At 31.6% G+C, this 57,714-nt stretch overlaps 5 protein-coding genes across 5 annotated transcripts; 4 read left to right on the forward strand and 1 right to left on the reverse strand.

Annotated features, from left to right (window-relative positions):
* Nucleotides 1–29,540: 29,540 nt before the first annotated feature.
* A1O5_13407 (uncharacterized protein) lies at nt 29,541–30,665 on the forward strand (the record flags this gene model as incomplete). The annotated part of the gene is made up of 1 exon (XM_007753973.1): nt 29,541–30,665. The coding sequence occupies one exon, from the start codon at nt 29,541–29,543 to the stop codon at nt 30,663–30,665; it is 1,125 nt and encodes a 374-aa protein (XP_007752163.1).
* Nucleotides 30,666–32,885: 2,220 nt separating this feature from the next.
* Nucleotides 32,886–35,258, forward strand: A1O5_13408 (uncharacterized protein; the record flags this gene model as incomplete). Its single annotated transcript, XM_007753974.1, has 9 exons — nt 32,886–32,929; nt 32,981–33,055; nt 33,103–33,534; nt 33,585–33,694; nt 33,744–34,016; nt 34,067–34,318; nt 34,371–34,639; nt 34,691–34,951; nt 35,007–35,258. 9 exons carry the CDS (start codon nt 32,886–32,888, stop codon nt 35,256–35,258), a joined length of 1,968 nt encoding a protein of 655 aa, XP_007752164.1.
* Nucleotides 35,259–36,538: 1,280 nt separating this feature from the next.
* Nucleotides 36,539–36,964, forward strand: A1O5_13409 (uncharacterized protein; the record flags this gene model as incomplete). Its single annotated transcript, XM_007753975.1, has 1 exon — nt 36,539–36,964. The coding sequence occupies one exon, from the start codon at nt 36,539–36,541 to the stop codon at nt 36,962–36,964; it is 426 nt and encodes a 141-aa protein (XP_007752165.1).
* Nucleotides 36,965–37,090: 126 nt separating this feature from the next.
* Nucleotides 37,091–38,004, reverse strand: A1O5_13410 (uncharacterized protein; the record flags this gene model as incomplete). Its single annotated transcript, XM_007753976.1, has 3 exons — nt 37,091–37,599; nt 37,658–37,948; nt 37,974–38,004. The coding sequence occupies 3 exons, from the start codon at nt 38,002–38,004 to the stop codon at nt 37,091–37,093; spliced, it is 831 nt and encodes a 276-aa protein (XP_007752166.1).
* A 2,818-nt stretch (nt 38,005–40,822) lies between these two features.
* Nucleotides 40,823–42,232, forward strand: A1O5_13411 (uncharacterized protein; the record flags this gene model as incomplete). Its single annotated transcript, XM_007753977.1, has 1 exon — nt 40,823–42,232. The coding sequence occupies one exon, from the start codon at nt 40,823–40,825 to the stop codon at nt 42,230–42,232; it is 1,410 nt and encodes a 469-aa protein (XP_007752167.1).
* Nucleotides 42,233–57,714: the final 15,482 nt, after the last annotated feature.

Genomic DNA, 57,714 nt, shown 5'->3' on the forward strand with positions numbered 1-57,714 from the left:
TTTAATATAAACCTTTAGAGGGCGATATTCCACAATTACGAAAGAAAAAGCTACGTTTAACGAACGATAATATCGATTCTTTAAATAAATATACTTTAGACTTATAATCTTTTCTTACGAGGAACGTTTAATATCGAAGCGCTTAGAAAAGCTAATTATCGGATCTAACTTAATATCTCTTAAGAAGAAGATTCTAATAGAAATTTTATATAACTAGGAAGATACGTTAATTTAGAATATTAAAGAGATTAAAAGAATTTATTACGATATAGCGTCGTCGTAAATAATTTGAATTATATCGTATATTTTATAGTAGACGAAGAGTTTCTTAGTCTCTAAGATATTTAAGTTAATCGTAATTAAGCTAATTAAGAATAAGATTTAGTCGCGTCTCTTCGAATTTAGTTATAGCTTATATAGAAATCTCTTTTTTTTAATTAAAAAGAAAAAGTCTAAAGAATATTAATTAATAATTATTATTTAGAATATTAATTTAATAATAATAAGAAACGCTAATTTATTTTCTTCTTTAGACGACTTTATTAAAGAATTCTTAGAGATATAAATAACTTTTCTTCTAGATTAACTTTCTAAATATAATTAAATAAAGCTTATAAAGAAAAATCGAGATCTTATAAATATTTATATACTTATTAAGTTAGTTCGATATATAATATTATCTTAAGAAGCGACTAATTCTATAGTTTAGTTCGTACGTATTACGAATTATATCTTATACGAATAGATTCCGAAATATATACGATTATTCTTAGATAATATCGCGATAAAAGAACTAAAGATCGATTACGAATAAAAAGAAGTAGTTCTAGAAATACGCTACTTTATATTAAAGTATTTAACGAATCTAAATAAGATACTAATTAATCTTAAAAGGGTCGGCGCGACGATTATAGATTAGAAACTATAGCTCTATATAAATAAAATTAAGAAAGTTAGATATATCTACGATCGAGATAAACGATATTTTTAAGAATCGAAGATCGATAAAATTCGAAACTAGTCTATCTCGACGAATTAACTAAAACTTCGTAGCTTTCTTAGAATCTATGTATATTATTATATTTAAATCTTTTATTTCGTAATTATTATTAAACCGTTATACGCCTTATTATTAAAGATTCTACTAAGGTCTAACTAAGTTAAGATTTCTAATAATAATCTAAATAGTATAAACTAATTAAAGAAAATATAAAGTATAAATAATTACTTATTACTAAGAACTATATAGTTTAATAGATAATATAAGTTAACTACGAAGAGAATATAAGCTATCTAGAGATAATAAAAATATATATATAATATTTATACTCTATACGCTCTATACGCTTTATACGCTTTACTAGTAGAGCTTATAAAGTTAATAGAGTTAGTAAAGTATATTACGTAACTTAGTCTTATTCTCTCGCGAACTCTTCTATATAATCTATAAATATAGTAAGTCGCTTTCGTATAGTCTACGATCGGTTTCTTTTAAGACTATATTTAATACTATTCTTTCTTCGATTAAATTCTTATTCTAAGAATTTATCTTAATAATAATATAAAAGTAAAATACTATTTAACTTAAAACTATCTAGATTTAAAAATATCTTCTTTCTTCTCTCTTCTTTTCTCTTTTAATCTTCGAAAAGCTTTCTTTTATTAACGCGTCTTCGAACGTCGTCTTCTTATTAAGAAGATAAAACGCTTAGACTTTCGTACTATAGTTTTTTATTCGAACTATAGTAAGTTATCGTCTCTTTACTTTCTTTTAAAAGATAATTTTCGTTATAATGAGTATACTTAGAAAAATATAAAATATAATAGTTAATACTTCGAGAATAAGTTTTAATTCTAGAAGAAGAAGAAGAAAGAGTTAAAGAATCGTTATTAAGAGATACGCGAGAAGATAATTAAACGAGCTTAGTAATTAATTTAGCGAATAGCTTAAATACGAATAAAGATCGCTAAGTTCGTAAGCGAATTCGCTAAGTTAAAGCGTTAATTAGCTAAATATTAACGGTAGATTAAGAAATATACTCGTATCTAGAGTAATATAATAATTCAATAATTCTAAATATTAAATACTCTTAATTAGAAGAAGAACTATACTCTAAATAAATCTAAGTCGCTAATAACTTAGTATAAGTTTACTTTTAACGACGGATAGCTAAACGCTTTACTAATATTAGAAACTACTTAGAGTAATTCTTTTTCACTTTCTTTAGAAGTTTCTTCGAAAGATTAGTTTTTAGTTCTTAGCTATTTTCGTATTCGTTATATTCTAATTATTTAATTAAATATTAAGGAATATCGCGTATAACGCGTCTTCTAAGAATCCTCTTAATATTATATTTCTTTAGTATTAGTTCTTTATTTAGCGATAGTATATTAATTAGTTTAGCGTTCTTTAGTATTAGTTTAAGAAATATTTTATAAAATATATTATATATACGTATATTTTTTAATAATTTTAGTCGATATATAATTTCTTTAAGCTTATCTTTAATTCTAAATAGTTTTAGCTTCGTATAATTTAGTTTTCCGCTAAATCGTTTCATTTTAATATTTTTTCGTAAAAGATAAACGAAGTCTCTCTTCTTTAGAAGCGATTCTTCGATTCGTTTTTTATTTATATACTTCGCTATTCTTTTTACGAGAAATCTTAGATTTAATTTAAGTTAGTCGTAAAGTTCTCTTATCGTAAGAACTATACTTAAGACTCTTAAATTTAGACTTTTATCTATAATTTCTTCTAATCGTAGATAAAATTCGTAATTCGTAAAGAATAGATTTATTTTTATTATTAATTTATAATTATTAAAGTAGAATTATATTACTAGTAGTAGTTATACTTAATTAATTTAACTATAGTTTATATATATTCGTAAATATTATTTTAATATTTAGTTAGTTCTTTCTATTTATTTATCGATTTATAAATAAAATAATATAAATAACTTATATTTCGTAATTAATAGTTTTATTAGTACTTTCTAAAATTTTAATATAAAGAGCTTATCTTTATTTATAATGATTTCTTTTAGTATTTCGTAGTTAGCGAATATAGTTTATAGAAATTTATACGTAAATTCTTTTATCGTTGACTTCTCTAAATAAGATTTAATATAAAAGAATTTCGTTAGTTTATTATATACTATAAGTATATTATCGTAAGTTACTTTCGTAAAGAGTTCTTTAGACTTTAGTAATTTCGTAATAAAGTTGAATATAATTAACGTCTATACTTTTTCTAAAGTTTATAAGAATTATAGTAGTTCGTAAGATCTATATTTTATATATTTCGTTTATATATATATTTTATATTACTTAATAAATTCTTAGATATTCTTTCTTATATACTTTTAAGAGTTATAGTATTTAATAATAAGCTTAATTATTTTATCGACTTCTAAATATTCTATTAGTAGGTCGTTATAATAGTATTTTATAACTCTAAGTCGTACGACTTTATTATATACTTAATCTACGAAATAATATTTCTTAATATTAATATTAATATCGTAGTTATAGTTATCTCTTTTAACTAAACTCTTAATATCTTCTACTACTAATATTAATTATACGTAAATTATATAGTCTTCTTCTATTCGTAGAAGAGACATCGAGATTAGCCGAATATCTTTTATATAGTTTAATCGTCGGCTTAGAGCGTCTACTCTATCGTTTTCTTTATCTTTAACGTAGTAAATCTTAAAATTATATAGGACTATAGTTTCTATTTATCGTACTTATCTTTTATTAAGTGCTTTAATTATATTCTAATATAGAAAATTCTTATAATCTAAGTAGATTTTTACTAAGTATTTTAGTTCTTTTAGATATATTCTTTAGTATTTTAGTGCTTTTATTATTATAAGTAATTCTTTATCGTAAATATCGTAGTAAAGCTTTAGTTCTATTATCTTTCTCGAGAAGTAGACGATTAATTTAATTCTTTCGTTTTATTCTTCTTACGTTAGAACTACGGCGATCGCGTCGTCTAATATATCGGTTTTAAGAAAAGTTTATTACTTTAAGTCGAAGATTATAAGAATCGGAGTCTTAATAAAGACTTTCTTAAGTTTCTTAATTATTTATTTAGCTTCTTCTATTAAAGCGAAGATCGCGACTTCTTTCTTTATTAGATTTATTAGGAGTATAGTAATTCGCGAATAGTTCCGTATAAACTTTCGATAGAAATTAGCGAATTCTAAAAACGATTATAGTTTCTTTAACGTAGTCGATTTTAATTATTTTAGTACGCTTTTAATATAATCGAGATTTATCTTAAGTCTCTCTTTAATAACTATATATTTTAGAAATTTAATATTATCTTTATAAAATTTATACTTCTTAAGTTTAATTAATAGTTAATATTCTTAAAGAGTCTCTAGTATTTTTATAACGTATTTTATATATTCTTTATGTTCGAAGGACTTAGAGAACTATCTAATGTATAGATAGTAAGGCTCATATAGATCGTAAACCTTATAGGTAGGTAAGTGACTATTAAAGAACTTGAAGATAACTATCTACCTAGGGAGGGTAAAGGTCTTTATATAGACAATAAGTGTCCACAGTTAAGACCCTTAAAATGTTGATTTCAAATCAACATTAGTAAGTACGACTAATCATTTAATAGAGTGCGGAATTAATATCGCACTAGTCACGTGATTTCATAGACCCTAGGTCTAAATACGAACTTAAACTTCGTATTTAATCACGTGACTAAAGGTTTAATATAAACCTTTAGAGGGCGATATTCCACACTTTATAAATCTTAGAGTAAATTAAGATATTATCTAAGTAAGCGATATAAAAAATATTTAAGTATTTTCTTAACGCGTTATTAATTAATATTTAGAATATCGCTAATATATTAATAAGTTTAAATAATATTATATAGTACTCGAATAATTCGTATTAAGTTCTAAAGACTATTTTCTATTCTTCGCCTTCTTTTATACGTATACGATAGTACGCGTCTCGAATATTTAATATTATAAAATATTACGCTCTCTAAAGCCGGTCTTAGAGCTTATTAATTCTTAATAGTAAGTAGATATTCTTAATAATAATATTATTTAGCTTCCGATAGTTTATATATAATTAAAGCTTTCCGTCTTTCTTTAGAACGAATAGAATAGAGTATTTTATTTCCGACTTTAATAACTTAATATAGCCTTTCGTTAAATATTCTTTAAGATATTCTCTTAAGGTCTTTTACTCGGTTTTTAATAATGAGTATAGTAGTCTAAATATAAGATATTTTTCTTCTTAAAAACGTATTTTATAGTTCTATAATTTATATTCTAATAGAACCTCGATTTCTACTTTCTTTTCGAATATAAATCTTAGCCTTTCGTATTTTAGTGGATATTCTATCATCGCATTAATAAACACTCGTACTAATCGTACTTAAACGATTTTTTTTATATATTTCTAAGCTAATTTTATCTCGGGTTCCTAGATTTTCGCGATATAGTCGTAATTATTAAATCGTATTTAAGTTTTTACCTAGTTAATAATTAAATTATAGTATTTTAACTAAGATATATCTAATACTATATTATATTTTATATCTATAATATCGAGGTCTAATTCTTCTTAATATTCGTCGATCGTAAGTTATATTAATCGTAGTTTATACGTAAGCTCGAATATAATAGTGCCGTCGAATTCTATAATTACGTCGGATCTTAGTCTTTTAGCTTTCTATTATAGTAGCTTTTCTACTATTCTAGTATATATTAGATTTCTAGTGTATTCCGAGTTAATTAGAATATTAACTTCTTAGTTCTCTAATATTTCTTCGAGAAATATAGACCTAGCGTTAGATCTTATAGCTATATTTAACTTAAGTTATTAGTTCTTTCTTTCTTCTTTAGTTTTAACTAACTATACGTTATTCTTACTAATTTTCTAGCGCTAACGTTTTCTAAGAGTATATTTTTAGTGATTTAGACGCTCTTCGTTCTTTTACTATTCTAGTTTTTTAACTAATAAAGATAGTTTATTTTTCTATCTTTTAAATTAGATACTTTATATTTATACGTCGCGTATCGCGCTATCGATTCTTTATAAGCTCGCTATACTTTCACGGCGATTATACTTAGTTTTTTCGATTAAAGGTAGTCGAGATACTATATATATAAATAGAGAATTAGCCGTAGAGAATAAATATAAATTATTCTATAGAGAAATAGCTCTTAGATACTAATATCTAGTAGAGTTTCTATAAGTCGAGGTACTTTAACTCTTTATTTTCTATAGATTCTAAGAACCGCTTAAACTTCTATCTTCGCTTTAGCTAGAATTCGATCCGTCGTTAGTCGTACTGTAATAAGGCAAGGTGGCTGTGCTGTGATGGGCTGTGCTGGGCTGGTAGAGCGGTGGCAAGGTGAAAAAGTTGTCTAGTCATATGTTAAACCTAAATGGGCTGGTAGAGAGGAGGTGCGGAACAGTTTACAGTGCTGGCAGTGTGCCATTCATTTTTTACAGATTGAGCAGAGTATTATGAATTCCATGGCTTTTGGTGCCGTCTACCTAAATCCTGAGAGTGTTTTATTAGTTCTGTCCTGTTCCTCGATGCTGCCGCTGTGCTAGGTGTTCGTAGCCCTAGCCGCTGCCTCTCTGGGTGGTGTTGGTGGTGTTGTTGTTAGTATCAACCAGAAACGCGTTCTCGATTCCCGATCTGCTGGACAGGCCTCTGTGCGTTGTTGCACGTGCACGCCAAACCCTAAAGTGCTCTGTTACAGTACTTATATTTCTTTCTCCGATATTTAGACGATTATTACGATTTCTCTTATATCGTCTTTCGTAAGAGCTCGTAAGAGAGTTTCTTTTACTAAGGTTATTTCTATCTCTCTTATTAGTTCTTATATCTATTAAGTTCTTACTTTAATTCTTTTTACTACTTCTTATAGAATCTATTTAAGTTCTTCTTATATAAGAGATTCTAGTTTCTCGCTAAATTATACTTTCGATTCTTCTTCGGGATCTAAATTAGAATCGTACTATAAGTTAGCTATATTATACTCTCTTAGTAACTCTAGATTTAGTTCCGAAATATAAATATTTAAAGCGTTCGAGTCTTCTTCTTAGTGAGTATAGATAAAGTTTAAGTAACTTCTTCTCTATAAATATTCGCTATTTTAATAGATTCTTATACTAAATATTATCTTTATTTCCGAAGGAGAATTTCCTAGTTCGTATACCGTGTAGCTATAATCTAGTAGTAACGAGGTATAGTAGGGGTCTAAGTATATTCTTCTCGCCTAATATTTTATTTAAATATATATACGCGTAAATATAATTACTATTAATACCGCCTTTCCACTGTTAATACTTTCTCCGATTACTATCGTTTTACCTTCTACTATATTAGCTTTAGAGATGGTCGTTACCGTCTCCCTAGTCTTAGATTTCTTTTCGGCGGCTATAACTTATTTTCTCTTATCTTTATAATCTTTCGTATAATGATCTAGTTTATCGCAGCTATAATAAGTAAGTTCTTTTTCTTTTTTAGAGTCGGTCTTTTCTTTTCCGTTTTCTCTATTATTACCGCGTCTTTTCTAGGCTTAGTCTAAGTTTATAGGCTATAGTTCGTAATAAAGTTTACGCCTTTTTTAAGTATTAGCTCGCTAGATCTTTACTATATATACTCTTCTAGAGTTGTGAGATTCTTACTAACGATATTCTTTAATATCGTTGTCTTCTTTAATAGTCGTAGCTATTTAGTCTTCTAGAAGTGTCTTTTCTAAATATCGAAGTTCCCACTTAATTTTTACTTTTAATTCTTCCCGGAAGATAGAAATTATAATATTATCTTACTATCTAAGCGCTACGTTCAGCGTTCGAAACTTAGTTACGTATTTCTAAATAGATTCAATCTATCGAAGGCTTACTATCTTCTTTTAAACTTTCTTTTCCTCGTCTTTTACCCCGAATATTAGTTTTACTATATCTTTAAATTTCGTAAATATAGTAAATAAGTTAATTATCTTATCTTCTTAATTATTTAGTTCGTTCTCTATATAATCTCTTATAAATAGTCGAAGCTACGCTTCGATATTTTCTTCGAAGTAGCTTTTTATAAAGAGGATCTTTTAAAGATCGTTCTAAAAGTTAGTAGAGTTCATTAAGATATATATATCTACGTAGTGAATAAAGAATATAAGTTTAGATTTCACTTCGTTAAAGAGTTTAGATGAATTTCTAATCTTTCCTTTACTAACTAGGATTAATATATCTTTAGACGAGCTTACTATACTATAAGCGTAGGCTAGTAGTATAGCACTAGTCGTAGTTCTTAGTGTGCTAGGTGTAGGTCTTAAGATACCTATAGTAGTTAACATTATATCGTTAAGTAATAATCGTACGATTTATCGGGTAAGTAGTTCGTCGATCGGCGAGATAGGTCGAACGGGTCTTTCTTAACTACTTATAGAGGTTATTCTTCATAATAATAGTGGTAGCTAAAGTGTTAGAGATTCTACTAAGATCTAATTAGGTTAGAGTTCCTAGTAATAATCTAAATAGTATGAACTGATTAGGGAAAATATAAGGTATAAATAATTACTTATTATTAAGAACTATATAGTTTAATAAATAATATAAGTTAGCTACGGAGAGAGTATAAGCTATCTAGAGATAATGAGAGTATATATATAATACTTATGCTCTATGCGCTCTATACGCTCTATGCGCTCTGCTAGCAGAGCTCACAGAGCTAATAGAGCTAGTAGGGTATATTACGTGACTTAGTCTTACTCTCTCGCGAATCCTTCTATATAGTCTATGAATATAGTGAGCCGCTCCCGTACAGCTTACGACCGGTCCCTTCTAAGGCTATATCTAATACTTACTCCGAAAGAATATAATCTAAATCTAAAAAAGAGCTTAAAATAAAAGTATAAGCGCCTTAAAGCTTACTTTATCGTCGCTTTTTACTCTAGTTAGCCTAAATTATAGTGAGGATAACGAATAGATTATTCTTATAGTTAACGTAAGCGATCGCGAATAAAAAGACGTAATTATATAAGTTAACTCGATCATCGGAATACGCCGAGCTATAAGATATAAGAGCGAAGTATAGATAAAAGTTGAGCTAAAATATAATACTCTTAAGAAAGAAGCTCGGAAATTACTAAAAGTTCTTAAGAAATTTAAAAGATAATTATATACTATACGCTTCATCGTAAAAACTAACGTAATAACTCTCGCTATATAGCTTAACCGATAATCGATAAATTTACTAAAAGTAATAATTAATTAATAGTTAGCTTAGATTCGTAAATTCAACTTTAATATATAATATATACTTAGTAAAAAAAATATAGTTACGAATACTCTATCTCGTCGTTCTTCGACCGAGAAAAATCTTAAAGAGACGAAGAGAGAAGAAGAGATTAACGATTAAATTAAGATAAAAATATTAATCGTTCGCGAAAATATTCGTTCGATTAAATAAAATATTATTCGCCGAGACTTCGTAATAATATAATTAGTAATAGTACGCGCGAGAAATTAATTCGCGAGTCTAGTAGTATCGCGCGTAATTTAGCTCTTCGAAGATAAATACTTAAAAGATTTAAAGTAGCTTACGAAGTATCTTTAAGATTAATAACGTTCTTATAAAATAAGTAATAAGAATTTCCGATAATTATAAAAGAATTTAACGAACTTCTTCGTCCGCGAAGATTATTTATTTATAAAATTAATAGTGAATAAACTAAGTAAACGGATGATTAATAATAATATTAAAAAGAAAAGAATTCTCGAAGTAATATATAATAATACTAAACACTTTAAACGTAAAGTTATATATTAATGAGTATTCGATCGTTATTTCTAAAAGAATTAATATCGAAACGTTTAGAAATTCGTTAAGATTTACTTTAAATATTAGTTTCGCGAAAGTAAAAGATTATATAACGAAATATTTTTAATATTAATTAATATACGTTAAGAATAGATTAGTGTCGATTATATCTTAATATCGATATCTTAGAGAAAAAGATACCTTATAAAAGCTCGAAGTAATATAAGCGACTAAGTTAAATCTAGAGATATTATCTCTATTAATAGTGTAATAGTAGCGAAGTTTCTATATAAAGAGATTATCTATCGTTATAGTCTATTTAAAAGATTAGTGTATAACGACGAACCTAAGAATAAGAAATAAATAAAAGAACTTATCGAAAAATATAGAATTAAACGCGTAATTACTTCGGTCTATTACTCTTAGATAAATAAATAAGTAAAGATAGAATATAGAGATATTATAAATACTTTTTTAAAGATATACTAAACGAATAGAGAAGATATATAGATATATTATCTTTATACTATTCTTTAAATAAATTAAATAATTATTAAAGCCGATATTAAGATAATACTATATAAAATTAAATTCTTAGATAAATCGATTTTATCGATTAAGCTTAAGATTACGATCTAAAATATTATAAATTAAAATAAAATTATCGATACTATAGACTTAATTATTATAAGGGCCCAAGCTCTCGAAAGATAAAATAAAGATTTAAAAGAGATAGTAGCTTATCTAAATAAAATATAAAGACTCGGAAAGAAGTATTTTAATAAGCGATATAGTTTATATTTCGAACTCTTTAAAGTAAGTATATTAGTTCTTAGTTATAATATCGTAGAATTAATAAATATATCTATAGAAAAGAAATTAGTCTTTCGATGATTTAAGTCGTTTAAAATTATAAAAGCGAATTAAGAGAAGAGTATATATACGTTAACGAAGCTTAATAAAACTCGACTAAATAGTACTTATATTACTAGTCGTCTAAAGAGATTCTATTTAAAATTAGTGAACTTTTTAATCGATATATCTTTATCACTAGAAGACTTCGTCGACGACGATAAATAATAACGAATAATAACTTCGGATTTATTTTACTTAGCGAGAACGAAAGATTTTATAGACGAAGATTTCTCTTTTCCGAAGTAAAGAGAAATCTATTTACGTCGTAGCTATAAACTTTAAAATAAAGCGACGAGACCGTTATTCTTAATAATAATAGTTAAAATTTCTCTTATAATTAACTAAATATAAAGAGAGTATAATAATTTAAATATTCTAAGAGAATCTTTTAAGAGATAAATTATATAAATTTCGTTACTACTTCTTTCACTTAGCTATTACGAAATAATAAAGAAAGTAACACTTTAAATTCGAAGACTTACGAAAAGTTTATATAGAAGAGAACGACGATAAGTATAACTTTACGCTCGAATCGAACTACGATACGTTTAAATCTATAACTCTATTAACTTCGAAACCTCGCTAATAAAAAGAAGAAGAGAGAAAATAAAGTATCGTAACTTATTTAATCGCGAAGAAAATACTACGAACGTAAGAAAGTAAGAAGTAAATAAGAGAAGAAGAAAAATTAAGATTTACGTTAAGAAAATAAGCGCGTACTCTAATTAACTAAATTTACTTAAACACTATATAAAGAAAAATAAAGTACGCTAATTAACTAAAATTTCACGACTATCGAGATAATCGTTCTCATTCGAAATATTAAAAGATAAAGCGAATATTAAGATCTAAAATATATTCTAAATAAAAAGTAATAACGCTAGAGAACGAGAGCTTTAAGAATTCTTACTTACTAAGTAAGAATATTATAAAGTCTTTATAAATAACTAAAAGATTAATTATAGATAAGATAAATTAAGTAGTCGTTTAAACTAAAGATAACGAAATAATTATATATTAATAATATTATTAATAACGATATTATCACTAAAAGATCGAGTCTAGTACGGAATTAGTTCGAAGAGATAATCTAAAACGGAAACTATTAAGATTTTATCGTAGAGACGCTAAGATATATATACTTTTATTAAAGATAGATATAAGTATTTAGTTCTTATCTTTCTATTAATCTTTCTTTTAATTACGATTCTATAATTTAATTCTTCGTTACTTATATTATTTCGAATTATTTTAGACTCTCTTAACTTATTCTTTACTCTTAAAATTATTTTTCTAAGTAAAATACTAAAAGTGTAAATTTAGAAATCTTTATATAACTTTATTATTAAGTTTAGTATTTCGACGACTATAGTTCGAACTAAATTATCTTTTTCTTTTCTTCTCTTTCTCTTAGTTTCTTATTTTAAAGATTTATTATATTACTAAGATATCTAAAAATTCTAAACTACTTTTATTAAGATCTTTAATAATTCGTTTAAATTTTACTTCTATAGTCGCTATTAATAAAGATATTAAATATTAAGTATTTAATATTAAAACCGTCGAAAATTAATTTATTCTTACTATTAAATATCTAGACTACGTTAAAGAAATTACGCTCGAAGAAGCTATAATTACTATAGACTAAGATAATACGAATTAAGTTAAAGATTTCTATAGCTCTCTTAAATTAAAATATTAATAAATAGAAAAAATTCGCGACTTTATAATCTAACGAATTTACGACCTCACTAAAAATCTTCTAAATATTCGTATAAAGTTTTAAAAATACTCTAGTCTATACGCTAAAAAGAAAGAGTTTAATAATAGACGAAATCGTCGCGTAAAGATATATAATAAGTTACTTTCTAAATACGACCGAATAAATAATATAAGTCTCTTTAATTATAAATATAAAGAGAGAGACGTTCTTATTCCGCGCGGAGAATTCGTAAAGCTTCTTATTTAAACGTTAATAGAATTCTTTAACGAATTAATTATTCTATATAAAGAAAATATAACTATACTCTTAGATTAATATTAATTCGCTCGGAAATACTCACTTTAGTATAACGTAATATCTCTTCAATTACTATAAGTCGCCTTATATAAAATAATAGCTTATCTTATATAAATTTAATAAAATCGACACTATAATATCTCGCTATATCTAGTTATAAGAAACGTTTAAATCGTTCTTAACGATAAAATATCTAACGATAATAAGTAAATCGCTAAGCGTAACCGTTCTAAGTAGTTAAATATACTTAGTTAATATAAATTTATAGAAGCGGCCGGGCTATATTAGATAGGCGCTCTTTCTATAAACTATAATAATCTAATTATATTCGAAGAAAGATTTAGACTAGTAGTATTATTTACTATATAAAGTTTAATTACTAAAAATAATTTAGATTTAATAGTTTATCGATTCGTTACTCGTTCTAATATTAATAGTCTTTCTATATCTTAAGTTACGAATTTCGTCGATCTTATCGATTCTTCTAATATTTTCGTAAGACGTCTAAATACGTAGACTATCTAAGACAACTAAACTTTTACTTCGGCGACTCTTATTACGTTTATTTTTATTACTTTAATCTCTATATAATTATAGTAAAGTACTCTTTTAATACGATTTAATTTAGCGAGTATAGAACGAAGAAGTTTAATATAGCTTACGAAATTAAAAGAAGAACGCTCTATTCTTAGAAGTTAAGAATAGATAAATTAAATAAGAAATAATTTAATTAATATTTTAGACGTTATAAAGAGATTGAGACTATAAATAATAACTCTTAGTTTAAGCTTCGTAACTCTAAGTCTCGGCTATAATCTAAGTATAAAGAAGCTAAGAATTTCTAAGCTCTTTTACGAAATCGAGATTAAGTAGTAACTTATAAACTAAGAAATACGTATTATTAGCTCTTTCGAAGTCATTCTATTATTATATTTCCTTAGAAGAGATATATTCGATAACTTATTAAATTCGATTTCGAATTTTAAAAGCTCTATCGTATTTATATAGTTAATAATTTAGAAGTATATAAGATAAATAAATTATAAAAAGAATTTATTCTTAATTAATTACGAAGATATATAACGATATTACGAATTCGAAACTAAAAAGATAATTAACGTATTAAGTTTATTTATTAAATATATATCTAGACGATATATATTCGTTTATTTATATATAGTTAAGAAAGAGATCGCCTTATATTTAGAAGAATTAAAAAGAATCGCCGCGCCTTATAAAGATCTTATAAAGAATCTTAAATAATTAATAAAGTAATAGAAAGAAAAGTTTAGAACTATAAACTACTAAGTTCTATTTAGTTATCTTAACTATAGAGCTATCGATATCTTAAGTAGTGCTCTTCGAAGCGCTTTACTAAGCTCTAAATATAATAAATAAGTTAGTAAGTCTTTTATTAATACGAAAATTATAATAAGCTAAAAAGAATTATATATAAGATATATCGTTATCTTAAGCGCCGCGTTTCTTTTCTAGATTAATTAATATAGAAACGTAAACGCACCGGTGAAATTTAAAGTCTAGAAAAATATTAACGATAATATAAAACGACTTATTATCTTTAATAATAACTTAATAAATAAAGAGTATTATTAGTTAATCTTTATAATCGATAAGATAATATAGTTATACTTAGTTATTAATTCTATATAAAGTAGATTAGATACGACTAAAATAATACTTAATTTCTTCGTTCGATAATTAAAAAATAATATTTTTAATATTTTATTTCGGAAAATACGGCTAAAATTTAATCTTTAATAAAATATTAGTAACTATAGACTCTAAGTAATTAAAAATTCTTTAGCGATTATTAATACGGAAACTTACGAGACGGCTCGCTTATAAATTATCTTATTTAATACTTAAGTTAATATCGAGAATCGTTTCGCCATCGTCTTAAAGATTTATAAAATAGTTATACAGAAATCGAAGCGTAGTGAAGATTTAGAGACGTTAAAGAACTTAAGTTTAAAGAGATTAGATAAAAGATAATTAAATAACTTTATAGAGCGTTTAAAAGATATAAAGAAGAGTTAATATTTCTAAGAGAATAGACGAAGATTATAGTTAAGTCTTAAGCGAGATTATTAAGAAAGCGAGCGATAATAAAAAAGATATAATAAAAGAAGTTTAAAGTAGAGAATAGCTTTATAATTAGCTAAGGCGTCGACGCTAAACTAAGATTCTTCTTATATAGTCCTTAAGAACTATCATTTATAGAATAATTAATTAAGTTATAAATAGAAGAACTTTCTTTAATTAAGTGTACGTACTATAAAGAGATTATCTTATCGTCGTACGAATTAACGTCTATAACTAGTAGCCTCGCCTTAGTTTAATATTAAATTATTCTTATTTCTTCTCTTATAATCGAAATAATATAAATCTTAATAACGAAATTAAAAAATTTAAATATTTTATTATTTTTATTATTTTTATTAATATTTTTAATTATTTCTCTTTTTTTTTCTCTTTTTATCTCTTTATTAACTTTCTTATTAAGCTTCTTTCTTATCTTCATTAGTAATTTTTATTAAAATCTTAGATTTATTTCTTAATTAGTAGCGCTTTAACTTCGCTTATTTTAGTAAGTTTAGTTTAACCGTTTATTTTCACTATTTCTTAAGTAAATTTACATTCTTCGACTTCTTCTAAGCTTCTTAAGTTTAAAATTTTTAAAATTAAATATATTTCTATATTCTCGGAAGATACTTCTCTCTTAGTTCTTCTAAATAATTTAAATAGTTATTAAGTCGTTAATCTTTACTCTATATAATAATAGTAAATATATATAACTAGTAATTCTAAAAGATACCTTAAGTAGCGATCTTTATAAATAGCTAACGTAAATCGCTTCGTATAGTGAGATAAACTTACTTAGTTAATAATTTAAATAATATATTTTACGTAGCGATTTTATATATATAATTAGTTTCTCTAAATTTAATGAAATAAATAGATAAATAATTCTTTAATTTTATTAATTTAGTAAGTAATTTATTTTAGTCGTTTATTATAATCTTCTTTTACTACTTATAGAGAGATATTTATCTATAAATATTCGTCGAAGATTTTATTAATAGTATTATTAAATTAAGCTAAGATTATTAACTATAAATATTAACTTATACGATAATAAGATAATCTCTTTATAATATATATACTTAATTAAAGAAAATTCTTTCGTTCGTAATTTAATTAATTATTTTATAAATAATAGTTTCTAAAAATTATATAAGAAGAATCTTAGTTTAGCGTTAACGCTTTAATTAATTATAAAGCTATTTTTTATTTTAAACTTCTTTTATTATAATATTATTTATTAATATTCTTTATTTACTATTTAAATATATATAACTTATAAATAGTAAAGATATATTATTATTCTTAGACTATTATCTTTTTATTATTATTATACTATAAATAAGTTTATTTATAGTATTTATTATTATTATTAGTTATAATATATATAAAGAAGAATAAGATTAAGATATATAAAGCTATATATATAAGATTATATATATAAGATTATAAATATAGATATTTAATTAAGTATCGCTAAGAACGAATATATATAAATATTAAAAAGTACGCTTCGTACTATATAATTTAAAGAGTATATAAAATAAGTATAATAAGTTTTCTACTTATAGCTTCTTAAAAATAAGAAACTTAAAGAGAAAGATAATATTACGAATTTAACTAAATATCGAAAGAACGAACGCTTAATATATCGAAGAATAATTAAATTATTAACTAAGAGATACGATTTAAAGAATATATTCTTATTATTAATATACTCTTCGTATAAAAAGCGTACTCTTTTCTCTTTTATATTTTAAGTCGTATATAATATTAATTATATACTATAAAGATAATTTATATATACGTTTATCGTTAAATTTTATTTACTTATTAAGAAATCTTTAATATTAAGAACTCTAAATTACTTTAAATTATTAAAATAAATCTATATTTTATATAATTTATAAAATTATTAAGCTTATTAAACTACTTTAAGAAAGCTTATAAATTACTTTAAGAGAGCTCTAAATTAATATAATAATTTATAACTTTATAAATATATAATTATATTAATTATTTAAATTAATATTAATTAAGATTACTATATTATATTAAAATTAAAATAAATATATATAAAATATAAGATTTTAAACTAAATCTTAAATTATTAATTTAATAGCGTTAATATTTATTAAAATAAAGACTTAGTAAATTATTTACTTTTAATATAAATTTTATTTTTAAAATAAAATAATTATATTATATTATATTAAGTAAATAAAGCGATATTAAAAAGAAAAAGTTATTTAATTATATATTAAATTTAAATAAATTAATAAAGAAATATATAAAATAATTTATAATATTAATAATATATTATTTATTATAATATAATAAATTATTTTAAAATTTAATATATATATAATAATCTATAGAAATTTATTTAATAAATTAAAAATTAAGAATATATTTTTAATTAATATTAATAATAATATTGTTAATATTATTTAAAGAATTTAAAGAATTATTTAATATATAAATAATAAAACTTATATAAATTATAAATTTTATAAATAAATAAATAATTATTAAAAAATTTAAAGATAACTATTTATTTAAAGAGAGTAAAGATCTTTATATAAATAATAAATATTTATAGTTAAGATTTTTAAAATATTAATTTTAAATTAATATTATATTAATTATATAATTTTATAAATTTTAAATCTAAATATAAATATAAATTTTATATTTAATTATATAATTAAAGATTTAATATAAATTTTTAAAGAGCGATATTTTATAAATATTATTTAAAAAAATAATAATTAAAATTATAAATATTTAATATAGCGATAATATTAAAAAATAAAATAAAATTAATAAAATATTTAAAAATTAAATAAATAATATTAAAAAATTAAATAAATAATATTAAAAAATTAAATAAATAATATTAAAAAATTAAAAAATTTATAATACTTTATTTAAATTATAATAAATAATATATTATTAATAATATAAATTATTTTATATTCTTTTCTTTATTAATTTATTTAAATATTATAAAATATCGCTCTTTAAAGATTTAATATAAATCTTTAGTTACGTAATTAAATACGAAGTTTAAGTTCGTATTTAGATCTAAAGTCTATAAAATTACGTAACTAATATAATATTAATTTCGTACTTTATTAAATAATTAGTCGTACTTATTAATATTAATTTAAAATTAATATTTTAAGAGTCTTAACTATAAATATTTATTATCTATATAAAGATTTTTACTCTCTCTAAATAAATAGTTATCTTTAAATTCTTTAATAGTTACTTATTTATTTATAAGATTTATAATCTATATAAGTCTTACTATTTATATATTAGATAGTTCTCTAAGTTCTTCGAATAAATTATAAGCTTAAATTAACGATAATTCGATACTACTATATAATATTATTAACTACTACCTTATCGATTACTATCTTATCGACTTAACTTATTATAAATTAGTCTTAATACTAGTAAACGATAATTTAGTAAATAAACTTATATACTAAGTTTATTAAGTTAATTAAACTTTCGATTACTAGATTATCGTTATTAATTTAGTTATCTTAAGACTAATAGTTATTTATATTATTATAAAACCTTTATCTCTACTATCTATATATATAGAGAAAGATATTCTTTATATATATAACTTAGTATAATAACGAGTAACTTAAATTTATTTAAAGTTTCTTAACTTAGAGAATCTATAAACTAAGAATTCTAAGCTTTACGAATAAAAGTCTATATAATCGATAAAGACTACGAATTAATCTTATATTTTATTATCTCTTACGACGAAGAGAAAAATACTAAGAAGAACTATTAAATCTATTTATTAGAATAAGAGAATAAATCTATTAAGACTAGTACTTTAATACGACTAATACTCAATAATAGTTCTCTTATATAAGTTAAAGAAATAAATAACGCTATCGATATATAGAATAAACTTAAAAACCTTTATAAATCTAAAGGCTTTAGTTCTAAGATTCTTATATATAAGGAACTATTTAGTACTAGTCTAACGACTTTAGAAGATTCTATCGAAGTGTATTTAACGAGAATTAAGCGATTATCCGACGAACTAATGACTAGAAAGCTCACTATATTAAATAAAATTATTATAGTCTATACGCTAAATAACTTAATAACTAAATACGAAAACACCGTCGCGATAATTACTTAAAGTCTTAAATCTAGCGAAAAAGAGATCGATTTATTCTCTATATTTAGCTATCTACTAAACGAAACAAGGCGTCTAAAGTCGATCTACTTTACGGAAATAGCTATAAATATTAATACTAAGGCTATATCTAAGTCTAAGTATTCTTATTATTATAAAAACGGCTATAAAATCGAAAAGTATTAGTTAAAAAATCTTAGTCTAAGGTCTTCTAGAGTTACTAATTCTAAAGATCTTAAAAAGACTAAAAAAAGCGAATCTACTCTTCTAGTAAAAGAAGAAGAAAATTAACTAGCTAAAGAACTAATTAAGAGTTAACTAGTCGAATAAATAGAATTTACTCTATCTATAATAGACAATTTATATAGCTAGAATACTTAGATACTAAATAGTGAGATTAGTAAATATATATACTTTATTAGGGCGCTATTTAACGATCTAAGACTTTATAAAACGATCTTAAACTAAGGTAATATTTTTAATATCTTAATAAAATATTAGTAATTTTTTCCGCGACTTATAATATTCTTATATACTTAGGAAGTCTAGAGAGTCTATAGTCGCTTATAGCTCTTATATCTAGGCTATAAGCTATTATAGATTATCTATTTTTAGTAACTTTTATAATATACTTATTATATAATATTATTAAATTTAAAAAGATCTTTTCTATTTTAGAAATAAGATTTATACTAAAAGCGAATAACTCGCTAAGTCTTTATCTTAGTGAATACTAATATTATTAAGCTAATAATTTAAGATTTAGTTCGAAATCTTATATTTTATATATATTTACTTTAATTTTAGTATAATATAGTAATCTTAGTTACTACTAGTTTAAACGACTAGTATAATTATATATTCGTAAAGTTATAAATTATTATATTAGTCTAGAGCTCTCTTAGAGTAGTCTATAAGCTCTCTTAGAGTAGTCTATAAGCTCTCTTAGAGTAGCTTAGCGAGCCTAGAGATCTTATAGACTACGTAAGACGTAGACTTATCTTAATAGTCTAAGATAGCCTAGGGCTCTTAGAGTCGCGCGGGAAAATTTATCGATAAATAACTAGAGAACGTTTAAGTATATTTTAGATTAACTAGTCGAACTATAACTATCTAAGATTATCTATATATACTATAAATAAGTTTAAATCTATTAAGCCTAGACGTACTAGCTAAAAAGAGAGTATCTATATCGATAAAAAATAACTTAATTAATCTATCGATAAAAGATAAGACGATAGCTAAAGATTATTATAGATATAATCTTATAACTATCGATATCTATCCTACTACTAAATACGTCTATTTCGCGGTAGATTAGAATATTTAGTATTAACGAATAAGTTATATAAATAGTATAGTCTTAAAGATACTATCTAAGAAAACTTTAGATTACGATTTATCTATAAAATCGTTTATATTAGAATACGAAATATATATTTAATTAAAGACTATAATAAAAATTAGCTAAATATCGATACTTAGAGCTTAAGAAATTCTCGAAAAGATTCACTCTAATATATATAAATCTATAACGCTAGAGACCTTCCTTAAATAGCGCTATATCGTCTCGTTTATAGACGATAAGATAAGATACGTAACTATTTACTTATTATCTAGTAGAGATTAAGTCTTTAATGAGTTTAAAGACTATCTATCGGAAGAAGAGAACTAATTAAACGCTAAACTAAAGCGTTTACATTCCGATAACGCTAAAGAATATAAAAGCGAATAGTTCCTAGCGCTATTTAAAGAAAAAGGCGTTATAGTAATATATTTAGCCTCTTATACGCCTAAATAAAACGGTATAAGTAAAATATTTAATCGTATACTTATAAATAAGGTACGAGCGATGCTTATATCCTTAGGACTATCTAAAGAACTATGGGAGAAAGCGATTATAGTCGCTATCTATAATTATAATAAAATCTTATATTTTAGTCGGTTACGAATTAAATTAATATAGACTTATTAAGTCTAGCGCTAAATATACGATTACTATAGCGCGAGATATTAATATATTAAAAGAAGTCTTTATAAAAGATCTCTTAAAACGTCTATTTAGTAAACTAGCTAAAATATAGATATAGATCGATACTATAATAAATAAGTAACTAGTTAACTACTTAAAAAATTAACTAGTTAAATTAGTAAACGATTAACTAGTTAAATAAATAGATAATTAACTAGTAAACGATTAACTAGTCGAAAATAATAACTCTATAAGGAATCTAAGATCTATAGAGAATCGATTATTTATTAAATAAATAGAATATTATATAAATAACGAGTTTACGTTATTAGCTATCGATTCTACTTATCTCGAGACTATACGTTTTAGCGACGCGCTAAAATAGAAAATAACTTATTAATCTAAGATAAATAGCCTTAAAAAACGCAAAATCTAAATACTAGTCTCTAGGACTATAGATCTAAAGGTTTTAGATAGAAAATAGATCCTTAAAATAAAGAATTCTAATCGAAATTCTATCTATAAGGCTAGATAAGTAGCTAAAGATTTTTAACAACGATATAGCATCGATTATAACGAAACCTTTATAAATATAGTTAATTCTATAGCTTAGAGACTACTTCTAGCTATAGCCGCCTATCTAGATCTCGAAATATAATAATAGAACGTTAAGAACGCCTTTATTAACGTTCATTTATAAGAAAAGATCTATATATAGTAACTATTAGATTAGAAAGATCTAAAACACTTTAATAAAGTATATCTATTATTAAAAGCTCTATATAGGCTTAAATAATTAAATAGAGAATAGAAAATCTATTTAAAAGATCTCTTACGAGATCTAGATCTATTTTCACTAAAGATAGATTAATTTATCTACTTAAATATCGACTAAACGATTATCTTAATAATCTATATCAACGATATTATTATTATATCTTTAGAAAAAGTAAAGATTAACTTCTTATTTAAAGATCTATTTAGATCTATAGAAATAAGGAATTTAGAAGATATAGATGAATTTCTAAATATTAAAATAACTAGAAATCGCGAGAATAAGATCTTATCTTTAAGCTAAGACTAATATATTAAAAAAATACTTAATAAATAGCTAAAAGATAAAAGACCTATAAAACTCGCTAGTCCTATTCTAATAAACTTAAAATTTAAGTCTATAGAAGAAGACGTAAAACCTAAAGATATAAAGAAGTTCTAATAGTAAATAGAAGCTCTTATATATCTTACTACGAAGACTAAACTAGACCTAGTCTACTTAATAGGCTATTTAGCTAGATATATATTTAATTTTAGTTCTAGATACTTTAAAGTACTTAAAAGAATCTAGAAATATCTATCTAAAATAAAAGATCTAGATCTATTCTATTAATCTATATCTACTAGTATTGAATACTATATAGATTTAGATTAGAAAGATAATATAGATATTAGAAGGTCTATTATTAGTTATCTATTTATCTTCCGCGGTACTTCTCTATTCTAAAATTTAAAATTATAGTATATAGTAGCGCTAAGTTCTTATAAAGCCGAATATATAGTTCTAAAAGAGGCTATAAAAGAATAATAGTATATTAAGACACTACTAAGCGAGATAAAAGAACTATTATAATCTAATCTCGTTATAGAATATCTAAATATATATACTAACTTAAACTTAGCTATAGAACTAACGAAAAACTTCGTATATTACGTTAAGATTAAGTATATTAATATATAATATCACTATATACGCGAAAGTATTTAAAATAAGCTAACTAAGCTTATATAGATATCTATAAAGGGTTAACTAGCCGATGATTTAACTAAGTCTATAATAACTAAAAAATGAATCGCCTTTATTAAAGAAATAGACTTACGAAACCTAGACTAGTAAAGAGCCCTAGATATCTATAGACTATTTAATAAATCTATAAAAATTAATCGAAATAACGATATTTTAAATATAAGCTAAAATATAGCTAAAAATAGCTATATTTAGCTTAAGAAGATATATAGAATATCGCCCTCTAAAGATTTAATATAAATCTTTAGTTACGTAATTAAATATAAAGTTTAAATTCGTATTTAGATCTAAAATCTATAAAATTACGTAACTAATACAATATTAATTTCGCACTTTATTAAATAATTAGTCGTACTTACTAATATTAATTTAAAATTAATATTTTAAGAGTCTTAACTATGAATACTTATTATCTATATAAAGATCTTTACTCTCTCTAAATAGATAGTTATCTTTAAGTTCTTTAATAGTTACTTAACTATCTATAAGATTTACAATCTATATAAGTCTTACTATCTATATATTAAATAGTTCTCTAAGTCCTTTAAATAATCTTAATATACTATTATTCTTTTATAATCTCTTTTAAAATTATATATTCGACTTCGTAAAAACTTAGCGTTACTATACACTATAATTTTAAATTTTAAAATAAAGAAATATTACGGAAGATAAATAAATAATTAATAGTAAATTTTTTAATATCTATATTATCTTTTTAATCTAAATTTATATAGTATTTAATATTAATAAATATAAATTAATAAAATAAATTTAGATTTTTCGTTTTAAATAAATATTTTTAAATTCTTTTAAATACTTTAAAATATTTAAAATTGTGGAATATCGCCCTCTAAAGATTTATATTAAACCTTTAGTTACGTAATTAAATACGAAGTTTAAGTTCGTATTTAGACCTAGGGTCTATGAAATTACGTGACTAGTGCGATATTAATTCCGCACTCTATTAAATGATTAGTCGTACTTACTAATGTTGATTTGAAATCAATATTTTAAGGGTCTTAACTGTGAATACTTATTGTCTATATAAAGATCTTTACCCTCTCTAGGTAGATAGTTATCTTTAAGTTCTTTAATAGTCACTTATCTATCTATAAGGTTTACGATCTATATGAGCCTTACTATCTATACATTAGATAGTTCTCTAAGTTCTTTGAATAAAAATTAAAATTAAATATATATTTAATTAAATAGTTTACTAAATAAGTTAAATTTAGTTTAGTCTTCGTAGTAAAATATATAAGAGCTTTTATTTATCGTTAAAACTTCTTTATATCTTTAAATTTTATATTTTCTTTTATAAACTTAAATTTTAAATTTATTAAAATAGAATTAATAAGTTTTATAAATCTCTTATTTTTTAGTTATTTATTAAGTATTTTTTTAATATATTAATCTTAGCTTAAAGATAAGATTTTATTCTCGCGATTTTTAATTATTTTAATATTTAAAAATTTATTTATATCTTTTAGATTTCTTATTTCTATAAATCTAAATAAATTTTTAAATAAGAAGTTAATCTTTACTTTTTCTAAAGATATAATAATAATATCGTCGATATAAATTATTAAAATAACTATTTAGTTAATATTTAAGTAAATAAATTAATCTATCTTTAGTAAGAATAGATTTAAATTTTATAAGAGACTTTTTAAATAGATTTTCTATTCTTTATTTAATTATTTATATTTATATAGAGCTTTTAATAATAAATATATTTAATTAAAGTATTTTAAATCTTTTTAACTTAATAATTACTATATATAGATCTTTTTTTATAAATAAACATTAATAAAAACGTTCTTAATATTTTATTATTATATTTTAAGATTTAGATAGACGACTATAGCTTAAAATAATCTCTAAGTTATAGAATTAACTATATTTATAAAGGTTTCATTATAATCGATACTATATTATTATTAAAAATCTTTAACTACTTATTTAGTCTTATAAATAGAATTTTAATTAAGATTCTTTATTTTAAGAACTTATTTTCTATTTAAAATCTTTAAATCTATAGTTTTAGAAACTAATATCTAGATTTTACGTTTTTTAAGACTATTTATCTTAAATTAATAAACTATTTTCTATTTTAGCGCGTCGCTAAAATATATAGCCTCGAGATAAATAAGATCGATAGCTAATAACGTAAACTTATTATTTATATAATATTTTATTTATTTAATAAATAATCGATTCTCTATAGATCTTAGATCTCTTATAGAGTTATTATTTTTAATTAATTAATCGTTTACTAGTTAATTATCTATTTATTTAATTAGTTAATCGTTTATTAATTTAATTAGTTAATTTTCTAAGTAGTTAACTAATTACTTATTTATTATAGTGTCGATCTATATCTATATCTTAGCTAATTTATTAAATAAATATTCTAAAAGATTTTTTATAAAGACTTCTTTTAGTATATTAATATCTCGCGCTATAGTAATTCTATATTTAGCGCTAAACTTAGTAAGCTTATATTAATTTAATTCGTAACTAACTAAAATATAAGAGTTTACTCTAAAATCTAGCTTTTTAAGAGATTTCTTTAGTTCTCTTTTATAAGCTATAAATCTCTAGATTCTTATATTTAAAATATTAAATTATCGATTATATTTAGCTTCGTAAGGCGTTATAAAGTCTTTTAGACTAGAATATAAGATTCTATTATAAATATAAATAACGACTATAGTCGCTTTTCTCTATAGTTCTTTAGATAATTCTAAGAATATAAGTATCGCTCGTATCTTATTTATAAGTATATAATTAAATATTTCGCTTATATCGTTTTATTTAAACGTATAAGAGACTGAATAAATTACTATAACGCCTTTTTCTTTAAATAGCGCTAGGAACTATTCGCTTTTATATTCTCTAGCGTTATCGAAATATAAACGCTTTAGTTTAGTATTTAATTAGTTCTCTTCTTTCGATAGATAATCTTTAAACTCATTAAAGACTTAATCTCTACTAAATAATAAGCGAATAATTACGTATCTTATCTTATCGTCTATAAACGAGACGATATAGCGCTATTTAAGGAAGATCTCTAGCGTTATAGATCTATATATATTAAAGTAAATCTTTTCGAGAGTTTCTTAAGTCTTAAATATCGATATTCGACTAATTTTTACTATAGTCTTTAATTAAATATATATTTTATATTTTAATATAGATAATTTTATAGATAAATTATAATCTAGGGTTTTCTTAAATAGTATCTTTAAGACTATACTATCTATATAATCTATTCGTTAATACTAAATATTCTTATTTACCGCGAAATAAATATATTTAGTAGTAAGATAAATATCGATAGTTATAAGATTATATCTATAATAATCTTTAGCTATCGTCTTATCTTTTATTAATAGATTAATTATATTATTTTCTATCGATATAGATGCTTTCTTTTTAGCTAGTATATTTAAACTTAATAAATTTAAGCTTATTTATAATATATATAAATAATCTTAGATAATTATAGTTCGACTAGTTAACCTGAAATATACTTAAACGTTCTCTAGTCATTCTACTAAAATATTAAAAATATTATCTTAGTTTAAGATCGTTTTATAGAGTCTTAGGTCGCTAAATAGCGCTTTAATAAAGTATATATATCTACTAGCCTCACTATCTAATATCTAAATATTTTAGCTATATAAATCGTCTATTATAAATAAAGCGAATTTTATTTATTCGACTAGTTAACTCTTAACTAGTTCTTTAGCTAGTTAATCTTCTTCTTCTTTTACTAAAAGAGTAAATTCGCTTTTTTTAGTCTTTTTAAGATCTTTAGAGTTAGTAACCCTAGGAGACCTTAGACTAAGATTTTTTACTTAGTATTTTTCGATTTTATAACCGTTTTTATAGTAATAGGAATACTTAGACTTAGATATAGTCTTAGTATTAGTATTTATAGCTATTTCCGTAAAGTAGATCGACTTTAAACGTCTCGTTTCGTTTAGTAAATAGCTAAATATAGAGAATAAATTAATCTCTTTTTCGCTAGATCTAAGACTTTAAGTAATTATCGCGACGATATTTTCGTAATTAGTTATTAAATTATTTAGCGTATAGATTATAATAATCTTATTTAATATAGCGAGCTTTCTAGCCACTAATTCGTCGAATAATCGCTTAATTCTCGTTAAATAGACTTCGATAGAATCTTCTAAAGTCGTTAGACTAGTACTAAATAGTTCCTTATATATAAGGATCTTAGAACTAAAGCCTTTAAGTTTATAAAGACTTTTAAGTCTATTCTATATATCGATAACGTTATTTATCTCCTTAACTTATATAAGAGAACTATTATTAAGTGCTAGTCGTATTAGAGCACTAATCTTAATAGACTTATTCTCTCGTTCTAATAAATAGATTTAATAGTTCTTCTTAGTATCTTTTTCTTCGTCGTAAGAGATAATAAAATATAAGGCCGATTCGTAGTCTTTATCGATTATATAGGCTTTCATTCGTAAAGTCTAGAATTCCTAGTTTATAGATTCTTTAAGTCGAGGAACTCTAAATAGATTTAAATCGCTCGCCATTATACTAAGTTATATATATAGAGAATATCTTTCTCTATATATAGATAGTAGAACCGAAGATCTTATAATAGTATAAATAACTATTAGCCTTAGAATAGCTAGATTAATAACGATAACCTAGTAACCGGAAGTTCGATCGACTTAATAGGCTTAGTATATAAGTCTATTTACTAAATTATCGTTTACTAGTATCGAGACTAGTTCGTAATAAGTTAAGTTAATAAGATAGTAGTCGATAAGATAGTAGTCGATAAAGTAATAGTCGATAATATCTTATAGTAGCACCGGATTATCGTTAACCCGGGCTTATAATTTATTCGAAGAACTTAGAGAACTATTTAATATATAGATAGTAAGACTTATATAGATCGTAAACTTTATAGGTAGATAAGTAACTATTAAAGAACTTAAAGATAACTATTTATCTAGGGAGAGTAAAGATCTTTATATAGACAATAAGTGTTCACAGTTAAGACCCTTAAAATATTAATTTTAAATCAACATTAGTAAGTACGACTAATTATTTAATAGAGTGCGGAATTAATATCGCACTAGTTACGTGATTTCATAGACTCTAGATCTAAATACGAACTTAAACTTCGTATTTAATTACGTGACTAAAGGTTTAATATAAACCTTTAGAGGGCGATATTCCACAGTTCTCAACGCCGGTAAAGCGTTTAGCTATCCGTCGTTAAAGGTAAACTCGCCGTGAGCTAGTAACGACTTAAGTTCATTCGGCGTAAAGTCTTCTTTCTCGTCTAAATGATTAAGTACTAAATAGCCCCGAACGATTATATTACTCTAAGTCTATATTAACTTATCTAGCTAATGTTTCACTAGGGACAGCCGGAACTACTTCTACAATAGCTCCAACGATTATTACTAAGTAAGATGAGCTATCTTCTTCGTATATCACTAAGCGCGCTGGGCCATACGAGCCTAGGCTTTACGCACTTTATCCCGTAACTTCGACTTCTTTCGCTCGATACTTTAGTACTTCTCTTCTAAGTACTGACCATCACACTTTATATTCTTTTTTAAACACTCGGAATAGCGAGAGACTTCGTGCTTCATTATATAGATGGAACCGGAGCGATTATAGTTCGAATAAAGAGCTATAGGGCGATAACTAGTGAAGAGTACGTAGCGGAACTAACGAAGACGCTCAAAAGAATGATTACGACGAGATCGAGAAAAATAAAAAGAAGAAGAAGAAGAAGATATCTTTAAATCTATTAAACTTAAAGTTAGGCGTAGTTTCGCTTTTATATTACTACCGAGAAAAATCCTTAGAATAAGAATTTAACCGGAGGAAGGATAGTGTTAGATATAGCCTTAAGGAAGATCGGTTATAAGTCGTACGAGAACGACTCACTACGCTTATTAAATATATAGAGGAATCTATAGGAGAATAAGGCTAGGTTACGTAATATGCTCTGCTGGCTCTGCTGGCTCTATTAGCTCTGTTGCGACAGAGCGCATAGAGCGCATAGAGTATGAGTATTATATATACTCTTATTACCCCTAGATAGTTTACACTCCCTTCGTAGGTAACTTATGTTAGCTAATGAACTATACGCTTCTTAGGAACATTCACTTCTCATACCTTGCGTGACCTACGATTAGTTCATACTATTTAGAGGCTTATTACTGAGAATACCTAACCTAGTTAGGACTTAGCGGCAGCTCTAACAATATTATGTAACTTAGTCTTATTCTTCTGTGAAATCTTCTATATATCTAATGAGTATGGTGAGTCGTATCTATAAGACTCGTGATCGGTCTCTTCTAAGGCTGTGTCTAACATAGAGCTTAGACTCTTCTCGCGAAGATAATTTACGCAGTAAAATAGTGAACCCTATCTATCTAAGGTAATTAGGCCGACGGGTCTAAGAACTAAGATAACATTTCTTAGGCGGCGGACTTAGTAAAACTGCCGACTTTTTACACCTTCACTCCCGACTATACGTCTAGACTTAGATAAGCTAGAACAAAATCTCAGCACTCTTCTACGATAATGCGGGGTAGGTAAGTTATCATTCCACTTCTTTACTCTTGCCTACCTTCTTTACGCAATCCCTGCGGAATCTTCAAGCTCGTAGCGCAAAATTGTACCTAACACCATCGATAGCAAAACCTTCAGAAGATGGCCAACAATGAACTGCCAAAAATGATGAGAGCCCACGTGCTAGAGCAATACAACACGCCATATCAAGTCCGCGAGCTTCCAGTGCCAACCATCGAGAATCCAAACGATATTCTGATCAGAGTAGACGCGGCTTCATATTGCCACACAGATGCGGTCCTCGCCTCGGGGAAAATGCGTCCGCCTCCACTGCCACATATAGGCTGCCACGAGTTTGCTGGGACTGTTGTCTGCCTCGCCACCCAGCCACCAGCGCATGGCTTGAAGGTGGGCGACCGCGTGGCTGTCCCAGGTCGTGGAAACCATGTTTGCGGGAGGTGCCTCGAGTGCCAGAATCCTTCGGGCCCTATGCCGGATGAGCCTGGGTATTCTATTTACTGCCCAAATGCTGGGGGTGGCCTCGGCGTAGGTAGTAAACCTGGGGGATTCCGAGAATACGCCATTGTTGATTCGAGACAAGTAGCCATCATCCCAGCCGGTATGACAGCAGTGGAAGCAGCGCCACTGATGTGTGCGGGGCTCACGATCTTTGCAGCTCTCATGAAATGCGAGCTCAAGCCTGGACAGCGAATAGGAATCATGGGATGTGGAGGAGGACTTGGGCACTTGGGTCTGCAATTTGCGACGAAAATGGGGCTGAAGACGACCGGCGTCGACGTAGTATCGCAGGCGCTTACACTTGCAAGGAGCTTGGAAACGGGAGCCGCGATCATCGACGCTTCATCCAAGAGTCCGGAAGAGGTCAAGCAGGAAATGGGCAAGGAAGATGGAAGGGAGCATCCGTCAGAAATGGGCCTGGACGCTGTGATAATCTTGCCTGAGAGTCAAAAGTCATTTGATTATGGAATGCAGCTACTCAAGAATGGCGGTCTCTTGGTGTTGGTCTCGTTTCCGCCAGAGGGCTTCCACGTCTCAGCAGATGATATCGTCTTTCGTCGCACTCGCGTGGTTGGCAGCTTAATCGGCTCGAACAAAGCTATGAGAGAGATGTTTGAGTTCTGTATCAAGAACAACGTCAAAGCAAAGACGCGAACCTACCCCTTCTCGAAGCTTAATCAGTTGGTGGAGGACTATCATTCTGGATTTGGTGGCAAGCTAGTCCTGGACATGACGATAGAAGAATGAAGCTTTCGCCCGAGCTGGAGAGGCATCACCGTCAGAAGTCATGGCCCAGAGCGTGGCCCCGAGTTTGTTTTGAAGAGATCACGTTCAGTGTATGGAAAGTTAGGAGGCTAGGTCACGTCCAGCTTAGGGATCGAGATCCAGCTGTCATTGATGAAAGCCACGTAAATGGTGCGAAATTCAATAACTGCCCTAGCACAATTAACTGTTAATGACGAAAAAGAAAATATCCGGCAGGAATAGGAGAAACTTTGTAATAAAAGTCAACATCTGCACTTAGCTGACATTGGAATGAAGTGTCGACAACGTGAGAAAGCACTTCCTAGTGATGCAGCCACTTGCTAGGACATGTGAGCCAGTACCAAAAATCTAAACTTAATGAAAGGAATGTCCTATAAGAGTCAGGGGAAAGACTTGCCTCTACTAATGTTATTTGACCATTCTCTGAATCTCGGTACAATTCTAGCGCTATAGTTAGTCTAAAAGAGATGACGAGTTCTGCTTTGATGACGGCGTTGGCCATTAAAGTTCTGAACTCCTCGCAATTCCTTACGAGTTTTCCACAGCCTTCGAAGAGCTCTCTAGCTTAATCGAGTGTAGATTCTATTTATTGTCGAAATAGAGTCTAAGTAGTATTTACCGGAAAATACTGGTGGATATCCGGTACATTGTTCGGTTCACGCAGCCGATGAAGACATTGTTTATATAATTTCTTGCCGGATCTATATTAAACTGGGCTAGTGAATGTTGATGCGTTGTCCTGCAATCTATAGCACCTGCATGCAAGAATACATGGTTGTCTACCTAAGTGTAGCCTCTTGCTCCAATTTCCTTGAACTATCGGCAGGAACGAGAGTCTCAACCATTTGAACCTCTTTATCTTGTAGAATGACTTCTTAGCAAATCTGCTGCTGCCGCTTAGTGATTTGTGAAGACCCTCCATCCGCAGGCATCCATGATTTGGCATTTGGCGTGCAGCCATCGCACTCTACTACCTTTTTCTTCGTTTGGCAGGGTAACAGATAGTCGAAATGTCGACCTGGGGGCAAAGAAACTTCGATGAAAACTCAACGACGTCATGAGGAGTAGTCGTCTAGCAAGCGATGGTGCAGCTTGAGCGAATGGAATATCTAGGGAGAGGATGTTTGATTGCAGTCTCTTCCCCCCGAACTGCGGGTTAGAGTTGAAGCGGGTGCGTCAGGCTGGAAACTGCGGCTTTGAACTGTTGGCAAGGGTCAATGCAGCCGACGTTCGAGAATCAATCAAAGCCGGTAGTCTGTAGATCGGCAGAGAGACGGCATACAAACCAGAGACCGAGCATCAATATCCAGATTGGGGAGTCATAGGCACCCCAGGGAGGCTCCATTGGATTCCTCAGTGAAGGACCCCACAGACCCCAACTGTTGGCGGCCTAATCATAGCTGAGTGCGCTTTGCAGGAAAAAAAGAGCTTGATCCTGTGGTTTCGTGCATAGTCCTGCGGAATTAAGAGCGAATGGATTGCATGAAAGGAGCGGGGACCCGCTGGCAATGACTGCTAGAAGCACAACAGCCGCATATGCACAATGTCGTCGGTGTGCGTGACGGCTATGCCGCCTACCCGTCGGAGCAGGCTTTGGTGAGCAGAACGAGCTGCTATAGAGGTTAAGATCGTCATCCCAGAGCACAAAGGGTCAAGAAAGCTTAAGTGCGATTGGCAGAGGACCCAAGATAGTCAAGACCGGACAACGTCGATTATCTACCGAAGCCAAGGGTTCTTGTGCACACGATCGTCATCCTCGCATCTCAGACTTCAACGCGTTGTAACGCTGATCCGGAGCAGACCCGGTGGATCAACTGGAATTTTTCCTTGTTGTTCAAACAACAAGAGATACCATATCACATGTCTCTTGCCCCAGGGGCCCGCCCAAGTGCTTCCACCGTACACTTTTTGAGTAATATTTGATGGACACACGGGTCCCTGATTGTGGGCCATGATGTACATCTTTACCCTTTCACGGAAGCATCTGCGCCTGCTAGTCAACCGGCTCGCCAAGTATCTCCAGCTGGGTTCGTTGGTCTCACGCTTTGGGATCCCCGTGGAGTTTGGGATCGATGATTGTCTGCCCCCGCTTGAACATGGGGGCTGGCAGCCGTACTGATAAACCCCAGCAAGCCCAGTGGTGTCCTCTTTCTGCTCTTCAATCGGCCTTGCAAGCTGCTCTACCATAGGATACATTCGAAGATGGCATCCCAAGATCCAGAAATTGCGCACAGTCCCGCCAAAAGGTAGGCGTTCAACTTCGTAGCCTTGCAAAGCACTGCCGCTGAGTTAACTAGCGGCGATGACGAGAAGTACATCGGTGAAAAGCAAGAGACCGCCTACATCGACTTGGAGAACACCGCCACGGCAAAGTATGCCAAATACCCAGCACTGCGCCCTGATGACTGAGAGATCACAGGATCAAAAATCCCTTGACTCACCTGTCCAACGAGGAAGTCATCAAAGATGTTGAAGAGTTCGCCAGGGAGAACGACTTTGCAGACATGACGGACTTACTCGTGAAGGGTGCTCTCGTCGCCAAGGATCCTCCAGCCTTCGAGAGCGTTCCGGGCCTCAGTGAACCCGAGAAAGAAGCCATTCGTAACGAGGTCTTGCACAAATGGCGTCAGCCAAAGTCACTCTATTTCACAATCATCCTTTGCTCGATTGGTGCAGCTGTACAGGGCTGGGATCAAACTGGCTCCAACGGTGCAAATCTCTCCTTCCCAGACGCCTTAGGCATTCCAATTAGTAACCAGTTGGCCAATGGACAACCGAATCCTAACGCTGCCCGCAATCAATGGTATCAAGGACTGATAAATGCCGGTCCATATATTGCCTCGGCATTCATGTGAGTACCCTGATGCTAATGGGTCCACCAGAATACTGACTGCTCTTAAGTGGTTGTTGGTGCTCTGATCCACTAAACAACCTCTTTGGCCGACGAGGAACCATTTTTATGTCCGCCGTCTTCTGCTTCTTGAGTCCGATTGGTTCTGCCGTTGCTCAAAGTAAGTACACAATCGGCATCGACATGGATTCCTTTCTTACCTTGTCCAGCGTGGGATCAACTTCTTGTCACTCGACTTCTGCTCGGCATTGGTATGGGCTGCAAAGGCTCGACGGTTCCAATCTTCAGTGCCGAGAACGCCCCTGCATCAGTCCGAGGAGGTCTAGTCATGAGTTGGCAGATGTGGACTGCTTTCGGTATATTTTTGGGCACCTGCGCCAATCTTGCTGTTAAGGATACTGGCTCCATCTCGTGGCGCCTTCAGTTTGGCTCTGCCCTGCTTCCTGCCCTGCCTCTTCTGATCGGAGTCTACTTCTGTCCAGGTACGTCACTTCTGCTTTTTATGTGAGGCTACACGATTGACAATGCTCAGAATCTCCTCGTTGGTACATCAAGAAAGGGAGATACCGCAATGCCTTCACATCACTCAAGCGTCTCCGAAACACCGAACTTCAGGCTGCACGTGATTTGTACTACATCTTTGCTCAACTCCGCATGGAAGCCAGCTTGGTCCAGAAGCAGAGCAACTATCTTACTCGGTGCCTGCAACTTTTCACAATTCCACGGGTTCGTCGTGCCACTCTTGCATCCTTCACTGTCATGATTGCTCAACAGATGTGCGGAAGTAAGTACATAGGGTATCCAATGTATCTGAGTGGAAGCTGATTCATACACAGTCAACATCATTGCCTTTTACAGCTCCACCGTATTCTCGGAAGCTGGCGCCTCAGTCACGGACTCACTATTGGCATCCTGGGGCTTCGGGTTGGTGAACTTTGTATTCGCCTGGCCCGCCATTTGGACCATCGATACATTTGGCCGTCGTTCTCTCCTGTTGTTCACCTTTCCTCAGATGGCATGGACATTGCTAGCTGCCGGCCTTTGCTATTTAATTCCTTCCTCAAGCCAGGCCCATCTAGGTCTGGTGGCTCTCTTTATCTATTTGGTATGTCGGCAAGTCCTCCCTGCACGAGGGGACCTACTAATAACGTAACAGTTTGCGGCCTTCTACTCGCCGGGAGAGGGGCCTGTGCCATTCACATATTCCGCCGAAGTCTTCCCTCTTTCTCACCGTGAGGTCGGTATGGCTTGGGCAGTGGCGACTTGCTTGTTCTGGGCTGCCGTGCTCTCAATCACTTTCCCCCGAATGCTTTCGGCGATGAGCCCGACGGGTGCGTTCGGGTTCTACGCAGGCCTGAATATCTGCGCGCTTGTTATGATCTTCTTATTCTTGCCCGAGACCAAGCAACGGACCTTGGTGAGCCTCCCTGCGCTTTGTGTATCACGAGAATGATGCTGACTAGTCATCACAGGAGGAGCTTGACTATATCTTTGCTATTCCAACTCGTACTTTTATGAAGCATCAAGTTGGTACCGTCCTGCCATGGTGGATTAAGACGACAATCTTCCGCCGAAAGATCGGCCCTTGCCCTGCGCTATGGTCGTTCGATGGCCATGTGGATAATGATAAAGAGTTCGTCGAGACTATCCGCAGACAAAGCGAGGCCGTCCACGGTGGTCGCCGCCGCAGCAGCATTGCGGACAGAATTGCCAACAGATTCTAAACATGCTCACTGGTGGGCAGCAAACCTCGCCGAAGGGCAAGGAGGCAAATTTGAACCATGAGAGAACATGAATAACCTGGGTCATGCCCGACGCGGACGGAATTCAACAATGCCCCAGGTGTAGAACCGTGTTTTGTTGCAGAAAAAAAATTGGTATTAAGGCTGAACATATGATATATCTAGAGAAACATTCAATAAAGAATGAAAATGATAATAGGACAAGGTAGGGACGAAGATCTGTCTCGCTAAACCCACTGGAGATTGCTTTCGCGCGAAGCAGCAAGTAGCATGCAGCACTGTGAGGTACCGTTGCATAAAAGGTCCGGCCAGACAGGTGGAACTTTGCTCCTGCTTCCCTGGTCGCTGCGGTTCGAAATGTATCCAGAGTAGGTCGACTTTGCGACGATAGTCTGCGATTTTGATATTTGTCGTGGAGTTCTCCTTTTAGAAATGAAGTACCGGATCCATCCACTTCTTGTGTGGATGCAGATGGGACGGCGCGACGGATGGCGAGGATCGGAAGCCCGCGCAAGCATTAGAAATTTCAGATTTGTGAGAGAAGCTTGGGAAGTGCAATGTGGAATAATGGAGCACTGTAGTACCATGATGCAATCAGCTTTGCGCTCTATCGATGCTCGACCATTCGAGTGGCAATCCGATAGCAGAGTAGCTATCATACCACAAATTCACTTAATCCAAGTTTAGAGAAGGGAGCAACTTTGCTGTTCGATGCGAGAAGGCAACTATTGAGATATATTCCGGCTGGAGCCGCGACTTTCGACGTAAGTCGAAGAAAAAAAATGGCTTGCAGTCTGACCGACCAGAAAATTTTTCTCTCGGGAGAAGAGTGGTTAACAGGGATCAAGGAGCCACTCGTTTCAGACAGACTAAAGCTTCTCAAGCTGTACAGTTGAGGGACAGAGAACGACTACTTCCAAGGTGAGACAAACCTCGATTGGGAGTGACGGTCACCTTAGCTGTGACTAAAGATACCTCTCATTGTGGGAGACAGACCTTAACAGGGTCAGAAAAGACATCTTGTCAGACCCTGCGACTTTTTCCATGTCGCTCGGTGGTCTCCTGATGACTACGTCATGCTCACGTTGGCATCCCTCAGCGATGTAGTAGCCGCCAACATCCAGCAGCCTTCTCAACTATTGGGTACAAATGACAATGCTTTGCCAGGCCGCTTGGTGTGCGCCATCGTACATAGCCTGCATCTTGCCCCTCGATTCGCTAAAGCGATAGCACGAGGCCACCCCAAAATAAAAATATCCGAAATGGCTGAAAAATTGCAACAAACAGCTCAAAACATTGTTGACGACATCAAATCTGGCCTCCATGGCATCCACGGTGCAGGTGACGCTCTCCGTGGCGGTGCAATGGAAGCGCTTGACAGCGTCTTCAACAAACATGAGGGCGAGGAAAGAAATCGAGAAATCGCCGAGCGCGGCCTAGCGGAGATGAGAGGGACCGAAAACCGATACGAAGAAAGATACCATCAACATGAGGCACATCATGCGGGAGCCGAGCACGGCATCGGACACGATCACCACGGACATGACGGCCATGGACAAGGGAGTCATTTCGCAGAGGCTCATGCAAGGGATGCGGCAGCTGAAGATCATTATAAAGCGACTGGAATTGTGTCTGAGAAAGGCGACAGCATGAGCGCAGCCCGGGCAGCGACGGAAGAAAAGCATTGAGCCGAGCAGAGTCCCCTAGCTCTAAACTCATTATGTCTGCTAGAGAGGGCTCATCAACGGCAATCTACCTCTGTAATAGCAACCTTCATCCCATTCCGGTCCCAATGAAGGTCCGTTCTCCTCCAATCAGAATTCCGAAATCCCATCTTTCACGACGATCTTCCCCACGTCAGCATCCCTTGCCCCCTCCACAACACTCCTAATGAATTGTCCGCCAATGCTAGGGTGCTTCGCTCCCATCTCTTTTGCCAAATGCCGTGCATTGCCTAAGTCTGTTTCCAAGAATCCAGGTCCGACAGCCCAAACCTTGACCTCATCAGCTCTCATCTTGTGATTCCAATCCACCATCAACATATTAAGCGCCGTCTTGCTACATCGATACCCGATCGTCTCGAACTCGATCTTCTTGGGCCACCCGGCTGGTTGAGGAGGCGTGGGAAAATAGGATCTGCTCGCTTGCGTAACATTGGAGAGACCTGTGACGAAGATCAAACGAGGGTCGGGAGACTTGAGCAAGAGTGGCATAAATTTCCAGGTAAAGACATTTGTGCCTGCAACATTGACATTGTATGCTCTTAGGAAGCACTCGCGGAGGGAGACCTCCCCGGCGATAAATGCGAGATCAAACGTCGCTCCTAGGAGTGGTGCGTTCACCTTGCGTTAGATGTTACGTGAAACGGGGAATGTTAATACCTGCGTTGTTGATCAGTGCATCGATATGTCCCGGACTGGCCTTGACCTGATTGAATGCCTTTTCAATCAAGGCGTCACTTGTAAGATCAACCTGGAGCGCTTCAACCGTGTTGGTAGACTTGGAGCATTCTTCGTGGAGCTTCTGAATTGCACCCTCGGCTTTCTCGAGGGAGCGACTGCCCATGAGGACATGATACGGCTCATTGGATTGAAGAAGTGCCTTGACTGTCTCATAGCCGATGCCGCTGTTGCCACCTTTCTCGCCCTTAGCCAGTGACGCAGAAACAACACCTGGGTTGCAAATGGATATTCTGACCTGTGACAAGAGCAATCTTTCGAGCTGCCATCGTTGTGTCGTATAATGTTCTCTGACGGGCCTTCACGAAGCTTCAGTGAATTACAAAAGTACCTTGCTACATTAAATTGTCTCCTCGGGCTTCGGATGTTTTTGGCCTCGATTTTCGTATGATAAGTTCTTATAAATTACCACCACCTGGATTTAAGGCGATGTGGAGTTGACTTCGTCCGTGGACGTTTGAATAGAAGACATCTTGCCACTGTGGAGTCTTCCTCTATCCTATAGTATTTCATTGGCTATCTCCCGTCGAGCAACAAGAACCTAGTCCTTCTCGGGACAAACTCTGCGAGTTCTGTGAATCCTTCCGGAGATAATGCGACTACCGTCTATATCGCCCCGTCCGCAGCATGGTTCTTAGATGACTTCTCTGCCCAGTTGTCATGAATTTATCTCCACTAGTCCAGATTATCCACAGAGCGAAAACCTTGTGTTTGGTGCAATCGGTGCGTTGTTGGAGGAGCTCACGGATTCACAACTAGATCTAATCTACCGAGTAGTTCTACCTGGAGAGCTCCTATTGTATACAGAATGAGAGTGAATCTATCTTCTTCATCGTATTCTATCCCCCTGGCCATTTAGAGAGACTCTATCTATTTATATACACTTAAGTCTATAATCTGAAGAACATTCCTGAAATCTTCTATTCCGTCGCCATCCTATCACAGATCAGCGAGAACAATGCCAGGTGTTGAGGTAAGTGGCGCAGTTGGTGAAACGCCTAGCGTCTTAGGTGGGTTGCCATACAGTGGCTATCATGAAACCCTGTTAACAGATCCAGATATAGCCACACAGAAATTTTCGAGACGCTGAAGTCAATGTGAGATTCCAGGACCACGTGCTCTTCGATAGCGCCACGGTATGGAAGTTTCATGGGCCACCGAAAGCTCTCTACTCCGACGTAAAGTCGACCAATTCCTCAGGTATGAGGAAATTCGCAGTCGTTGAACTGTGAAACTTCATGTCGGAGCCTCTACTGCTTGATGTTCCTATGACTACCTCTTTCGAGGACTTCAACCTCGTCTCCGGTATGTGTACGAAAGGCACTAACCGTTGCCGGCACTAGTTGAAGTTCAACACACGCGTTCAGCAGATCACCCTCGTCGATGCACCTGAAGGACTTTATTGTCTCATCTGGTTCGACATGGTGCATCACAGCGGTATCGGGGTCAACGTTAGGTAGTCTGTATCGGACCAAACGACGAGCACAGAAGAAGACTACATTACCGATTCGGATCTTCTTCCAGTTGTCTTCGTTGTAGGTGCCTGGCCCATCTAATATGATGTTTGTGCAAAATCTCCCTGCGGTGAACTGAGGAATGTCCTTTTTTACTATCGCTGCAACGTCGCGGACTGATACAATGTTCAACCGATGCACCGGCTACGCGTCAGCAAAACAAACTACGGGCTGGTAACCAAGTTTTTCTTTTCTGGGCGCACAACGCAATACCTCTCGGTATACGTTTGATCGACTCTGGAGGGTGTCACAGGATTTGAGGCCCCACCGAAAGTGGAATCAGCGGGCAGATGAAGACCGTAGTCTAACTACCTTGGACTGTTTCTCTAAATCGTGACGTTTTCGATAGGATACTTGTGATTTTCTGCAGGAACGAGCGGAAATCGGAATGACTTTTCCTGCGACACGAATCCAAGCCAAATGAATAGCCGGAAAAGCAAAGCCAAAGGCCCGATAAGTATGCGAAGATACATCACTACCACTCAGCCTTGATCATGGCTCGGTGTCTTGACAGTCGGACTCGGAAGCCAAATTTTCGGCTTGACAAGAGCCAGAGGCAACCCTGCCAGGTTGCCTCAATGTTATGAAAGTCCATTTCAGACTCTTTCCAGCTTGTGGAGCGTCTGAGTGAGTCTGAGGCGGAAGCAGTTCTGCGAATGCAAACATTCAATCCCATCTGAATCCAGCTGCGTTAACATCGGCACCGTCCGATTCGACACCAGCGCGGGACTTGATAGGATGGACAAATAAAACCTTGATTTTGCACTTTGAGTCGGCAAACTTGGCGGTTGAATCTGAGAGTTCAGCGCATGTGTTTTGATTTTGTTAGTCACTGGTATTGGATGGTCCGCTTAAAGCCACTTGCTTGTAGCCTTCAAGTGACAGTCGCATCCTCCAAACCTCTTGCACGGCAAATTAGTGTGAATGAGACCAAGAGGGGGGGAATAATGACCGCAACTTGGTCCATTATGGCCTTGGCTTTCCTCTGATGCGGCTAGATGTTGGCGAGAGGGCAAGTTTAATGAGCTCAGGCCTCAAAAAAAGGCGTAGGATGGGCATTGATAACTTCACAGTAAAACCATTGAGACCGGCCAAGAATGCTCGAATGCCCAATCACTTAGAAGTGGTTCGTTATATAATGAGCAGCATATGACTTAGAGAAGGTGCTGCATCGAATTATATCAGGTATTCTTGAAGCTCCCTAGGGTGGTCTTGGGAGGTGCACAAGTCAGTGAGCAGAGAAGAAAGGAGAAGTCGGCAAACCCTCGGTGAAGCGCTGGTGGCCTCTGTTGTCTGACATGTCATTTAAATCTCACCTGCCTCGCCGTCTCGGTGTCTCGGTGTCCACAACTCTTGGCCACTCCTAGTTAAAAATACGCCCTGTAAACGCGTCGCGGCTTAGAGCAGATGGGACAATAGATATGGCTGCCGTGACTGACTCGTCATCTTTGATTCTTTATACAGCAGCTGAACTTCGCCATGACCTTGTCAGCTAGCCAAAAAAGTATACGACAGATTCATCTTCCAGCGACGGGCTTCAACATGTCCACGGAGTCTACAACTCAGACCAAGAATGGAGGACGGAGAAGCAGATATTCACAACTTCTCGACCTCACCCTTTCAGCATCGACTACCGACCGTCTCCGCCATTGAAGCGCTGAAAAACATATCCTCTAAATCTAATGGGATACCCTGTAGTCTCCCAGCTTTGGACACAATACTCGCAAATGAGATCAATGGACTCTCAATTGCAACACCGGGAATTCAAAGGGGCCATGTGACAGAAGTCTACGGACCACCAGGAGTCGGCAAGACTACCTTTGGTCTGCAAGTTTCTGTCAACGCACTTCATTCGGGCTCCGAGGATTCTGATGTGCTGTGGGTTGACACGGGTTCTCCCTTCATCGAAGAGAGACTGGACGACCTGTTGCGCTCGCATACTATGCCCGCCGATTCCGATCTCCCCTCATCACCACCAGAGCCTTTGGACGCCGAGTTTCTCCTACAAGACAAGTTTACTTATCTCAGAGCTCACACCCTACCTCGTCTGTTGACAGTATTTTTGCATCCTCTCCGCTCGTTTCCTTCGTCAAAGACGTGTTTAATCGTTGTCGACGACCTCTCCAACCTCCTTCTTGGCTCATTTTCTCGAAATCCGAAGAAACTTAAGGTCTCCGCCCCGGCTGCTGTGAGAGAGAAATTTGAAAAGCAAGCTGTTTCAAAACGCTTTCAGATTATTGAAAATCTCGCTGCTGCAATGTCAAAGATGGCCGCTCTGAAGAACATTGCAATCCTAGTCCTAACGAACACAACAACGAGCTTAAAAAGTCAAACTAAAGCAACCCTGAAAGCAGCATTAGCCAGTCAAGCTTGGGACTCCGCGATCCATACCCGAATCATGCTTTACCGTGGCTTCACAGACGATAGACAATTGGATGCAACATCAGGGATGCAATCCCGACGTTTACGGTATGCGGAAGTTCAACGAATGGCTTGGAAAGACGTCTGCATGCACCCAGTCCCATTTGTAATCTCCTCCAAGGGCCTCCGAAACCTGAATCTTGCCGCCTCACCCTGTCAAGCTCAGGCGGACGCTGAAGGCGATGATAATGCAGGAATATTCTTTGCCGACAAGGAACACAGCCTTCCATTTCACCCACTAGAACTCACGCAGTCATCCCAAAAAGACCAGCTGGCACGGTCCAAAAAGCGCAAGGCTTTCGAAATCGCTGACAGTGAAGATGAGAATGAAGAAAGTGGTGCTGAAATGCAATCGGATTTCGACGAGCCCGAACTCCCAAAGATTGACTCGGAGCCTCGTGAGAAGATAGAGGAGATGATCCTCGAGACACACGAGACGGCACTGCTGAGGAGGGACCGGTATACTCGAATCAGAGGCTCAGAAGACGAGATCCCTGTGGTGTCATCGGAATTGGGTGAAGAAGCCGCCGTAGCTTGTCTTCCGGACGAAGGCACTCCTTGAGAAAGTGGGTTCGGACTAGAGAATTCGTCGCCAGTATCGAAACCCTTGTTGTACTCCTCCATCTTCCCTTTTCTGGTGTGTCAATGACATCCTTTTAGACTCGAAGTTCAAATGTCATTCCCAAAGCATAACTTACAATGAGTTGAAGGCCCCGAGGTCGTCCCTTTTAATCAGCCGCTCGTTGTCTCAGTCCTCAGACCCGATATCGGGGCTACGCCCTGATTGGCTAGGCTATGAGGTAAAGCACCGGCCAATCACAAAATTTAAAGAATGTTACGATAAACGAGTCTGAGACCCGATATGTGAAAATGGCCTAGATTTCGTTCGAACTGTTTAAAAGACGTTATTAGTAAGCGATTATATAGATAGTTTAAGATAGTTTTAGTAATTACTTAGGGTTTTTAAATATTTATCGTTTAACCTTCCTAAATAAATAGCTAAGAGTCTTAACGACACCTTAATTTTTAGAAGTCTTAGATTTTCTATAGATTATAACTACTTTAATCGATTATATTGTAACAGAGCACTTCAGGGTTTGGCGTGCACGTGCAACAACGCACAGAGGCCTGTCCAGCAGATCGGGAATCGAGAACGCGTTTCTGGTTGATACTGACAACAACACCACCAACACCACCCAGAGAGGCAGCGGCTAGGGCTACGAACACCTAGCACAGCGGCAGCATCGAGGAACAGGACAGGACTGATAAAACACTCTCAGGATTTAGGTAGACGGCACCAAAAGCCATGGAATTCATAATACTCTGCTCAATCTGTAAAAAATGAATGGCACACTGCCAGCACTGTAAACTGTTCCGCACCTCCTCTCTGCCAGCCCATTTAGGTTTGACATGTGACTAGACAACTTTTTCACCTTGCCACCGCTCTACCAGCCCATCATAGCTCATCACAGCACAGCCACCTTGCCTTGTTACAATATCTCTATCTATATATCTCAATTAAACTAAAAGTTTCTATATATATTATAATAGAGTACTTTAGGATTCGGCGTGCACGTATAACAACGTATAGAGGCCTATTCAGTAGATCGGGAATCGAGAACGCGTTTCTAGTTAATACTGATAAAACAACACCATTAACACCACTTAGAGAAGTAGCGGCTAGGGCTACAAACATCTAGCACGGTGACAGCATCGCATCGGCAATTTTTCCCGCGGCCCAGAGCATTCCCGAATGCCGTGGTGGCCCAGCGAGCTCAGCGCCGCTCATAGAACGCTAAGCTAATATCTATGAGAGCTCACGTCTATTATTAATTATTAACGCCACCTTATTATAACTATAAGTGCGCATTACATTACTTAATATATTCTTAATCGATACGCGTAGTTATAAAAGAGCGGATAGTGCCAAATAATTTATAGTGTTAGCTATATATTATTCTTTATAGATTTAATAGAGTATTTTATATTTTTAATATTATCTATTTATTTCTAAGTATTTCGTCGACTCTTTTTTACTTTTTAATATCGTCGCCGTACTAAGCGCTCTTTACTTTAGTCGCTATCTCTTTAGAGATAGTGTTAATTATAATATTACTTTATTAGCGTTAACTAGAAACGTATTCTTAATTCTTAATTTACTAAATAAATCTCTATATATTATTATATATATATATTAAATCTTAAAATACTTTATTATACTATATCTTAGTATATTTATTCGAAATTTATAATTAAATTTATACTTAGTTATATTTAGTTATATTAAATATATTATATTTTAATATATATATAGAGTACTACTATATTTATTTATATTTAGTTATTTCTATTTATATTTAATATATTTATATTTAATTATATTATTAAGGTTTCTACTAAGGTCTAACTAGGTTAGAGTTCTTAGTGTAATAAAAGAAGTTTAAAGTGGTGAATAGCTTTATGATTAGCTAGGGCGTCGACACTAAACTAAGGTTCTTCTTATATAGTCCTCGGGGACTATCATTCATAGAATGAATAATTAAGAAATTAATTAAGTTACGAACAGAGAGAACTTTCTTCGGCTAAGTGTACGTACTATAAAGAGACTATACTCACCGCCGTACGAGTTAATACCCATAGCTAGTAGCCTCGTCCTAGTTTAGTAATACCACTAATAAGATCTTCGACGAATATTTACGGATTAAATGTCTCTCTACCACTATAAATCGTTCCTTTTAACGGTCAAATAGGATTTGTAGTATGGAGGAGCGTATTATATAAGCATATGCTTGGCACTTTTCACCGTCAAAAGGGATTTAGGTCAAATTAGAGTTATACCCTCCAAAACTAGGTTCAGGTTGTGCAAGGTGAGTCGTACGGTTACTCCTAACTTCTTCGTGTAAATATATCCGAGCTCTATCGATAGTAAGAAGAGCCTAGGTATACGTCCTAGTGAGTCGCCCTAGTTAATATCGCGTTAGCCTCGCGTTCTAGTGGCGTTAAGCTTATCTCTAAATTATCTTAACTCTAAGTTAGTAAGAGTTAATCTCTATAAGTATTTATTCTATAAATTTATTCTATAAAGTGTATACTATTAGCGTTATCTACGAGCGTTTATTCTATAAATATTTATTCTATAAGCGTTCATTCTATAAGCGTTTATTCTATAATATACTTTTTATATAGAGCAATAATAGAATTCTATTATGACTTCACTCTATACGTAGCTATTTACTTAAGTTACTAGATAGATATAGCTTTAGAAGATAAATCTCTCTTTTAGAGATATCTTCGAGCTTAGCCGTATTACTTTAAGGATAATAAGCTAAAAGTTACATACTAATATCTTCGAAGTCTTTAGTTAAAAGCTTCTATAGATATTCGCTACTCTTCCGCTTAGAAGCAGCCCGTTTAAGCTATTTTCTATTTAACCGTGTAGAAAGGATTTCGATGTCTCCACTACGATAACTAACTTAGTGTTAACGAGTCTAATACGCGCGATTATATCTCTAAAGCTCACTATATTCGAATAGATCGGTAGCGATAGAGTTACGAGCTCTATCTCTTATAGATTATCTTTCGTACTCATTCCTTAACTTATTATTTTCGCGTTTCTAAGCTAGCTAAGAATATCGTCTCTCGTCTCGATATCCGCTATAATATCTTTTTATATTAATAACTTTAGATTTAAGACACTATTCATTAAGAAGAGCGAAAATAAGCCGACCTAGTTACTAAATTCAACGCTTATCGCTTCACTACTCTCCTCTAAGTTCGATCGTATAGCTTTACTCATTATCTTCGTCACTATAGTAAGGTCGAACTTTATCGACTCTACGAAGCTCCTTTCGCTAAAGATAAGCCGAATACGCTAATTTTAAAGGTTCTAGAGATAATAAAATCTCTCTTAAATAAGACCTAGAGCTAGTGCTTAAACGAACTAAGTTATCGATTTACGCGACCGATGACCGTAATGTTAAGCTAATTTTAGAATATCGCTACGATTTACTTATAAGAGTTTTAACTTAGAATTAGTATATACGCTAAAGCTATTTATTTTAATTACTGAAAAGCCGTTATACTATTAATATAATATACGCTCATTTTAAATAAATAATCTACTATCTAGATTCTCGTCGGCGACTAAGATTCGAATACGAATAACGAACTTAAGCCCGACCTAGACTTTTTCTACGTCACTTCTTAATAGATTACCGTTCTCTACGCTTATCTTTAAGCCGCTAGTAGCGAGAAGAAAGATACTCTTCGCGCTTAGATCTTCAAGCTTAGTCTCTCACTAGTTTAATATATTCTATTTAAATATTGATTTAAGTTATCGCTATTAGTTTATACTACTATCTAAGCTCTATAATCTCGGTTAAATGAGTGGAAAGCTCCCGGTAACTTTAATAACTGTCTATCTACGTTAGTATATTATATTTAGTTGTGAATCTTTCGCCTCGTCTATAATTAAGTCGAGGTCGAACCGAATATATTGTAATAGAGCACTTTAGAGTTTAGCGGGCACGTATAATAACGCACAGAGGCCTATCCAGTAGATCGGAAATCGAGAACGCGTTTCTGGTTAATACTGATAAGATAATACCACTAACACCACTTAGAGAGGTAGCGGCTAGGGCTATAAACACCTAGCACAGCGGGAGTATCGACGGACAGGACAGGACTAATAAAAAAAAACACTTAGGAATTAGATAGACGGCGCTAAAAGCCATAGAATTTATAATGCTCTGCTTAATCTCTAATGAATGGCACACTACCAGTACTGTAAACTATTCTACACCCCCTTCTACCAGCCTATTTAGGTTTAATATATGACTAGATAACTTTTTCTCTCTATCACCGCTTTACTAGCCTAGTACGGCTTATTACAGCATAGCCACCTTACCTTATTACAATATATATTAATATTATTTTAGAGTAGCTCTATTAGTAGTGATTACGATAAGAAAAGAGCACGATCTTCGGGGTCATTCTTAATTAGCGGCTAATACTCTTCTACGTATCTAAGTATAAAATTATATCGAAATATATTAGCTAAAGCCTCGATAACGAGAAAGTATACTATTAGAGTAATACTATCTTTATATCGTAGATTATCTAGCTTTATCGCTATATCTTAGAGAATACTCGCCGAATCTTAGAGAAGAAATTACTTCTAAAGTCTTCTTATCTTATAGACTTATCGGTATAATAGCTTAGTGAGAGAGAATATCGACGCGAGGTTAGATAGTGATTTATTAAGGATTCGCGAAATTAGAAGCTACTTTAAGATTATAAGTAAGTACTCTTAACTTACGTTACGAAGACTCGTTATCTTCGTAAGATATTTATTAAGCTTAGCACCGAAACATCGGCAAATTTTCCCGCGCGACTCTGAGAGCCCTGGGCTGCCCTGGGCTGTCAAGGTAAGTCTACGTCTTACGTAGCCTATGAGACCGCTAGGCTCGCTGGGCTACTCTAAGAGAGCTCATGGGCTACTCTAAGAGGGCCCTAGGCTAATATAATAATTTATAACTTTACGAATATATAATTATACTAGTCGGTTAAACTAGTACTAATAAAGATTACTATATTATACTAAAATTAAAGTAGATATATATAAAATATAAGGTTTCGAACTAAATCTTAAATTATTAGCTTAATAGCGTTAGTATTCACTAAGATAAAGACTTAGTAAGTTATTTACTTTTAGCGTAAATCTTATTTCCGAAATAGAAAAGATCTTTTTAAATTTAATAATATTATATAATAAGTATATTATAAAAGTTACTAAAAATAGATGGTCTATAAGAGCTTATAGCCTAGATATAAGAGCTGTGAGCGACTGTGGGCTCCCTGGGCTCCCTGGGTATATAAGAATGCTGTGAGTCGCGGGAAAAATTGCTGATGAACGTAGTTTCGTTCGGAGATTATTCGCGTATATAACTATATCGACTAATAGTTCTTAGCGCGGATCGCGATTCTTATTAAGCTTAATAATTCTTCTTTACGGGTCTTTAAATTATTCTTTATTACTTATCGAAATATAGAACGACCGCGTAACGTATATATTAAGTATAGACGACTTATAATTTATACTAACTACTATAAAACTTAAGAGTAAATAGAGAAGATAAAAGATATAGTGCGGTTTACCTTACGTAGACTTAAGTATCTATTATTATATTATTTAATCTTAGTTCTATTATTCCGATAGTAGTAAATATAGTAGATTTAGAAAGAGATTATTTTATCTTTATATCTCTTTACTCGCGATAACTAAGTATAAGACGACGATATTTTTATCTTAATATTTCGGCGTAGCTATATTTATACTTATATATCGTAGATTCTTTCTTCTTATTAGCGCTAAATATTTATATCGATTATTAAACTAAAATTTAGCTCGAAACGATATATCTTTAACGTAGAAGACGAGATTAACAATGACGAGAAGATAGGGAAAGACTATAACGACGAGACGAATATCGGAGCTACCTTAGTATAAATATTAAACTATAGCGTTCGTACCTATAATTGAGTATATACTAATACGACCGGCCTCGCTATTACTAATATCTAGGATAGCTTAATTAAGTATACTTATCGCGTATTATTACTTTAGTTTATCTTTTTTCAATTTAACGAAGACTCTTTTCGCTTAGATTATAAACGTCGACGCTTATAAGAAGATAATAGCCGAGATATTTTAAAATAAATCGCTATTATCTTATTTATCTTTCGTCGTTACTAAATTAGCGAAGTATTATTAGCCGAGGCTCGCTAACTTCTACGAAACTTATCTCTTTAGTGACGTTATCGTACGTAGAAGTAAGTTATCTATATAGTAATATTTAGTGCCGCGAAAGTTCTCGCTATATTAGCCATCGGTACTAAAAAGAGTTTACTATTTTAGCTTCTTAGTAATTTACTTAGAGCCCAGACGATCGTCTTAATTATATTACTAATGGCGCTTTACGTCGATCTATTAAATTAATACTAAGAGATAAATATTAATTATAACGTATAGTAGTATAGAAGCTATAGTTAAGTCGCCTTAGTCTTCGTTAGTATAGAGACCGCGGTCTAGGGCTTCTTTTTCTAATATCTCTATAATCTATACTAAGCCCGATAATTAGATCGAATTATCTTTAAGAAGACTTATCTTATCTTATACGCGGCTCTATATCGTCGTATTATAACTTAGCTAATACGGTTACGGGCGATTTCGATGTCGTTTATTTACTTAACGGCGACGCTATTATTATATTAACGAGATTAGCTCGTAAAGTAACACTACCTTAATAATATAACGGAAATTCAAAGATATAGTCGTCGTCGTAACCTTAGATATCGCGTTTATCGACTTAACTACGATTAGTATAAGAATCTCTTCGAGACGTCGACTTAATTTATTCGTATTAAATAGAGTTAGCGGTATAGTTCTCTTAGAGATTAGTATCGCTATTTAGTATTTATCCGTAGTAAAAACGACGCTTAGCGACTCGCCGAGCTACTTTAATATAAGTACTACTATTCTAATATTAACGAAGGCGATATCGAAGTTAAAGAGAAGGTTCTACGACGATGAATAAATAAGAAGCGTAAGCCGTTTTTAGTTAGAATATTCAGGCTCAATATCGAATTAAACTATCGGTACGTTCGACTAGTCGTATATATTAACGAATCTTATAGTCTTATAATATTCGCTTAAGAGTTAGAGCGTATTAGTAAAGACGATAAAGCGACCGAGTCGATGATTCTTCTTATCCGAGATTAGTGACCGAACCATAAGGTATAAAATCCGAATATCCGTGCTCTTTACGACTTCTTAACGATTAGTGACTATATACGGGTCGTTATAAATCGATTTCTCGATAGTGACGAGATAAACTAAGAAGTCTACGATAGCGATAAGAAAGTATATAACTAATACGGCGATCGGTAGAACGAGATATCTACGACGCGGAACGACTAGAAGAAGAGAAACCGATGAGAGAAAGAGAAGTAGTAGTAGTAGTAGCGATAATAGCTCGCCGAGGCTATCGTACGACGACGACGACTTATAAAGATCTCTACCATCGTAGATCGATATATTAAACGATTAGAAGAGCTCCGGAGATAGTGCGTTATATATCGACTTCGTAGGCGAGAGTAATAATACTTACTAGGGTCGTATAATAGCTAAAACCGTTATATTTATTTTAAGACTAAATAGAAGATTCTATATATAACTCGAAAGCGATAGATTACACTCCGGGCAGCGTACTATCGATACTTTTAGTCGTAATAAATATATTAAAACGCGAATATTAGTGATCGTAACTAAACGTATCGATATATCGATATAGTTATAGTAGATATACTATAGTGGAAAAACGGCCTTAGACTATTAGGTTAGGCGTCTCCGCGGGGACGGTTTATGAATTTACGCGAGTGCTAGGCGGGACTATTCTACGTGACACGAACTTCTATAAAGCGTCTCTTTAGGGACGACTGTAAAGGTGAGTTAAGGCGTAGAAAGTTATAGTCGTTCCTCGAGGAACGCTCTCGAACGAAGAGGCTATTAAGGTTCGATCTAAACGACGTTCCTTAGGGAATAGACTACGAAGCCGTTCGTGAAGTATATTAGCGTCGGTAAGTGCGTTCTAGAGAGAACGATATATATTAAATTAAGTTTATAACGAGGTAAGTATATTTAAAATTCTCTAGACTCTCTAATTTCGAAGTCACTCCGCGTCTCGAAGCTCGTTCTCTAAGGAACGATAGTAATTACTTCTCTCTCTTCTTCTATCGACTTTACGTATTTTCTAAGTCGTCGTTATATATCGTCGACTTCGTTATCATTACTTATTATGTCGGCGAGAGCGATAATAAAGACGCTTTCTTAGACGTATAAGCGATAAGCTTCGCTTTTAGTAGAGTCTACCGCGTCCGTAGCGAAAAGGCGATCTAATCTATCTACGATATTATTAGTACTATTATTAATTCTTAAATAAGCTAAACTCTATCGACTAGTGATAACTATATTTCTTATTTACGTATTAACGCTAGAATAGAAGTAAGGTCGTAATTAACTATTTAATATTCCTTATATTAAGTAACTCTATAAGTTATTTAAGATAGAATTATAGTGTACTAATCTTAGTAACACTCTTCGCGTAGTTTATAGCTAGTAAGAGATGAACCGTATAATCGCTAAACGTAAGCGTTAGAGCGATACTCGCGCCGACTAAAAGCGACGTACTCCCGATGCGTAGTCGTTATTTTTAGAGTGGTAGCGTATAAATTCCGAGCCTATTAAGTTAATGACCGAATATTATCGCGTAAAGATCTTAAAGAAGTACTTAAAAGATCGAAAGGTTAGCGAGGGCGAAGGATAGTGGTTATATAATGTTTATAACTAAGGTAAGTTAAGTCTTCGGTCTCTATATCATTAGTCTATTAGGTCGAAGATTAATTTCACTCTATAGATACTCTTTTCTTAGAATTATTTATCCGACTTCGCGCTAATCGTAAAGATCTCAGCCTATCTAATACTTATAAATAAATCTAGATCGAATTATACGTTCTTACTTAGTAAGATATATATTAGTATCTTAGCGCTAAAGTAGCCGGTTCCATTAGTTCGAGAAAGAATATTAGCAAGGATACGACGAAAGATATAGAAGCGTAGTTAACTCTAAAATTAAGACTAACCGATAAAACGACTTTTTCTATTTAACGATTAAGTACTCTATAGTATAACGAGTCGTAACGAAATATAATCATCGAATAGTGTTAATTTTCTCTAAGTTTAGCTATCTTTAATATTACTACGTAGAAGTAAATATTAAGCTACTAAGTGAACGAGATAAAACTCTTCTTTTAAAGTCGTTTCACTAATTAGATATTAATCTCTATATATAAATATAGTTTTAGTTTTCGGTATTTCGAGACGTACTTCGTACGCTACGCGTTCTAAGAGAGAAGTATTAGATTAAGATATAGTTCTCCGACTAAATAGTACTTTTCTAGCTTCCCGTCACTCGGTAATATTAGAATATATAGAATGTATTCTTCTCTTAACTATAAAACGAAGAGAGTAATGTTTCGAAGCTCCGCGTAAAAGGCTTTTTAACGGACCTTAATAACGTAGACTATAATCGTATCTACGATACCGTACTAAGTGATGATACGCTACGATTTCCGAATATTTACGCTCTACTAAAAATAACGTCGCGATAAGATAAAATAATAAGAATTATTATAACTTACGTAGAATAATGGCTTAACCGCGACGTATTTCGAGCGTCGAATCGCGCGGATAAAAAATCTTTCTTATAATAGAACCTTCTATTCGCGGTCCGAAAACGTCATTCGGGCGATGTCGGTAACTAATATATCGAACTTTAGCGCTAGATACTAATATTTATATAATAGTATTTTATCGATTTTAGCTATACTACGATCGAACTATTACTAGAGATCTATTCGAATAACGCTCCTAGAATCTACGCCGATCAGTTTAAGTACATTGTATAATAGAATCTCTTAAAGCTAGTGTATAATTTCTATAGCGCTTATTTTTAGTATAAAGCTCTAACGCGATTTAATAACTAAGAACCCTTTAGCTTAAATACTTAGACTACGTTCATCATTATATAAAGTATATACTAATTTCTTAAGAGTATTTCTAAGATCGTTTAAAATTTAGCTCTTCGCGGTTAGTAGACGATTATTAGAGATCCTACTAAGACCTAACTAGATTAGAGTTTCTAGTAATAATCTAAATAATATAAACTAATTAAGAAGAATATAAGATATAAATAGTTACTTATTACTAAGAATTATATAGTTTAATAGATAATATAAGTTAGCTACGAAGAGAATATAAGTTATCTAGAAATAATAAGAATATATATATAATATCTATACTCTATACGCTCTATACGCTCTATACGCTCTATTAGTAGAGCCTATAGAGCTAATAAAGTTAGTAGAATATATTACGTAACTTAGTCTTACTCTTTCGCGAACTCTTTTATATAACTAATAAACGTAATAAGTCACTTCTATATAGCTTACGATCGATTCTTTCTAAGGCTATATCTAATACTATTCTCTCTCCGATTAAATTCTTATTCTAAGAATTCATCTTAGCGATAATATAAAAGCGGAATATTATTTAACTTAAAACTATTTAGATCTAAAGATATTTTCTTCTCTCTCTCTTCTTCTCTCTTTTAGTCTTCGAAAAGCTTTCTTTCGTTAACGCGTCTTCGAACGTCGCCTTCTTATCGAGAAGATAAAACGCTTAGACTCCCGTACTATAGTTTCTTATTCGAATTATAGTAAGTCGTTATCTCTTTATTTTCTTTTAAAAGGTAATTCTCGCTATAACGAGTATACCCGGAAAAATATAAAATATAATAGTTAATACTTTAAGAATAAGTTTTAATTTTAGAAGAAGAAGAAGAAAGAGTTAGAGAATCGCTATCGAGAGGTATATAAGAAGATAACTAAACGGGCTTAACGATTAGCTTAGTAAATAACTTAAGTACGAATAGAGATCGCTAAGTTTATAAGCGAGTCTATTAAGCTAAAGTATCGATTAGCTAAATATTAACGGTAGATTAAGAAGTATACTTATACTTAGAATAATATAGTGATTCGATAATCTTAGATACTAGATACTCTTAATTAAAAGAAGAGCTACGCCCTAGATAAACTTAAGTTACTAATAACTTAATATAAGTTTACTTTTAACGACGAATAGCTAAACGCTTTATTAGCGTTAAGAACCACTTAAGATAATTCTTTCTTACTTTTCTTAGAAGTTTCTTCGAAAGATTAGTTTTTAGTTCTTAGTTATTTTTATATTCGTTGTATTCTAACTATTTAATTAGATACTAAGGAATATCGCGTATAACGCGTCTTCTAAGAATCCTCTTAATATTATATTTCTTTAGTATTAGTTCTTTATTTAGCGATAGTATCTTAACTAGTTTAGCGTTCTTTAATACTAGTTTAAGAAGTACTTTATAAAATATATTATATATATATATATCTTTCGATAATTTTAGTTAATATATAACTTTTCTAATCTTATCTTTAATTCTAAATAGTTTTAGCTTTATATAATTTAGTTTTTTATTTAGTCGTTTCGTTTTAATATTTTTTTATAAAAGATAGATAAGATCTCTCTTCTCTAGAAGCGATTTCTTAATTTATTTTTTATTTACGTACTTCGCTATTCTTTTTATAAGAAATTCTAAATCTAATTTAAGTTAATTATGAAGTTCTCTTATTATAAGAATTATACTTAAGACTCTTAGATTTAAACTTCTATCTATAGTCTCTTTTAATCGTAAGTAGAATTCGTAATTCGTAAAGAATGAGCTTATCTCTATTATTAATTTATAATTATTAAAGTAGAATTATATTACTAGTAGTAGTCGTACTTAATTAGTTTAACTATAGTCTATATATATTTATAAATATTATTTTAATATTTAGTTAGTTCTTTCTATCTATTTATCGATCTATAAATAAAATAATATAGATAACTTATACTTCGTAGTTAGTAGTTTTATTAGCGCTTTCTAAAATTTAGATATAAAGAGCTTATCTCTATCTATAATAATCTCTTTCGATATTCCGTAGTTAGTAAATACGGTTCGTAGAAATTCGTATATAAATTCTTCTATCGTTGACTTCTCTAAATAAGATTTAAAATAGAAGAATTTCGTTAGTCTATTATATACTATAAGTATACTATCGTAAGTTACTTTCGTAAGAAGTTCTTTAGACTTTAGTAGCTTTATAATAAAGTCGAACGTAATTAACGTCTATACTTCTTCTAGAGTTTATAAGAGTTATAGTAGTTCGTAAGATTTATATTTTATATATTTTGTTTATATATATATTTTATATTACTTAATAAATTTTTAAATATTTTTTTTATATACTTCTAAGAGTTATAGTGTTTAGTAATAAGCTTAATTATTTTATCGGCTTTTAGATATTTTATTAGTGAGTCGTTATAATAGTATTCTATAACTTTAAGTTATACGACTTTATTATATACTTAATCTACGAAATAATATTTCTTAATATTAGTGTTAAGATTATAGTTATAGTTATCTCTTTTAACTAGACTCTTAATATCTTTTACTATTAATATTAATTATATATAGATTATATAATCTTCTTTCATTCGTAAAAGAGATATTAAGATTAGCTAAATATCTTTTATATAGTCTAGCCGTTAACTTAGAGTATCTACTCTATCGTTTTCTTTATCTTTAACGTAGTAGATTTTAAAATTATACGGAGCTATAGTTTCTACTTATCGTACTTATCTTCTATTAAGTACTTTAATTATATTCTAATATAGAAGATTCTTATAATCTAAGTAGATCTTCACTAAATATTTTAGTTTTTCTAGATATACTCTTTAATATTTTAGTACTTTTACTATTATGAATAATTTCTTATCGTAAATATTATAGTAAAGCTTTAATCTTATTATTTTTCTTAAAAAATAAATAACTAGTCTAATTCTTCTATTCTATTCTTCTTATATTAGAACTACGGCGATCGCGTCGTCTAATACGTCCGTTTTAAGAAGAGTTTATCGTTCCGAGTTAAAGATCGTAAGAATCGAAGTCTTAGTGAAAATCTTCTTAAGTTTCGTAATTATTTATTTAGCTTCTTCTATTAAAGTAAAGATCGCGACTTCTTTCTTTATTAAATTTATTAGAAATATAGTAATTCATAAATAATTTCGTATAAACTTTCGATAGAAATTAGCGAATTCTAGGAACGATTATAGTTTCTTTAGCGTAGTCGGTTTTAGTTATTTTAGTACGCTTTTAACGTAGTCGGGGTTTATTTTAAGTTTCTCTTTAGTAACTATATATCTTAGAAATTTAATATTATTCTTATAAAATTTATATTTCTTAAGTTTAATCGATAGTTAATATTTCTAAAGAGTCTTTAATATCTTCGTAACGTATTCTATATATTCTTTATAGATCTTAGAATAAATTAAAATATCGTTTAAGTAGGCGATATAGAAAATATCTAAGTATTTTCTTAACGCGTTATTAATTAGTGTTTAGAATATCGCTAATATATTAGTGAGTCTAAATAGTATTATATAGTACTCGAATAATTTATATTAAGTTCTAAAGACTATTTTCTATTCTTCGTCTTCTTTTATACGTATACGGTAGTACGCGTCTCGAATATCTAGTATTATAAAATATTACGCTCTTTAAAGCCGATCTTAGAGCTCATTAATTCTTAATAGCGAATAGATATTCTTAATAGTAATATCGTTTAGCTTTCGATAATTTATATATAATCGAAGCTTTTTATCTTTCTTTAGAACGAATAGAATAAAGTATTTTACTTCTAACTCTAATAGTCTAATATAGTCTTTCGCTAAATATTCTTTAAGATATTTTCTTAAGATCTTTTACTCGATTTTCGATAACGAGTATAGTAGTCTAAATATAGAGTGTTTTTCTTCTTAAAGACGTATTTTATAATTTTATAGTTTATATTCTAGTAGAGCCTCGATTTCTACTTTCTTTTCGAATATAGATCTTAGCCTTTCGTATTCTAATAAATATTTTATTATTATATTAGTAAATATTTATATTAGTCGTATCTAAATAATCTTTTTTATATATTTCTAAGCTAATCTTATCTTAGGTTCCTAGATTTTCGCGATATAGTCGTAATTATTAAATTATATCTAAGTCTCTACTTAGTTAATAATTAAGTTATAGTATTTTAATTAAAATATACTTAGTACTATATTATATTTTATATTTATAATATTAAGATCTAATTTTTCTTAATATTCGTCGATCGTAAGTCGTATTAATCGTCGCTTATACGTAAGCTCGGATATAATAGTACCGTCGAATTCTATAATTACGTTAGATCTTAGTCTTTTAGCTTTTCATTACGATAGCTTTTCTATTATTCTAGTATATACTAAGTTTTTAGTGTATTCCGAGTTAATTAGAATATTAACTTCTTAGTTCTTTAATATTTCTCTAAGAAATATAGATTTAGCGTTAGATCTTATAGCTATATTTAACTTAAGTTATTAATTTCTTTTTTCTTCTTTAGTTTTAACTAGCTATACGCTATTCTTATTAATTTTTTAGCGCTAGCGTCTTCTAAGGGCGTATTTCTAGTGATTTAGACGTCTCTAATTCTTCTACTATTTTAGTTTTTTAGTTAGTGAAAATAGTTTATTTTTCTATTTTTTACATCGGCAAATTTTCCCGCGCGACCCTGAGAGCCCTGGGCTGCCCTGGGCTGTCAAGGTAAGTCTGCGTCTTACGCAGCCCATGAGACCGCTGGGCTCGCTGGGCTACTCTAAGAGGGCCCTGGGCTAATATAATAATTTATAACTTTACGAATATATAATTATACTAGTCGGTTAAACTAGTACTAATAAAGATTACTATATTATACTAAAATTAAAGTAGATATATATAAAATATAAGGTTTCGAACTAAATCTTAAATTATTAGCTTAATAGCGTTAGTATTCACTAAGATAAAGACTTAGCAAGTTATCCGCTTTTAGTGTAAACCTTATTTCCGAAATAGGAAAGACCTTTTTAAATTTAATAATATTATATAATAAGTATATTATAAAAGTTACTAAAAATAGATAGTCTATAAGAGCTCATAGCCTAGATATAAGAGCTGTGAGCGACTGTGGGCTCCCTGGGCTCCCTGGGCATATAAGAATGCTGTGAGTCGCGGGAAAAATTGCTGATGTTAAATTAGATACTTTATATTTATATATCGCGCATCGCGTGTTAGACACAGCCTTGGAAGAGACCGGTCGCGGGCTGCGAAGGCGCGGCTCAGGACATTCATTGGACAGATGGAAGGATCCACAAGGGAACAAGGCTGAACCACGTGATATGCCCTGTTGGCTCTGTCGGCCCTGTGGGCTCTGCCAGCAGAGCGCACAGAGCGCACAGAGCGCGCAGAGCACGAGCATTATATATACACCCTCATTTCCCCT

The sequence above is a fragment of the Cladophialophora psammophila genome (genome assembly GCF_000585535.1).
Source record: "Cladophialophora psammophila CBS 110553 chromosome Unknown aczJe-supercont1.54, whole genome shotgun sequence".
Lineage (NCBI taxonomy): Eukaryota > Fungi > Ascomycota > Eurotiomycetes > Chaetothyriales > Herpotrichiellaceae > Cladophialophora > Cladophialophora psammophila.